The 72,089-nt window shown below is 38.1% G+C and overlaps 1 protein-coding gene across 2 annotated transcripts; it reads left to right on the forward strand.

Annotated features, from left to right (window-relative positions):
• Nucleotides 1-1,871: 1,871 nt before the first annotated feature.
• SEC16B (SEC16 homolog B, endoplasmic reticulum export factor) lies at nt 1,872-46,660 on the forward strand. 2 transcript variants are annotated; one of them, XM_053469491.1, is made up of 26 exons: nt 1,872-1,947; nt 3,384-3,698; nt 5,243-5,337; nt 7,871-7,988; nt 8,437-8,482; nt 8,764-8,896; nt 9,750-9,904; nt 10,680-10,741; nt 11,492-11,627; nt 12,851-13,078; nt 13,824-13,921; nt 14,277-14,358; nt 16,576-16,693; nt 18,111-18,222; nt 19,617-19,722; nt 27,238-27,372; nt 34,538-34,639; nt 37,668-37,737; nt 38,346-38,576; nt 39,848-39,909; nt 41,013-41,138; nt 41,951-42,037; nt 42,531-42,651; nt 43,404-43,483; nt 43,562-43,648; nt 45,963-46,660. In XM_053469491.1, exons 2-26 carry the CDS (start codon nt 3,400-3,402, stop codon nt 46,029-46,031), a joined length of 2,958 nt encoding a protein of 985 aa, XP_053325466.1. In that variant the 5' UTR covers nt 1,872-1,947; nt 3,384-3,399; the 3' UTR covers nt 46,032-46,660. The 2 variants fall into 2 exon arrangements, with proteins under 2 accessions (XP_053325466.1, XP_053325469.1); XM_053469494.1 differs by having other exon boundaries at nt 42,534-42,651.
• The last annotated feature ends 25,429 nt before the right edge of the window (nt 46,661-72,089 follow it).

Consider the following 72,089-nt stretch of genomic DNA (forward strand, 5'->3'; position numbering starts at 1 on the left):
CATCATAATGGGTTCCATACTGTTTTAAATACGATTGCAGAGGTTTTTAAAGACCTCAAATGCTCCCCCCAAAAAAGCGTCAAAAGTAAAAGAAAAAACCCTTCCCTGCCCCCAACCCCAAATTATGTATGTATTCATGCAGGGTATTATTCTACTCAGGAGATATTGCTGGAAACAAATCAGGGTGTTTTTTTTATTAGTGGTGCCTTACCATTTTTAATTTTTAACTGTTATTACTATTAATTATATACGGTAATTCATACTAAATGATAGGCTGTACAATACAAAGTGCTATTTAGAGAAAGCCCCATCTGTCTTTGAGAAAACAATATATAAATTGGGCACTAAGCATTGAAAAGAGGAAAAACGATTGAACAAGGATACGGTAAAATGGTAAAAACTGGTTTACAACAGCTTTATTTAGGAACTGTACCGTTATAAGCTGCAGCTCTAGAGGCTTTGTCAAACTGTACTAAAAATATTGAATCCAGTCCCAAAAATAATTTGTCTCTCGTGTTATTACTATTTTTATTTATTGTTCTGTTTTTGAATTATTTAGATGCATATTTTACCGCTGTGACTTCTACCAAAGGCACAGCCAAGAAATCTTAGGCACATTTTCCATCATCTCCCGTGATACTCCTGTGAAGATTACTTTGGAATCCTACTGACCGACTGTAAAATAATAGAAGCTATTTATCTATTGATTAAATGAAGTAGAATTCTATATTTAATATGTTGTAACATATACATTCCTATGTACCGATATATTAAATGGGACTCAGGGATAATCTAGACATTTCCTCCTGAAATCATTAAAGTCCTTGTTGGCCTGCACAATGCATTTTATTTTATAGTTGGCCCAAACGGGACTCTTCCGCACAAAGCAGGACCATTGAGAGGGATGTACAGGTACAGTGTCTGAAGTGGAAATTCTCCCATCTGTACTGGGGTATAGAAACATAGAGTCTGAGGGCAGATAAGAACTATTCACCCTTCTAGCCTGCCTGTTCTTCCAGAAGCAAAGACAGGACCAGATTCACGGGGAAGCACAGAGAGCAATTGCTCCAGAGCTCCGGCATTCTGGTCCATAACTCTCACCTGTCCCACGCAGAGGCGATCCGATCGGGTCCCGGGCGTCTGGAAATGGCATCAATTCCCAGGGCACATTGGCAGTGAGGTAGAATAATAGTCGTGGGACCTGACTGCATCGCCGCTCAGTGACGCAATAGGGAACATACAGCAGGGGAGTAGAGGATGCGGTAAGTACTGTGTATGTGTGTACGTATTATGTGTATGTGTATGTATGTGTGTGTATATGTATGTGTAAATGCATGTGTGTGTATGAGGGGCAGAATAGAAATAAGAGGATGAAAAATGTAAACGCTAGACAAAAAAGATAAAAGGGGAAAAAAAGCAAGTGATGTGCAAAAAAAAATTACCAAAGAGGGAGGAAAGAATAGAACAGAAGGAAAAAAACGCTTCAAGATGCAGGAAGCAGAGAAAGAAAACAGGAGCTTGGTAATGACTGGGAATCCAGAGAAGGAGCCCTTCCTGTATAATTGCTCCAGGGCCCTAAACTCCTTAATCTGGCCTTAATCAATTATTGTTTGTGTTTTAGATCCAGGATAACTTTATGCCTATCGCATGCGTGTTTAAATTCCCTCACTGTGTCAGCCTCTACCACCACTGGGAGGCCATGAACTCCAGTCACTTTTTTGGCTCTCTACTAGTAGCCTTTGTCATGAGCGGTGACTCCTGCCGTTAGGTATAACTGGACTGTGTTTATTATCGTGCTTCTGTACTTTGACCCTGTGATATCTGTGGAGTTTCTGCAATGCCTTAGCTTAGATGTAAAGCACTGTTGTGATTGTGATTACAGCCTGCTCATGTGGCACGCGGACTTTGGTAGGGACCTGCAAACAGATTCTCTCCCGACTGACACAGGTGAGGTCCGGTGTTATTAATCTTGAACAACTGTCTGTCTCGTTTAATCCATTAAAATACTTTTTCCCAGCGTAGGAATAGCAACAGGTGCTGTGGATGTGTGAATTTTACTGGTGAAAGGACTATTGAAGCACATCAGAAATAGTGAGCATAAGGGTTTGTGTGTCACCCCCGGAAGAAGCCATTCCATTTTATCATTAAATGTTTGCTTTATGCTGTGTGATTATTAATACCCCTAGACAAATGTCTTGTTTTTAATCGCAAGGGGTTATGGATAAAAAGCAGATCTAGTACAAAGTGGTAAACAACCCCCGTAGTAGTTACACCACTGCATGGGACAACAAGGAGGAACATTCTGCTCATTGCTATGGTGATTGCACTGTGGGATCAGTTTCTTATGAGATACAACGATTTGAACTAATAACGTCATGTGTAGATATAATATTGGTATCTTTTGATGTAATGCACTTTGGCATGAGGCACGATTCTGTACATGATACTATTAACAAATAAACATACAATATTTGGATGGTGTCACACTTCATCTTCTGCTATTTGTCAATGCATCTTTGATACTAATATTTAAAATAGAAAAAATTGTCATTTTATTTTTTTTAACCAAAAACTACTTCTGCCTCTAGGAAAAGCAAGGTCGAGGTGAAATAATTGCAATGAAATCTACCTGGAAAGCTATTCCTGAAACTGATTTAATTTGAATACAGTTGAGGATCTGGAATTCCTATTGGTTGTGGGATCACTTTGGTGACAGGTTAAAGGATCATAATCTATATAGCCTGGAAAAAAGACGGGACAGGGGGGATATGATAGAAACATTTAAATACTTAAAGGGAATCAACAAAGTAAAGGAAGAAAGTTTATTTAAAAGAAGAAATAAAACCGCAACAAGAGGACACAAGCATAAACTAGAGGGGCAAAGGTTTAATGGTAACATCAGAAAATATTACTTTACGGAAAGGGTAGTGGACGCATGGAATAGCCTCCCAGTGGAAGTGGTAGATGTTAATACAGTAAAGTCATTTAAGCAAGCATGGGATAGGCATAATGCCAAGCTAGATAAGGGCAAGTACTAAAGGAGAGTACTCAGAGGTTGGGCAGACTGGATGGGCCTTCTGGCTCTTATCTGCCGTCACTTTCTATGTTTCTATGTTTCTATGGTATGAGTTTAGCCAATAGCATGCTAATTTCCCAGCTAAAGTGTTTCCTTCAGGTCGCACCAGCAGAGAGTTCCATATCCTCTACAAATTCATAAATACTATGAAACAATGGTGTTCAGTGATAAATGTTGATGTGCATTTTAAACTATCCCAAATATTGGTAATTGTTATAAAGCATGAATGCAATGATACATTGGGATGCAATGGTGATCAATGTGATCAATGTTACCTAATTGTATTCCATAATTGCATCTCCCCTAGGTGAGACATAAGTGCAATGGACCATGGAGCCCATCCTTGGCCCCCTCAGTCATGGGGAAGACCAACTAGAAGGACGGACACATGGAGAAGCATGTACCACGAAGCACCGCCTTATTATTACATGAACAATGGCAACAGGCATATCCAGAAGCCTCACCCAAAGGATGGTTACCAACCTTGGCCACCAGATTCCTGGAGTGACTACTATTCCCAGTATCAGACATCTTATCATAGACACAGAGACTGGGGTCGGCCTGCATCTAGAGCTGAGATTTCTGACAGAAGTGACACTTATCCATCCCGTCCATTGTCTAGGTGAGATCTTAGTGTCTGTGTGTAATTATAGGAAACCCAAAGCAATTTAATGAACGGTTATTGTGATATATAGATGATATATGTATTAAACAAAGCAGAATTGTAACGTCAGGACTTTGTGTCTTTTTTATGACAAAGCCTCCAATGTTATCAACTGATAAAGTTTTTTTATTTTTTTGTTCAGTGAAAAACATAGCCGATAAACGTGAAAGACAACCAAAAAGAGAATAAAATCTTACCTACAAATCAACTTTAGACTTATCACATAAGTTATTCTGAAAAGAGAAGAGTGGAGATAAAAATAATCTTATTTATTCAGCTGTCTCTTTTCCCCTCAACAGTACATAATAATCATTTAATACATTTAGTCCTTCTGCTGCCAGAGGGGTTCCTGCAGAAACCGAAAGTTTGCTGTCTGTTTTACTGATATTCTCATACAAATTAAAGCAGTGAATTTTTCCTGGAATGATATAGCTGTCGTTTTATTTTGCGTTACCGAAAAAAATTGCAAGCTTGTTCGGAAAAATATTGCAAATAAAAACAAAAATTGTTTTGTCAGCATGGAACCAATTGTCTGAGGGCTACGCTAACTGCGTTATGGAAACATAGAATTATGGCCTGGGCAAAATAAAGTTCAGCAACAAAGGTCTCAATTCTCTTTGGTTTTGCAGTGTCATGGAATTGTATAAGCTTTGAATCCATATTGTGGTACCCAAGGTCTCTAAGGGAGGGGGATTAAACATACCCCTTCTTGATCACAGGTGTGTTCAATGGAAAAACTGTACATGTGCCAAATCTGGAATATCAATAAATAAGTGTTTAGATTTTAAAATCCATCCTTGAACACAACAACATAGTTATGTATGAAGTATGCTAAAATCAACAGCAGAATTCCATTTGTTGCTATGGTAATTGCATCACTTTTATCAGTTCAACATAACCCCCACAGAACTCTTTATTGCGGTCAGGCTCGAGGGGTCGGCACCAACATTGCTCATGGTGGACATCTACTGGGGTCTGTGGTGGACAATTTAATGATGTTCTATGGACCTTCACAACCCTTGCCATGGACCCTGGTGTTCTTGTACGGATACTTTGCTTATCCCTGTGCTCAGCTAACCGCTTCCTCTGTATGTAAATGTCTTATTGGTTGTTTGAGGTCAGTGCTTAGCCAATAGGAATTGGCTGGTCACTGACTATGCTTGGATTTTTCCAATCTGCGGGTGGAACAATAGACTGCAGACTTATTGCATAAATCCTGCTTCTTCTGGAGGTGGAATGCATTGCAAACGCAAAAGTAATTGGCATAACATAACTTTTTTTTCAAGATTTTTGTGAAAATTAATATTTCAGCAAATATTTCTTTGTGGAATCTACTTCTGTATAATTTAATTTGTTGTGCTGGATTGACTGATTTCAGTAATAAGGTAGTCGGTTCGTATAGTTTTGCATGGCAATGATGGCAATTGAAAGATGATGGGAATTGCAGTCAAACGGGTTAGTCCTTTGTACTAATTCCTGTCTTTTCATGCTTTGTTTTTTAGGCAGGAATATGATGAGAGGTACACATTTTATGAAGCGTCTCATAGGCACAGAAATTATTATTCTGACCATCAAGCTGCTCCAACAGAGTACCGAGGTACAGTAGCCCCTCCATTACATTCTTCAACACTGTCCAATTTAGAAATGTAAGGCGCGTTAACATTGTCTTCATTAATATAATATGAGCACAAGAAACAACAGAGAATGTTCTTACCAGTGTAACAAATGTATAAAGTATAAAGGTGATAACACACCAACACTAGCAGAATAGGTGAGGTTCCCCTGATTTCAGAATGCATAGTCATACTATAATTTGCGATAGAAATGTAATTATACTCGGCGGAATAATGAGTGTTTTCTTTCACTTATTTGCTTGAAAAGATTACAGTCAACAACCAATAGTAAACAGTTTGCACAGGCTTCAGGAAAGTGTTATCATCAGAGTACATTAAATACAAATTTAAAAACCATCCGGTTAAATTGTTTACCATAGAAATGTTACAAGGTCATTTGCAAGTGATTTAACGGTGTCAGTGTTTGCCTTATTTATCAACAAAACCCCTAGTCAGATACAGACAATCCACTAAATTCATGGCTGTTATTGCTTTAAACTATTATTTTGCTGTTAATTACTGTAGGCAGATTATAAAAAGTTTAGTACAGTCTGTGGGCTCACTGGCACACCCCGTGATGTGGGCACAGGTCAGATATTGTCTGGGCACACTAAAAGCACCATGGACTTCTTGCTTTCTTAGGGCCAGAAGACCAGGTGTTTGTCCTCTATCACAGATACTACACTTAATTGTTTGGCTGGAAGGAGGTAGATTCTTATGATGCCATCCATCCAGCCACACATGCCCTTTTATATTTTGGTTTTTGATTGAAGCTTTTTGTTAAGATGAGTTATGTGGTATGTTTGCATTCACTGAAGATGCTGCAGAATACCCCAAAGACTCTTGGTGGGAGAGGTAGGTTGGCTTTTTGGCCACCATCTCCCTTTTAAAGACTTCAGTGGTTCTCTTCTTTGAAGAAAATCCAGCCCCCCCTGCTTGCGTTTTGGCTGGGAATAGAGGGAAGGGGTTGCATACCCCCGTGGAGGAGTACAGTCCCAGCAGTTGAAGATTGTAGACCCGGTGGTCCGCTGTGGCCCAATGAAGGCACATGATCACCTTCACATGACAGTAGCCTCTTCATCCGACCTGCTTTTCACCTACAATCCAACAATCTCTGCACCCTGGACTTTTTTCTGGTTTTACCATGGTTACTGTTGTTTCTATGTTTTGTGTCAGTCTATGTCTGCTTACCGGTGCTGTGTTGTATCACAGTATAATACTTACAGATGTATGAGGTTTTTGAGGTTTCTAGGTATACTGTTTTTAAATGTAAAGGATTGCTTTAATTAAATTTGAATTAACCAATTAACTTTGTGAAAACTGAGCAACGTGTTCCCTCTTTGAATATCGATATGCACTCAACTAATAAACAGGATTGTAAAGTAGCTGACAAGCTGTTCTGACACATAAATCCACCAATTGTAACTTTATTATTTAATTTCTATGTATAACGCAAGTACCCAGCTACTTATGTTCTGCTATCTGATCCATCTGCTAGTTCTCACAAACCTGGGGGTATCTTGGAGATCAGAGCATGGCACCTAATTGTGTCACACAACACTGACAAGAAATATGCCTCATATAGACAAACATATGGGTCATCTTTAAGAATTGAAAGAAAAATCTCACTACCCCTTGTTTGATTGGATTTATGGGCTTGACATTTGTTTTGTGTTTCTGGACCCAGTTTGGTCCACATTTTCCTATTATTTTTAGTGTATCAACATTACTGATGATACTGATTGATTTATGTGTCACTAATCACTGTGTTGTGTTATGTGCAATCACTAAACTTTTGAAGAGGCAATCGCCAGGTGATGGCCAAGGTGGCCGCATTAAGGAATCTCCACTCTTAGTCGGTCATGAAGTCAAACTGAGTGATAGAAAGCACAGCTCTCCAGCTTTAGCGAATAAAGCCCAAAGTCTCAATAGAAACCCTGACCCTAATCATGCCTCTAGCCAAACCTCATGGAAGAAAATGTCCCACTTTTACAATCTGCGTTTTACATGGTAAATGCTATTTTGTAGCAAATAGGATCACATTTTGATTTATTGAGGAAGAAAGTCTATTCACTAAGACTCACCATGTCAGTCATATTACAGAGGTAGCATGGCTGGCGTAATAGCACTCAACAAGTCCAACTTGGACAGTAACTCATATCCTCTCAGAATGGTGGATTGTGGTGCTCTTGTTGAGTTACTTGTTAGTCACAAAATTGTCAACTTCATCCTCTGATCCTTGATCTATTACAGCTCTCATGTAAACATTAATACTTACATATAGCCAAAAATACCCTTAAGATGCACTTATTCTGCCGCAAAGATTAAAAAGTGGCTTGATTGGACCTGCGCAATGGTTCCTATGGTGATAGGAATGGTAAACTGAGGCCGTGCTCGACTATTTTCAATATTACAATGCTATGCTCCAGGCCACATGCCATTTAAGTATACATTTTTTATTTTATGATGTGCCTCTCTAATAAAAACCCTTCAATTGACTGCTTCCTGACCTTGCAGACTGGAGGAGAAGGCCCCAAAGCAGACAAACAGAACAGTGGGTGGTAAACTCCTACAATGGACCTCCGCTACATCAGACCGCAGAGGGAGGCCGGGCGCCGCCACAGACTCAGAGCTGGTAAAGAACGCTTAAAATTAGTATTCATGTAAACACAGCTGCTAACTATATATATATATATATATATATATATAATTACATAGTTAATTAGTTTGAAAAAAATACATATAGTCCATCAAGTTCAACCATTCAACAAACTCACATAGGTCGATCCAGAAAGCAAAAAACCTACTGAGACAGTAATGTCATCTCAAAGGGACTCAACCTGGATCAGCATTACGTTATGTATCTTCACTGGCGATAACCCTGCATGCATTTAATATCTAGAAACACATCTAAACATTTTTCCGATATATTGATTGAATTGGCCAAAAGAACTTCAGATGAAGGTCGATTTCGCAATTTAAGTTCCCTAACGGTAAAGAGACCTTCTTTGTCTTTAAGACGAAAGCTCCTTTCCTCCAACCTTATGTATACTGTATACAAATACTTCTTTTATGTCCATAAGGACCCAGGGATATGAGGAGAATGAAAATGAAGTGGACAAATTACAGGTAAGATTTTTCCGCTACCTTGCTTTATTTATACAGACATTTACACATACACATTACACCGAGAATACCGCATGCTGTCAATGACAATTTTGTTACTATGATGAAAAACGTGCTGTTAATTTAATGTGGCACTCATCTTCTTACTGGAATGCAAAAGCTATTTTCTATAACAATGGTTTGCTTTTTAATGCTTCTTCAAGGTACGTTCAGCTATGTTTTTTTTTACCATTCGATATGTTTCTTTTGTCGTACACTTTTTACTTTGGTCTCCCTCTTGACAGTTGTTAAGCTTAGCGGAACCCAGTCTATTGTCCCAGTACCGAGACTCAGGCATGTCGTCCAGTAGTTATGAGTTAAGTCAGTATATGAATGATCCCTCTGATACCAGCGACTCATGGAGTCATATACAGGAAGGTAAGTAGACAAAGGATCATATTAAAATATCAACCATTTTATGATGTAGACACCATTATAGTAGGTGAGAAGACAGATGAAATACAAATTTTCCTATTTCATTTTTTTGCCCCTTACAATTTCCAGCATTTGTAACATTAAAACATTAAAACACAACAAAACGGTGATCTCTTTTATCTGAAATCTCCTAAAAAAAATTTTGTCATTAAAATTTTGAAATGTAAAACCCTTGACTATAGAAATATTCATAAATTGGAGAAATGCTTGTGTTCATGTATTCTTTGTTATGTGATGTTGCTATTTCCAAAATTCTAAAATGTAAATATTTATGACAACAACTAAAAAATGTCAAGACTTGATAGATTTCAGGGATTTCTAAAATTTTCAAGACAGAAATTAGATTGTTTTTGGTATTTGTGATCCCACTTGAGCTAACATGCTTTTCTTGGTCGAAATCTATACAAACTGTGTTTTTTAATCCAAGCCCAGGTCCTTACAGGGAAAGCGAAATTCTAGAAATAAGACAAAACACTTTATGTCTTATCGCATAAGCCAAAGTAATGTTGCTTAAATATTCATTGTGAAATTGTATTAAATCATGACTTAGGTCATACAGCTACAGGTTAAACTAATACCTTCTTCAGATGCAGTTGTTACATTACCATCTAAAGGTAAATCACTAGCAGCAGTACCTCTAGGGCAATACCTTTACTCAGAGACCTTGCGAAAGCAAATTAATTTATTGCCACAGACATCAATCTTGGCTAAACATTTGTATGCTTTCCAAGTACAGAATAATATATCCCATGTGTTGAACCTTTTACTAATGTATCTTTACCGTGTTATAAATTAGTCTCTTCAGAGCAGGCTTTTCACCACTTAGCTCCACTGAAGTTCTCTCTTCCGCATGTCACTGTGTGCTTCGGGGCCCGGGGCCAGCTGGTCAGAGTGTGCCCGAACTTCCCCACTGAAGGGCAACCTGCGCGTGTCGAGATACACAGCATAGAGGTAACATAGTAAACCCTTTTTCTTATGTACGTAGCTCTGCAAATGCTTTTACAAAGTAATTGCCAGCCTTGGACTGCTCTGGGTTTAGCACACAATAATACACTCTTACATCATACTAATAAAGATTTTGCTTGTGCTGTAGGCCTGTCTACGTCAATTTGTAGGTGGGAACAATGGCCACAACACAGGTCCTTTTATGTATTTTTTATGTATTAAGCACTTTGTAATTTTCTTCCTGACTGCTTTGTGCGGTTATGTATTCTTTGAAGTGCGTTGCTATATTACGACCATGAATAAATAAACTATAATGCGCTTCTAAACGTTTATGATCATTTCAGCTTCTTTTGAAGAAGTCAAACTTGTTTTACTTTGCCCCAGGAACTTCAGAAGAGCACCTTGTACTGCTTTTTCTAAAAATTGTATAAAATTCCAACAAATATACCAAAGTTATTATGAAGCATCATATATATATATATATATATATATATATATTAAATATATACACATACATAAAATATATAAAATAAATAAAAGTTTGCTTAGGCATTACCTCTCAGGTCTGTTAGATATTAAGGTTTAACCAATAACTATCTGAAGAGTCTGGTTATTTCTCAACATTACACAGAAATAGTGATCATTGGCCACTGATACCAGTTACATCATCAGCTCTTTATGGATTCTGTGGTGAAATGCTTAATATGTTCTATTTTGTAATGAGCAATATTTTTCTAAACATAATGTTTCTTTTAATCAATGAGTATTATTGTACTTTTAGGTACTTCTTCACGATACGTTGGAACAAGAGGAGATGAGGAATTTCCCTGGTCCCGTTCAAAGGTAGGTTGGTATGGCTGAAAGCTCTGCCTAGCCTTATATACGATGACATTTTCCATAATGTCTAAAAAGTTATTTTGTTGGAAAGTTTTGAACGTGGTCTTGTCATCTGAGTAACAAGTGGACTTGTTCTGTCAGTAGAAACATCATGCATTTGAGCAATCTAGCACCAAGAGCTTGTGATGATGTATAGTATTAGTAGTTCTAAAGTTCTTATGCTGGTGTGCAAGGAGACTCTGTTCCTCACTTGTATCAACAGGAAAGGATTACCACTACTGACCGGCACTTATCATAACATGGTAGATGGATGAGGACATTGGTTGACCACTATTCAGTGTTTAGCCAGCACCAGTGTTCTTTCCATGTATTTCCTATGCAGTGATGGATTGAATGGTCTATCGCTTGTTCATGCATCTAGGGCCCAGCACTAGTGGTGGCTTGGGCTCTCTGGAGTCAATATTGCAATGCAGAATAATTTAGATGGTGGGACCCAGTGAGAGGTCCATGCCATACTTTTGTTGGGGGATCCTGAATAGTGTCAGCCCACTCCATGAACATATACAATATTGTATTCTAAAGGAAAAAAGGTGTTCCATTTCATAGGATCCACAGCATATCAAACACATTGTGAAATTACTAAATTAGTTCCAGGAGATGTCTTTATTTATTACAATACATCAAAACCAAGAGTCAGCACAAGTCCCCTATAGCTGCCATGGCGCAGAGAATAAGTTTAATCCTTGCTCTCCTCAGGGAAGATTTACATAAAGTGGACATCATAAAATTTTGCCAGCAGAAAGTGAGCGAGTGTCTCCACTCCAAAGTACCAAGAAGCGGGGATGATTCTTTACTCTGGCAGATGCTGTTACAGATGTGTCGGCAGAACGGGGTATGTATCTCAGAAAGCATGCCTTAGGACTGAACAAATGTCTTGGTATTGTAGGAGTGGTGATTATGACATACCGGTAAAGTACAGATGAACACATATTAAATAAATATGTATTTGCTTAATTAATATTCTACGCGCTCATCTTATTTTCAGGGGTTTCAGCCAAGTCTTCTGTTTTTGTTCTTATATTTGCTTGGTTGCTTGCGTTATATAGTGTTGATGAGCTTGGAGGAACTAAACTGGCTTCAGGCAGCTTCTTAATATTCAGTGAAGCTGTCTTCCGTTTGGTATAAATTATAACATCTGCCCTCTGATTTGTTTTGTTCCTTTTCCCTGTTTTTAAAGATCACAATCTTGCAGAATTAGAACTATCTCTTTTCCCCGGAGTTTTAGGGACTTGCTAAAAATATCTAGAATAAAAAATGTATGAGAAAAAAAGAATTTTGGAAGCTAGTTTGTTTTTACAGACATCACCTAACTTGGCTGGTGATCTTACTCATCGCTAGCATCTAGTGTTATTATATTAAAGTAATATTTTATACACCAGCAAGGATTAGGCACCTGCTCCAGCAGTTCTAGTTCAGCCGCTGGTGTCACGCCATCAGAAACATGTATACAAGACATAGTCAGATCTTAATTTTGTGTTATACCATCATGATAATAGTGCTACAGAATCTGCTCGCGCTTTAGAAATACAATATTATCAAGGGTAATTAGTTTAGGTGTAAGAATGGTGACTCAAGACACCCCAAAAATGCATGTGATAGATAAATCAACAATGTTCTAGACACATGGAGGACACAACATAGCTGATAATGTACATATGCACAGTGCTACTTATGGAACACAAGACGCATAAGGACGTAGAGGATGTATACATTTTCTTTTATTAGTACTGCAATTCTAGCATTGTCCATATACCAAATGTGCCATGTTATATGTTCGCCTGCTGTTTTGAGCGTTCCTGAACACAGGCATAGTAATGTAAGCTTTGCGAGGCAGGGACCTCCTCTTCCAATGTATTCATTATCATTACTATTGTACCCCAATCAAAAAAGACTGTAGACTACTGCACTTATCATATGACTGCACTTATTGTATCTCCCATTTTATTATACTGTAAAGCACTAAATAAAAAAGAATATACATTGTAATGCTGATTTTGATTATTATATGTCTACAAAGTATTAGTGAACGGAGATATGCCTCTATACTTCCTACAGTGTATTGCTGGTTCAGATGTAGCAGAGCTCCTGCTACAAGACTGTAAACGGGATCCATACAGAAGAGCGTTATCCAGTGCTAACCTCATCAACCTAAGCGAAGAGCCTCCGCTGATACCAGATTGTGCACAGATGGACCTTTTGACTGGGGAGATCCCATCTCCTGCTGAGACCTCTGCACAAGCCGTGGAGAAATTCACCAAACTGCTTTTCTACGGACGGAAAAAAGCAAGTTTCTTTGCCTAATATTAGACACACGGCTTCCTCACCAGTCCACTGCTTAACTTATAATCCTTTTATCTACGTGCATCTTTGGCCTCAGTGACACTTCCTTCCAATAAGCGTAACTTCTTTCTTTGCTGCCTTCATTAAATTTGATCTTCTAAATGTTTTCCCAGATTTTATCTCTAACACACATTTATCTTCCAGACTTTTTTCTCCGTTTATATTTTCTTCCAGGCTTAAGTGCCTCTGTTCGTATAAACTCAAGAGTCTCTCTGAAATGTTGCTGGCTGGATTTTCATAAATTATTTTTATTTTCAATTGTTTTGGGATGGAGTTGAGAAAAAAAAAACACAAAATGCCAATTACATTAAAAAAAAACAACAAAAACACAATGTGTTATAATGTTTGAAATGTTACGCCAAGACAAATGTTCTTTAACAGGAGGCTGTTCGACTAAAGAATTGTTGTTTATGGAGCTAGAGGTCCAGTCATATCCCACAGTGGGGTTTGAGAGACATTGTTTTTAATGACTAGATCTTTATCAGACTGTATCTTTTGGGGATTAGTATATGAATTTTGGAGCTCAATGATCAATTGTGTTCTGTTAATGTTCAGCCATCACACAATACAAATATCCTTGGTTGGAGATAAAAATAAACAGTATGTCGCTGTTGGATAATAAAAAGGACCAGACACCGCTAATGGATGTCCAGGCTAATCTTGTCTATTGTATCTTGACTTGTTGAAGGAGGCTCTAGACTGGGCAATGAGGAGTGAGCTTTGGGGACATGCCTTGTTCCTGTCCAGCAAAATGGACTCACGGACCCACAGCTGGGTGATGGGACGGTACGTGAATGCAGAGCGACTGATGTGTCAAAAGAACCTTATTAGCCATCAACCACAAGGGTGACAAAAATTGATTGGAGATGGGATTAGACACATAAATCTGGCCTAGTGAGGAGAAGTTGTACTGAGACCGTTCATTGAATGAAAATAGGGGGATAGGGTCAGCCATTACTAGAATTGATGCTAAATTGACTGCAAAGGGCCATATTGAATGAACAGAACTTTCAAGGTGGAGAATTGATCAGACATGACTCGTAGTTCGAGTCGAATGCCCAGTGTGTGATTTTCCCATCTAATTCCCTTCACAGCATGCATAACAATTGGATGTCAATTGTGACCCTGTTTCTACTCTCAGGTTTACGAGCACTTTAGCCCAGAATGACCCCTTGCAAACTCTTTTCCAGCTGATGGCCGGACGGATCCCGCAGGCAGCCATGGTAAGACCCTGCATTGCTTTGCCTTTCAAAAACACATAAAATAGCACAGTCTTAGGATCTGTATGGTTCGAAAAGATTTTAATAATGAACAGCATAAAAACTCATAGCTGAAAGCAGTCAACTATTAGTCATATTAAAAAAAAAATAAAGTCATAATGTACAGAGTATTTTATAGAAATTACACATTGCTAGAATTGGTATAATGTGTTACACATTTCAGTTCTACTCTCCGTGGGATTAAATCAAAGGTAACGCAGCACTCCCACATCCCAGTCATTGCTTCCGACACACCTCTGACAAACATACCTATTAATTGTATAAATTGAATAACAACTGTTTGCCGGTCTCCAGATCAGTGGCAACCAAATTCATGCCGTTACATTTTGCTTGGAAATGTGAAAGAATAACTAAATAGGCACATAAATAAGTACAGGGTTTCTTTGTAGTGTGTTAAATTCAGGAAAAGATTTGCCATTTAATTTACAAAACCAAGTGTACCTTTCCTTCAAATTCAGTCGAACTTTATCAGTCGCATTTTGTCTTGGGAATCATAAACACACCAGGAACTGAATTATTTTGGGGTAAAAGTTAAATGTTCAATTCTCACTTGTTTCAGTTTTCTTTCAAAATTTTGTGGGTTTTAAAAGCTTACAAACTGGACTAATTTCATAATAATTATATATATATAATTCTTATGAAATTATGAAATTGGTCCAGTCTGTATGGCATTGGAGTTGCCCTTTTAACTGCACAATTATTCCTCCTCATTAAATGATTCCAACATTACCATGGAAGTAGACTGATTCTGGAAGCCTTGAAGTGGTGTAGGGAAGAATCGTGACACCAATGTAAGCCCTGTTTGGTAACGTAATCCCTATCTTTTAAACGAAATCTTTTTAATAGAAGTAGTACACGTTTAAAAAAAAAACATGCTGGGTATTGGTGGTTTTAATTCAGCCGGTATTACAATTCTAAACATGCACTAAAAAAGAAAAAAAACAGACATAACCGGGTAGTAAATAACTATATGTGAATTTATTTCTGTTCATATTTTGGAGTGTAAAATATTGTCAGGCAACTTGAAGAGGCAGTAAATTAAAGCTGCATTTTTTAACCAATACTTATTGTTTTAAAATCCTTATTCATTAGTTTGTTTTTAAATTAAATGAATAACGAGATGCCAATTAATTAAAAGTGGATATATTACATTGCTTAATGCAGAATTTGTGTTAAAGGTTGGAATATGTTTGAACATGCTTATAATGAGTTGAAACTATCTGATGGAATATAAATATGTCCGTAATAACACATTCTTATGTTATGTTCCCTTGGGATAATAGTATGGGTTTGCCAAAAAAGGATTGTATAATCCATGGTCCTCTGCAGATCCCACAAATTAATTACCGTTTACATGTTTTATTCTGTAATGTTAATGACCCAAAGTAAGATGAACATCAATTACTCTTTATTTATTGTATTCTTATATTCTGTATCACATCGCCAGAGTGTTGTTAATTCTTCATATAAGCTTGACACTCATTAAAACAGACAATATTGATGAGTTGCTCTTTAATACTTAAGTATCCTATTAAGAAATTCAGAGAAGGGGGATCCGGATGAGTACACAAAAATTGTTGCAGTGGCTATAGGTTGCAGAGTGTCAAAGAGACTCGAAGAACTAAGAGCAAACATCTAACGATCATTCTCTGTTGGATGTATGCAGTTTTCTAAAACCTAATTTGAGTGTTAATGTTTTCAAGTATACTATAAGGCTAAGTAAGTCACTAAAAAGAGCAAAATTACAATACAAATAAATTACAGACTTTCTGAAATGACTATATTGATTCCATTGGCTTATTTGCTGTTCCCAATACATACCATCCTCCTGCTAGCTTATTTAGTTGGTAAAATTACTTACATGAAGATGAGAGATTTAACAATAGAACTTTACCTTTGTTCCACATTTGAATTGTCTGGATGTACACAGTATGCATTCATGGCTTTTCTATACTAGAATAGCAACAGGTGATTTGTGTCCCTCTCGGAGGGGGTCTCTTTTTAAACATGGAAACTCTGGAGTGATATCAAAAAAATGGGTTTTGTTGTGTTTTCAATTTTTTCCCATTACTGTAGGTTAACATGCCGTGATTTCTCTAGAATCAATACAGCTACAAGAACCTCTATGTAAACATTGATTTTCTATAAATATTAACACAGTGCTGCGGAGACACAAAGTGGGGAGACTGGAGGCCACACCTGGCTGCGATTCTGTCCAATCAGATGGCAGATTCTGAACTTAACCGACGTGCCGTCATTACCATGGGAGACAATTTAGGTAGGGAACAAGGGTATTTGTGTTTCTTTTGGTACATGACAGTGAGTTGCGCTATCAGTGAGTTATGTTGAAACCATTTGCAGGTTCCTGATGTGAGAGTCTGACGCGTGTTTGACATATTTCTAGAAGATTTGGAGGGATTTAAAAAAAAAAGGTTTTTCAAAGGGTTAATGTGATGCAGATTTTTTAGTTTGCGTATCCATGTTGGAGTGTGTGAGTGACAGCATCTCTCTGGCAGTGTGAGTGACAGTATCTGTCTGGCGGTGTGAGTGACAGTATCTGTCTGGCGGTGTGAGTGACAGTATCTGGCGGTGTGAGTGACAGCATCTGTCTGGCTGTGTGAGTGACAGTATCTGTCAGGTGGTGTGAGTGACAGTATCTGTCTGGCGGTGTGAGTGACAGTATCTGGCGGTGTGAGTGACAGCATCTGTCTGGCTGTGTGAGTGACAGTATCTGTCAGGTGGTGTGAGTGACAGTATCTGTCTGGCAGTGTGAGTGACAGTATCAGTCTGGCGGTGTGAGTGACAGTATCTGTCTGGCGGTGTGAGTAACAGTATCTGTCTGGCGGTGTGAGTGACAGTATCTGTCAGGTGGTGTGAGTGACAGTGTGAGTTTGGCAGTATGGGACAGTCTGGGACATACATATAAAAACAGCTTGTGCCATAAGTGAGAGTGCTAATGCCAGTGTGAGTTAGGGGATTTTTTAGACAGTTTAAATAGTCTACAGTGTAAGTGAGATGTTCCAGTGGTCAATGTATTTCACGTGTCTGTGAAAGGGTGTATATGAAACGACTCATCCACTAGGTATGAATCTCTTTAGCTCATTCATTTAATGCAGTCTATTCTGCCACTTGAAAAACAACAATGCAGTAATAATACAAAAATGCAGGTTGTCGGCAGTATAGGTGACAACCTGCAAAGAGAATGAAGGAAAATAATGCATTTTTTGTGCAATTACAACAAGCTGCCTGCAGTTTGTGTGTCTGTAATACAGCCTGTCTTCCGGAATAGGTCTCTGTGATGAAAGCCGCTGCGGAGCTTAAGTGACAGTAATGCAGTCTACCCTGCAGTATGAGTGACTCTGATAGAGCTTAGTCCTGTAACTCACAGCAGTGCAGTCTGTTCTACTCCGTGTTACAGTAATGCAGTATTAATGACCATAATGCAGACTACCTGCAGCGTGAGTGACAGAGGTGCACTGTATCTCCCCGTATGAGTGACACAGAGCCATCCTATCATGTCATAAATAATGGCAGCAAGATAATGGTATCCCATGTAGAAGAGGTTATGAGACAGCTTTTGGCAGTTTAGGTTACTTATATTTATTTCATTTCATTTACATTTTCAGCTCAGACAATGTATTAATCAGTTATAGTAGAGCTGCCCTTTAAACCTTGTTCTCTTTCCAAATATTAAGTTCTTAAAGGCTTAACCGAAGCTGGACACTGCTGCTACCTGACAGCTGATATCCCTTTTGGCCAGTACTATGGAAAATCGGACCGCCTTGTTTTGTTGGGAAGCAGCCACAGGTAAGTGTTTTCCAAAGACAATTCTCTGTTTCTTCCACATTCTTCTACTTTTTTTTTTTTTACGGGGTGTCCTGGTTTCTCCTAAAAATACACAGCAAACAGCCTGGTACATGGTAGATAAATGGAACAATCGTCTGAAGTGGTAGAGGCCAATACAGTCAGGGAATTTAAACACAAGGCCAAGGACTGATTAAGCTTTGAGTCTTTACATGAGGAAAAAAGGCCAGACTAGATGAGACGAATGGACGGGAGAATGTTTCTTTGTTAGGTTGTCTATATTTCATCTAGGTTGATAATTCTGTTGTTTCAGAGGTTGGGCAGACCGGATGGGCCGAATTGTTCTTATCTGCCGCAACTTTCTATGTTTAATTCGATTAAAACATTAGAATTGTTTTTTTTGTTTTTTTTTACTTTTTGTTCTTTTTTTCCTTACCCAGAGTAATTTATCATAGCATAAACAATCTGAGAAGCACTATACCTCTTTTATATGGGCTTCACTGACCCCTGAAATTATCTGTAGCTCCACCAGTATGCATTGAGCTTAAACTCATGGTGTGAGATCACCATTGGCTCTTTGGGCTGTGCTGTCAACGCTACTGATATTAATCATACAGAATAATTAAGATAATGTTCTGTGTCTGACATGCAATGTGATGCGTGTGCATTTTAATGGCCAGATGAACATGGGTAGATATAGATGTGGATACCAGCCAAATACCTTGTTTTTCTCTGTCAGACTATTCATCACAACTAGCTGCCTCTGTTATCAGGCTCAGTGGAGACATAATTCCATGTTGTTCACTGACTCGTTGGAGTTATTTTGGGTTGGATTCTATAAACACCAAAGTGGCAGTTTGGGATGTTTTCAGATGAAATCGCCCATTGATTTCAATGGCAGATTCAAGCCAAAAAAAAATAGTTCATACTGAAGCTTTGTATAGAACGAAATGTAGACGTTTGGGAATTTTAGGAAACACAAAACAACCTAATAATTTCCAGTAAAAGCAGAACGCTAGAAAATGTAGAACAGCAGAATACTAAAAAATATAAAGCACTCTGCAATTTTATATGGATGTTACAATTTTTTTTAAAGTCTATAATTTATTTTCAGTAAAAAAAAAAAAAAATCCCAGTTTAATGATAAAATATTGAGCTGTTGAAAGAATATCAGGTTTCTGTCACTCTGCCAGAGTTACCACTAGGGGGCAATGTCTTTCTACAGATTTCACCTTTTATTGACTTGGTTATCTTAAGTGTTTTGGTATTTATTTTTTTTCTCAGTCTTTTCACTATGTTTCTTATTATTTAATGGTCATTCTTACCAATGCTCCCTTTATATATTTCTGCCTCTGTGTTACTATTTGGTCACCCACCTTTAATGCTGTGTGTTCCAGCCAAAGATTTCCGAAGTTTGCCAGCTCACAGAGCATCCAACGTACTGAAATCATGGAGTACTGCCAAAGTTTGGGGAAACCTGGCCATTGTATTCCTGCATTCCAGGTAACCACTGCCGCAAGGAACCGATTCTACTGTCAGTAAGGGTTTTTATTGCTCAGCCTACTAAATTGTTCTCTTAACATGTCATCTTTCTCACCATTTTAAAATTACCCAACATCTGTTTTTTTTATTCCTCCTATCATATCTTTCATGTACCCATTCATCAATATAGTCAGGCACGTACACACATACACATCATGTATCTACCATATGTATGGATGCATATAGAGAGTCTGCAATTATTGGTATACAGACTGTACAATGCATTCATATATTGTACTCCAACTAATAATATATTTTTTGTCCTCTTAATCATGTGAATGTATTTCAAATGTTTTACTGAAATGTACATTTGTAGACAGGATCCTCAGATATTTAAATATTGTTTTTGGTCTTCTACTAAGTGACGAAATATCCTTTATTTCCTCTAACCAACATTTTAGCACTAAATAAGTAAAAAGCTTGGGTGATATGCAGTGATATGTCAGGTTGACACTTGTACATGTTGATCCATGATGCCCAGTTTTAATTTTTTTAAACATGTTTTCTAAAGAAGCCCTAAAATTCTGGCATGGAGATGGAGTTTAACACCACTGGTGAAAAATGGCAAGAATTACTGGTTTTATACAGTGCATCCAATGTTCTGTATAACAACATTCTAACTTCCAAAAATACTTGGCTTTTGTTTAACAACACTGCAAAGAGGAATATATTTAGTTTTAAAATGATAAATTAAGGAAAATAATAGAAATAAAACCTGAAATAGTCACTGTGATTCACATTGTTGAATCTAGAATGTTATTTCATCCAACTTTGGTTTTCATCACTTTATTTCCCAACATGTCTTCTTAAATATTTTAGACTGTTGCTCCAGGGAGAGGTTCGCCAATTCCTTCATATTTCTTGGTTTTCACTTGTTAATTGCTTTTTTTTTTTAGTTCAAACCACAAATGTTCTGTTGGATTGAGGTACAGAGATTGCTATGACCCGTCAAGAATATTGATTTTTTTTGCTCACTTAAACCATTGCATTTTGAAGGCAGCTCATACAAAGCATTATCATTTTAGTATGTCCATCTTCTATCAAATTTGACCCTGTAGTCAGAGGTCCAAAGATTTTCCCTGTAGTCAACTTGTATTCATTTTTCCATCGATCCTAACTAAGGCACGAGGACCTGAAGACGCAAGATAACAGCAGAGCAGAACTGATAAAGTCCCCATATTTTATTGCGGACATGATCTTCAATTATTTTGACTTTCTTTTTTAACCAAACACAAACCAAGAAAAACTGATTCCCTATCAATCCCATATTGCACAATATGCTCAGTATTCCCACTTATGATCAGATACAACCTTCTCAAAACCTAGTTACAAAGGGTCTCCAAGAATGGACCAGCAATACATTAAATAGAATGTTAGAATGTAATAGATCAATACAATAATGGTGGAATTTTTGCGTTGGCCATAACCAAACTCAGAAATGAGCCAAATACCGTATTTGCTCGATTATAAGACGACCCTGATTATAAGACGACCCCCAAAATCTGAATATTAACTTAGGAAAAAAAGAAAAAGCCAGAATATAAGACGACCCTAAAGGAAAAAAGTTTTACCAGTAAATGTTAATTCATGTAAACTATTTTTTTTAATAAAAGCTATGATTGAGAAAAATATTTTTTTTTTTTGTTTTTATTTCTTGTATTTTCCAACCTGTCCCCCAGTTACGCACATCTGCCCCCAGGCTTGCCACACCAATATGGCACTGTGGCCCATGATATGCCTTTTAACCCTCTATATGCCACTGTGCCCCATGGTATGCCTTTTGACCCCCTATGTGCCACTCTGCCTCCAGAAATGCCTTATACCCCTATATCCCATTCTGGCATTTAGGGGGTTAAAATGCATATTATGGGGCAGAGTGGCATATAGGGAGGTATAAGGCATTCCAGGAGGCAGAGTGGCATTAAGGGAGTTAAAAGGCATTATATAGAGCACTCTGCCTCCAGAAATGCCTTATACCCCTATATGCCACTCTGGCATTTAGGGGGTTAAAAGGCATATTATGGGGCAGAGTGGCATATAGGGAGGTATAAGGCATTTCAGGAGGCAGAGTGCACTATTAAATGCCCCCTTAACGCCACTCTGCCTCCTGAAATGCCTTATACCTCCCTATATGCCACTCTGCCCCATAATATGCCTTTTAACCCCCTAAGTGCCAGAGTGGCATATAGGGGTATAAGGCATTACAGAAATGCCCTACACACACACACACACACACACACACACACACACACACACACACACTTACTTACCGGTGCTTCCAATTTCCTGGTGTATTGCCGGGGCAGCGGGTTGACGTCTCATTCCGCGGCAGCCGGAAGGAGGTGGAGTTGGCAGCGGGGGTTTGTATGCGTCCGTCGCAAATACCTTCCCCGGCTGTCAGAGATCAGGAACTCTGGAACGCTGATCTCTGACAGTCGGGGAAGGTATTTGCGACGGACGCATACAAACCCCCGCTGCCAACTTCACCTCCGGGAGCACCGGTAAGTGTGTGTGTGTGTGGGGGGGGGGACGACAGGAGGATCCAGGTCCCCTGCAGCGGTGCGGGGGATCTGGATCTTAGTCTCCTAATCAGACCTCTATTTGAGGTCTGATTAGAAGACGACCCCGATTATAAGACGAGGGGTATTTTTCAGAGCATTTGCTCTGAAAAAAACCTCGTCTTATAATCGAGCAAATACGGTAGATAAGTCTTGTTTACCCAGACACCATGTAATGCCAAGTGGAAAAGGCAAGGGGTGAAGGTATTGAGGTTGTTGATCTGGAGCAGCAGGTAGAAGCCAACCTTACATAGCCATGAAGTAAGAGGTGGAGATAACGGGCAGAGCTTTCTCATCTCTGTATTCAGAGTTATTAAAAAACAGAACGGAATTCCTAGGACCAGATTTCTAACGCATAAAAGTGCTATAGCATATGACGTCATAGCCAGGCTCTTAGCAGTAAAGATAGCAGCCGCAGGAGGAGAGGGTGGGGAGCTGGCCTAGGGCAATACCCAAAATATATTGCTGTATTTTGTATAAAGATAAAGTATGAGACTGTGGGTCTAAAATATTCCAACCATACAACAAACAGTTACATTTATAGATAAAATGCTATTGTAAGGGCTCCTAAACTGAAGCATAGCATTAAAATGCGTGGCTCCCTGTAGTTATAGTTTGAGAAGATGCTAGTTGCTGCTTTTCGGCCTTAATTTAATGTTAATTGTGTCTATTCACTTGCACAGAAACCAATTATAGCTCCATTTTTGATTCATTATTATTAAGGGATCTGTATAGCATTTGGGATACAGGCTATGTCTGATCCTCATCGCGCAGGAGAAATTCTTCAAGGATCAAAGAGTTTTTTCTTCATGCAATGTTAGACTATACAAATGGCACCGATACATTTATTACTAATCCGGGTGGGACGTCATTTTAATTACACTGGCCGCTGCCAGCTTGCCAGCAGGTCCCTCTCTACCTAATGTATCGGTTTGTCTTCGTCTGTCGTAAAACCCTGAACATATGTATTGTAAGAAGTGCTGCGTAAATTGTTGGCACTATATAAATAAAAGATAATAAAAAGAAAAACATTATAAATGTACACAGGCTTGATTGGACATATTACCTCTTTCTCTTACATGTTCAAGGAGGATTTGTTTTTGTATGTACGTCTGAATCAAAATAATTGCTTTTTTTTTTTTTAAACATGCTATTATTTACTGAAAAAAGTAATAGCACAGCCATAAATTTTGTAAAGACAGTTTTTTTCGTGTAACTATTTTTCAGGTCCACTGTTTTCATGGTAACGTAGTTATTAAGGTTTAAAAAAAAATAGTTCAACAAGTTCAAATTATCAAAAGAATATATCACCAGAGAGCTTACAAATAACCAAATATTATAACATACAAAAAATATTGCAAACGTTGTCAGGGCCGGCCGAAGACTTAACGCCGCCTGGGGCGAAGTTTAAAACGCCGCCCCCCCCCACCGAGGGGGGGGGCGGGCGAAGTTTAAAAAGCCGCCCCCCCCCGCTGACGCCGGGGGGGGGCGAAGTTTAAAAAGCCGCCCCCCCCCGGTACTTAACTTTAAACAGTCCTGCGGCGAGTCTCCCTGCTCTGCCAAGGTGCCGGCTTGTAATGCTGAGCGCCGGAAATTGACGTCACTTCCGGCGCTCTGCATTACAAGCCGGCACCGGGACCGAACAGGGAGACTCGCCACAGAGGAGAGAGAGAGAGGGGCGCCGAGCGGGTAAGCGAAAACCACTCAGTGCCCCTCTCTCTCTCCTCCGCTTCAAAAAAAAAAAAACAAAAAAAAAAAGCGCTTGGGGCGGCAAAGTGCCGCCCCTTCTAAAGTGCCGCCTGGGGCAATTGCCCCAGTCTGCCCCATTATAGGGCCGGCCCTGAACGTTGTTATTACAGATAACCAAATGGACTTTGGCCTTTGTTACACCTCTATTGTTAATATTATTTATTGTTTTATATAGCGCCATCAAATTTTAATGTATCATAAAGAAAAAAACATCTTTGTCGCAAAGGGGAAACCCAAAAGGTCCTTGATTTTGAAAGTCAACAAGAGGTTTCACATAAGACAACTTTTACGTTTTTCCCAAACCTCAAAGCTCCTAGGAAGGATTTAATATTTTTTAATGATTTTCATTGGATAGGTACTGTAATATCACAAAATGTGGCCTCTTTGTGGCCGTCCAAGCCAAGATTTCAATACCTCTGATCTTGAAGTATAGACATGGTCATTGAAGGCAGTTTCTGGTACTTTTTATAACACAAGTGCCACATTAATGCAGATGGACATTGTTAGGTGGAATTTACTTAAACTATATCACAATATCTCTCAATAGATCTAAACTAGCAGACTCCACATGGTTTCTATGGTAACCTTAGTCAGAGTTTGCAAAGAATGGAACATGTTGATATGTAATCAGGTTCTATAAACACCTTTCTCCCTTATCAGTGTTGAAAAGCATCTTCCGAACATTTGAAAACAGGGTAAACATTGGGTGCCACACATAAGAAGTCGTATTAAGAGGGTCTTTGTTACCTACCTTTATTACCTACCTTTAACACTGTGCACACATCTTTAAAAGCAAAACAATCCGTGCCTATTATATTCCAACATTTTAACTGATCTAAACCGCCTTAGGACATACTGAAACAACCATAAGATGTAATAGTACATCTTGCATCTCCCCTCGAGCGAGCCCTGTTAACGTCAACAAGGTTGAATGCTCAAAAGGTAGTTTGTTCCATTCCTGCGGTGTCGGCTGTGACACTATATGAAGGTTCCTTCAGGATTTTAGCACCCATGCAGTGTTGCATGTATAGTCCATACAGGAGACTCTGATGACCTCTCTTGTTGCTGATCACACACGGCGTGATCTGTACACAACAAGATCAGAATGGATAAAGGGGTAGAAACAGAATTTATCCCTCTACAAAACACTACTAAAGAATAAAATAATAATACATATTAATAGGAATCCTAATGATGTTTTCATTATGCCATCATCAGAAGGACCATCTAGCTACAAAGAGGGGGAGCAGTGCAAAAAGGTTGATGTATATGTAGATAAATAAATATATATATATATATATATACACACAGTATATAAAATAAAAGTAAAAGCCTCCATATACTTTGTGCCTCTCCCATTATACTACATATATGATCTAAAACAACCCTTTCCTTGCTTATCAACACAAACTTATATTTTTAAATAGCGTAACATGTAAAGATACATTTAGGCCCTCCAGAACACCAAAAAAAATATGCATGAGTTATTCTTGTATTATTTCGTTACTGGGACATACACACCTTTTATATTGTAAAAATGAAAGCTGTACTGGAAAAAGTAATCAATATATGTAATTTGTGCGGATACACTTAACACGACAAAATAAACCAACTTTTCAAAAATGGAAACGATTACTGGTCTGTAGGGTACAAAGCACTCATGATCATGAAACAGTTAAAGGATTCAGTATCATATATAAAGATTGCAACAGTCTAGCCACTTTTACCTGACCTGGGTGACTGCGATGAGCTTCTGCTAACATCTGTTCACCTGTTTAGACAATCAGCCGTGGCCTTTTCGCTCAGACTGGACTGCAGCGAACATGGCTTTACCTAATGAGAGCGCCCAGATGCACTTCCATCTGCAATATGATTATACGTCGTTGAGGTCATGACTGTACAACTGGAAAAAACCCAGAACACAATGATAGTGATTCATTACTGATCCGTGTCTCGCTGCTTAAATCCTCTGTGTTGTGACCGTTTTGGTCACCCTTTGGTCTTTAGCCTTGTTCTTGTATGTTTTTTTTGTGCATGTGATCTATTTCTGAGTTTGGTTTGCTCCTGCCTCTTATTCTGCCGTTCCTGTTCTTCAACTATGGTTGCTTTGAGAATATTGATTAATTGCTTTTTAGGCTTGATCCATATTTGGCTTCCTGACCTCATTATTAATATTGCCATCCCTGACTTACTTCATCCTGACCTCCCTTTTCCCTCTACCTCCCTGTCTCCTGTTGCACCCGCACAATCTGTATTGATCGTCCCATGGCGGTGGGGGTTTCTACAAGGCTCCAAGGCATCTCTGCTACCTGTATACATTATGAACACAAGTTTCATTATATCGTATCGCTCTATCTAGGTTTCTCTAATTTATATTCACTGCCTTTAGGCATCTAATCTTTTTCCTGCCATTGTGATATGCAAGAGGTCTACATTAAAGAAAAGTTGTTCACATCATTTAATAGACCAATATAATAGGATTTTTACATATAGATCAAGTATGCATCCTTTGATACTTGGTGGGTTTTTCTTCAGATGTTCACCCAAGTATAGGAAGAAATTAGAGAGCTTAGCACTCATAAATTGATTTTTATTCATCTACAGCACTTAACTAATGTCATTGTGGGTGCGTACATAGACGGTAATAGTAAATGATCTAGGCATACAGTTTTATAACACAATGAAAGAGTTCTGGACCAATACTTTGAAAGATATTAAGTAAAAGTAAAACATAAGAAGTTCACAGTAGAGAATATAGTTTACAGTAGAGAATATTCAAAAAAGTAATTAGTGCTAAAACTTCAGCAGTCAGACATTGCCCATTAGAAAAAAGTTTTATGAGAATCTGGAAGCCATTGTTTCTTTAGAACATAGATGAATAGGGCAAATACTAATTTTATGACAGAAAATAATGTATGCCATGCAGACATATTTAGAAGCCAACATTTTCATATATAAGGGATAACAGTTCAGCGTCGATGTGGCAATGTTGTTAGGAGCGGTGATTCTCAGGACGTGGGTATCATCAAGTATTTTGTGATGATGCATTCAAACTTTTTGAATACCTTTGTGTCTTCATTTCTCGTATAACCAGATGTTGCATTTTGTACATAGATCTCGGTGTGTTATGTTTTAGATTAATCTATCTCGCTTCTTTCATGCCCCATAGGTATACAAACTGCTATATGCCACACGCCTGCTGGATTATGGCCTGACATCGCTTGCTCTCCATTACTGCGAGTGCATTGCCGCTGCTGTCCTCTCGCACTCAGGATCTGCAACATTGATATCACAGTTAATCAAGGTAAGCTTGGCTCTCACAGTCCAACAATGGACAGGCTCGCTGCTGGATACACTAATTAATACACAAAAATCATAGTAAATCGTAGTAAAGGGGTTATCCAAATATGTGGACCCCTTTGGGTCACCTTGCCTAGAGAGATACCAACCACACCTCAATGAAGAAGACTAAGAAGGTCAACGTGTATATGTCTGTATTGGTTCAAAGAGAAGTTGTCTTGTATTTAGGCACTAAACTATTCTGAATTTATGAGCAATAACAGTCTAATATACTGATGGAGATTGGCACACTCATAAGCATTACTTGTTCATGGCTTAGCTAGTAATTTCCTAAAATATTTTTTATTGTTGCCAACAGAAGGTATCAGGATGTAGCAGACTGTCTGCGTTTCTCTTCCTATATCGTCAAGAGTTAAGCATAATGATTAATGTTGTATCTGAAAGAGGATGCCATTTAGAGGCAGGCTGGCATCTTTCAGTCCTGCCTAATTGTGCATTAATATAGTATACACCAATTAGTTCAATGCTCGCTTGCCAAGCATACTAAAACTTTATAGCTATCATGCAAACGAATCCATGAAAAGACCAGAAGTACGGCGGTCCACTTAGTACTCATACAAAGAATATTTTTACTGATTTTGCTTCAAACATTAACATAGGTGCTCTTCCACTTAGACGAAACATTCATTGAACACGCTAGTTAAGTCCTGCAGATATAGTTATATTGAAGCACTGAATCAATTAAGAAGCTTTTTCCGTTTCTATGGCAACAACCTATGAGTTCCTGCTTTTGCATCACATGATAATTAAGGATTCCCTGAAATGAAGCAAAATGTGTTGCTTGAAAATGATCTCAGAGATGGCTTTGGCCATTTAGCAGTACCAGGAAAGCTATTTCTAATGCTGCCTTTAGTTAGAGTATGTGGAGCAGCGGCTTTATGATTCAATATTACTCGATACTATTGAATTTTTGACAAAAAAACAGCTTTCAGAATAATACATGGAATTGTATGCAATGTAAACCAGGATAATAAAAATATAAGAAATAGATATTTGTATGAAAACATTATTACCTATTATTTTTATACATGCGATTGCACCTTTTTTATTCTATACAGCAAACTGCTTAAATATGGCCACATGTAACACCCACACTTCTTTTGCAACACACCTGTTTGTCAAACACTGCTGGTCATTAGCGGCGTATTCTTGCATAGGTCGACTAGGGCGGTGGGTCCAGGGAGGCGGCAGGTCCTCTGCACATAACAGAGTGCATGATTTCTTGCCCTATTGGGCAATTAGGCTCCCTAGTAATGAAGTTATCTGTCCAACCAGCCCATACACAGATGGAGGGATGTGCCGTGTTGGCACAGTCCTCCATAGTTTCATTCCACACCTCACTCCCTTTAAAAGTGGAGCACCGGGATATAATGTCCTATCCCACCACCCACTAGGAAGAACAGCAGCACGAAGGGGGCCACAGACGGCTCTGCCATGGTTAGGGCAGCACCAAAGGTAAATACAACTCTGATGGTGATGATGAAACAGTGTAAGTGTTATTACATAAACCCCAGTACATACCTGAATAGTAACAATAATAGTAACTAATAGTAGTAATAGACTTTCTTGACTTCAGGGAGCATTACTGATGCCGCAATAAAGTGGTCCTGTCAACTTCATGACTTCATTCGCAGGGCTCGCAAAATAATCTATTCTGCGTGTAAACCATCTTTCACAATTGAATCTTTCATGAGACTTTCTATAAAATGTTTTATTCTTGTTTATGTTATTACCAATTAATACACAAGGCACAGCATTTACATCAGTCTACTACCTTGCAAACATTATTTTATTGTAGCAATTTACTAAGTAAGAACATCAGGCTTTATAGTAAACTAGATTTAAACATAATGTTGTAACCTAGCGTATTATTATTATTATTAGAAGCAACGATTACAAGCCATTGATATTTACGCACTATTGCTTTAGAACGGTGATTCCTTAGTATTTTGTGTTTGTTGATAAAACAGGTATATTTTTTGGAATAGCATCAGATCTGGACTGTTTGGCCTAGCAACCTTATTGCATTGATGTTATTTATATTCGGTATGCTGATCTGGGGTTAGTATGAAGATTTGGGGTTAGTGTGAAGGATTATATTGGTTCTATATTTTGTGTATGGCTATGTTTAAAGAAAGTAGACTTTACCGTTTTTTCATTTAGGATTCCCTTCAAGTCCAAAGTACTGAGGCTGTACAAGTTAATGGTCCTGTGATTTCTTCCAGTGCTTTTGTAGAAACAAGATTGTCTGGTTCTGACTATAATGGAAATATTTTCTGCTATAGTTCTGATGAAAATAAAAACAGTGAGCCTCGGTATGAACTCATGGAGAAATATAATAGTTAAGTTTTATGTGCTGGGCAAAGGGCTGTATATAAAATAAGTGCATTAGTCATCAAAGGGTCTAATCACTACTAGGATGTAAGTGCCTCCTTTCCACTAGTCTAAATCTGGACACACAGTAGTTTTAATTTATTTCCGCTGCCTGCTTTCTCAACCCATAGTCTGGGTTAAAATTGCTGCTTCAATGGAAAATGGACATTGGTCTTTAGTACAATTACTGTTTATCCCTAATTATTGCTGCATTTTGCCTCTCATATGTATGAGAAGTAGAAAGAAGGGAAGGGTGTTGGATGGTGACATGCACATGGCCACTCGAAGGCAATTTTCCATGCGGCAGCAAATAGAGAAGAAATATATAACTACTGCCTTAGCTTCATGATGTGGAATTACAAAAAACTAACCCAGATCAAACTTTGGCAGCCCAGTTAAATCAGGTTTGATTCCTGAGGTAATTTGTAATTTCATGAAGAAAGTTGAACAGATGCTTCAAGTCGTAGGGCCACACTACAGGGTCTAGCCGTAGTGGAAACCAATCTTCTTGTACGGCTGTATTGGCCAAGGAGAGATGGAAGGAGTTGCATAGATCTTCTACACCCCCCCCGAAGTGGGGACCTGCCAAACTCGTCTAGGTTGGGTGGTGGCCAAAAGACACAACCCACCTCCCCACCAAAAAGCAGAGTCTTCAAGGCCTTGGCTCCATGATGGCACTTTCAGTGCAAAACCATATCAGTAAAAACATGCACAAAAACTAAACAAATGGTGCTTGTGTGATTTCTGTGCTTATCGCCCCCGACCCATGGCTGGTGTCATAAGAATGTATCCCTCCACCTACCAGCGATAGGCTAGGGCGTATTTAAGCGAGGGAAAAAAGTGCAGGCAGAAGGATCCAGGGCATTTTTACATTAACCACGATTCTCCTTTTTAATTGTTTGTGCTTCCACACAAATAAATATTGTTTTTACATGGGAAGATGGTGCTTTTTATTTAGATGTATAGTCCAACATTTAGTATGAATATTACATTAAAATAATGACAATATATTTTTTTTAAATGTCCCCAATATTTTCTTATGAAAATTGTTCCCAGACTAGTTCAGTTGACCAAAATACTGCTAAGTCTATTAATATATGTGTCTTAATTTGGTAAATACTCAGCATGTGTAGATTTGTTGCATGTTTTTTTCAGATGTTATGGGGCACAAAATGGAATATGCCCATTCCGGAATGGACATTATTCCCTCTTTTGTTCATAATGTATGAAAAAAGCTCTTAATTGGCATGTTATATCTTAGTCCTTTTGAGAAATAAAGCAAAATTCCCCTAAAATAAACATTTAGATGCATTGGCGAGGTACAATCCAATACCATAGCAGCGAGGTACTTTCTAAATGCGGTTACTATCCAAGTAAGCCGTACACTTTAAGGAGTCTTACAATGATCTATCGCTGCTGATGGAAATGTCTCTTGATGCAACATTCATTTGCTTCATTGTTAAAAAACATGACAAGCCACTAGTCAAATATATAAAATACAAGAAGCTTGATTTACAGATAAGCTTTTAATCAGTAACTCCTCTTAACTATTTGAGTAGAACAAGCTAGTGTTTATTATCCACTTCACACCATGTTTTTTTTTTTTCGTTTTTTTTGCTGCCCTCTTTACTGGTTTAACTAAATAGACTTAAGGTATTATTGTACGCTAGTGATTTCCAATAAAAATCTACAATGCTGTAAAAAGCATATCCCCCTTCCCGATTTATTTTATTTTTCATATTTGTCACATTTAAATGTTTGAAATGAGTTTTACCATAAGACCAAATTAACCCAAGTAAGCACTAAAAACAGTTTTTAAATGATGATTTTGTGTATAGAAAAAAGCTATCCAACTCTGCCTAGCGCTATGTGAAAAAGGAATTGCCCCCTTAGTTACTAAATGAACCAATAAACCAAGTTGAGTTGATAATTAGGTTCCGTTTCATTAGACATACCTAGTCACGATTATGACTAGTACTGTTGAATCTAAACATCACTTGCAAAGTGAAAAAGGCTAAAATGTCTCAAAAAGCAGCATAAAATGACACGATCTAGAGAAGAGATGAGAAAAGTTGACATCTATCAGTATGTAAAGGGTTACAAAGCCATTTCTAAGGCACTGGGACTCCAACAAACCATGGTCAACCATTATCTACAAATGGAGAAAATTTGGAGCAGTGGTGAACCTTCCCAGGAGAGGCCAACCTACCTATGAGCACATCAACGACTCATCAAGGATGTCACAAAAGAACCCAGACTAAAATGTAAAGAACTGCAGGCCTCACTTACCTCAGTTAAGGTTCATGATCCCACAATAAGAGGCTATGCAAAAATGGCATCCATTGCAGAAACCACTGTTGACCAAAAAGAAAACAAGGGGTCGTCTCACATTTGCCAAAAACATCTTGATGATCCCCAAGACTTTTACGATAATATTCTGTCGACTTTTTGTAAGACATGAGCCCCATTACATCTGGTGTAAAGCTAACATAGCATTCCACAATAAGAGCATTGTGCCAAAACTCCGGTGAAGGTACATATGGTCTGGGGCTGCTTTGCTACTTCAGGACTTGGATAACTTGCCATAATTGATGGAGCCATGAATTCTGCTCTCTACCAGAAAATCCTGAAGGAGAATATCCGGCCATCAGTTTGTGATCTAAAGCTCAAGAGCAGTTGGGTTATGCAGCAGGACAACGATCCAGAGCACACAAGAAAATCCACCTCTAATGGTTTAAAAGAAACAAAACCAAGGTTTCGGAGTGGCCTAGTCTGATGTCCTGAGTTGAATCTGAATGAGGTGCTACGGTAGGACCTTAGAAAGGCAGATCATGCTCGGAAACCCTTCAATGCGTCTGAATTAAAGCATTTCTGCCAAGGAAATGGGGTCAAAATTCCTCCACAGCGATGTAAAAGACTCATAACCCAGTTACGTTTGATTGCAGTTGTTGCTGCCAAGGGTGGCACAACCAGTTATTAGGGTTAGGGGCAATTACTTTTTCACATGAGTAATATAAGTTTTCCTTCAATAAATGGAATGATCATTTAAAGCTTCATTTTATGTTTACTCATGTTGTCTTTTTCTTATATTAAAATTAGCTGGATGATCTGAACCTACATCAATACCACATTGAGTGAATATTTGTAGAAATCATGTGGAACCCGTAGAAGATTTCGAATCATACATACTGTTTATCCATGGAGTGTAAAAAAAGATACAACACACAAGGGACTCTTTTAGTAGCATCCATCATCATGGCCAAAGTCATAGATCATTCAGAACAACAGAGGAAACAGGTTATTCATTTCCACAGGTTCAAATATACACAAATATACAGTAGGGTTGATCTGTAACAAGTTCAAGGTCACTGGGAAAGTTACTTCATTGCTGTGAAGTGGCCATAAAAAATAATTGTCATCGAGTGCGGTATGAATAACGGTAAGCGAAAGTACCATAAACCTGAGGTTAAAGCGAAGTCTCAATGAAACCGGAAATCATTAGGAGAAATTTTCTCCAAACCCTCATTTGACGTGAACTGCATGAATATGGTCATTGAAACAGTATCAAAAGGAAGAATCTTGGGCTTTTACATTCATGTCCATACTTTCATGTCCAATTCTAAGAATACAGTTCCCTTGGTGAAACATGGTCCTTAATGTGTTTTTTATGTGGTTTGTATCATTAGTATCTTTGTGATGATTGAGGGAGAAGTCAACTAAGCAATACATATTTAAAAAAAATTCTCCTGCTCCATATTAATTTAAAAATATGCATTCTAGCATGATATATAATCCAGGTTCTCCTACTCATAAGTCTTTGTTTCAAGGAACCGCCATTGCTATTGACCTAGTGCTAACCAATCAAAACAAATACTTCTAATTAAATAAAAATATACATACAGTATGTACAAAATAAAAAAATGTAAAAAGGAATAGCCACAAATAAATACAACTCTATGAAGATCTATTTTTCTAATGAAAATGTATGTCTAATGCTACATTGTACTTGGGTGAAAAGGAGAGAAAAGGCAATAGAAACAAGTTTAATGTATCTAGAAAATAAGCATTTACGAAAAGAAAAGCGAATATAACATGGAATACATGCTGTCTTCTGATCATAAAACTGGTCAAGTGCCTTCCTCAACATTTGAAATGCATGTGCCATAACATTTAACAGAATAAAATAAAGTGTATCATGCCCAACATTTTAATCAATGTTAAGGACTGACCCTTGAAATTTTGAGACCTCCGCTCAGTAGAATATTGGTGGTATAAGTTCAATGAAGCCGCCTAAAAGTAAAATAAAGAAAACTGAGCGAGATGGAGAATTCTCCCTTGTGGCATTTTCAGGAGTCCCTAAGGAGAAGTGGCACAACATTATTATCTCATACATTTTGAGCTAAGAGCAGACTCACAAAATATTACAAGGAGAGAAGATCCAGTCCCCCCATTCACACATATTTTAAAAGTGATATAAAAGATACAAAATGTCCTATATCAACATATTATTATTATATCTTAACTAGGTTTAGGGAGATAAAGAAGACTATTATTATATAATTTATATATATATATATAGCCATACAATACATATATTCAGGAGGTATGACAAAACTAGAACTGACAGACTAATACAAACCGATACATTAGGTAGAGAGGGTTCTGCTTGTTGCACGAGTAAGCCGTATCAGTTCTTGTTACTAATCGTGCTTTGAACATGCCCTTTAAATTCACAGCTGGCAGAACGTCTGAAATTTTCTGACCCAAGCATCCTGGACAGGTGTGAAGAGGAACCCAAATGGATGACGCAGCTAAGGACTTTGCTTGGGCGGTTACAGGTAAATTCATTTGGATTCAGATTTGTTTACGATACTGTATAACCCCATTAAATAATATTATAAAGGTCATGTGTTATTGTGCAAGCAAGATACCTGATTGGAGTGCGACCTACAGGAGCAGCAGTACCATTATTATTTCTTATATCTTTTTCAAATAAATAGTCCCCTTCTTCTATGCCAGCGCCACAACAGGGCGATACCGGGTTCAAGCTGGGGCTGCAGCTAGGGCAATGGGCAGAATCGGTGTACAAAACACATGCTGAGAACCTTTTTTCAGGTTTCTGACATGGCATAGAAATAACAAAAACCCTGGAACGCTAAGGGTTAAAAACAGACTACTGTCTTGAGAGCAGTAGGTTTTTTAACCCTTTACATGCCAGAGACACTGAACTAATCGCACTTTAAGGGATATGGTAATGTATACGTGTCAATATGAAAAGTAGTTGGCAGTGTATTAAATTCCAATTATTTATACAAAAAATCAATACGATAGAGAAACAAAGTCATTCTTTCATGTTTTTTTTAAGTATCCCCAGGCTTATTTTTAGTTCTTTATATACGGTATTTAGTTGTTTTCATATTGATAGAATAAATGTAACCACTCAATAACATATTCTATAAAGCAGATTATTGAAATATCATCCTGTCACATTAACTCTTAATAGTTCACTCAGTCAGCCGCTGACCATCTATTCTATGCAGGCTTGAATGGATCTGCTAATAAATGAATCATAGATATCTGTATTCCTCATCAATCTGTTTGGTGCCTGAATGTAATTCATTTTTTTTAATGTCAGTAGCCCTACATAAAATAGCACCAGAAACTGGGACATATCGAACCTCTTTACGGCTGGGTTGCTAAACCAAATTAATGCTGATTTTCGTGAATTATAGAATACTACAGTGATTAGTGTTCTTTGAATTAATCCTCTTCCAGGCAAATGAGAATAAATATTATGTTCCAATTATCAGTATCGCTGAATATAGTAGTAATTTTCAAGCCCATCACTTTGAAAATCCATATGTTTTTTTTTCGTAAGTATGGGGGATTATATATTTTTTTTAAGTAAGGAGGACTCGTTTTTGAGTCTTTTGTAAATCTAACTCCTGAGTCATGAAAAAAATAAATGACATTTTATCTTAGAAAAAAAGAGAAAAAAATGCCCCTTTTGCCATCATGTTTTTCATTCTTTTTTTTTTATTATTCACTTTTCTCTGTGGTTTGGTTCTCGGCACTTTGCAGATATAAAAACCTGTGACTGTACAAGGGCTAGGGGTCCGTACGCGCGGAGAGGAAATGGTTGTAATTGGCACAAGATATCACAGACTTTCTGTGGTTTCAAAATCAAGCAATTACAGGAGCATAAAAGGGCTTCTGACGGGAAGCCCAGGGACCAGCAGGTGAAGCCGTTAGAGCGGAGGAAGCCACAGCTAGAGGTATATTGAAAGTCTTACAGAGGATTTGTATGCGAGCTGAACTAGAAGAACAGCATGCGTTGTTTATGTTTCAAGGCGTGGAGGCCACATTATAACTTGCTTAGCCGGTGGAAACGAAAAAAACCCATTGAATTGGTGACCATTAATTAAAATGCGGCACGTGGAAACTCTTTCGCACAATCCGCCGTGAAAATGGAAGCCATTTTGAGCTGTTTTTGTTTTCAAAGTACAATCTCGAGACTTAATTAAAAGTATAGAATAGTCATGACTGCGGTTGGGAAATCAGGTTTCACACGTTTCCGGGACCATCTGTAATGTCTCTTAAACAGTCATTTAGTTGTTTTTTTTTTGTATTGAAATAAACAGGATTAGTATCCTTTATGCCACATGTTGCCAATTTGAAACACATTGTGATTTTGCCTCATAATGTACATCATCGAGGACTATTTATTAAGTCCATTTTTTTAGCGAAAAAAATGTATGTTTTTAGCCTTATTATCTTCTATCAGTCTACATGACATTTGCTTTCCTGTTTTTCTCCTTTTTTTTCAAAATGATAATATGGATGATTATCCCACCCCATTAAATTATTTTTTTTCCTACTTGTTAAGTCACTGTCTGCCTTTAAATGCAGATAATTTGTTCAGGTAACCTTTGTAAGGGTTTGGGGAGAGACAGGATCGGGACCGGGAATTGATTAGATAATTCTTGTTCTGCCTCCCTTGGCCACATGTCTCAGCTTCCATATGACCCCTCACTTCCAAATCACATATATATCCGAAACAATTACGCTGATTGTAACAATCGTGGACAAAAGTATATGTAGCAGGTTGTTCTGATAAATGAATTTATCTATGAGCTAAATGTTGCTGTCCTAGTTTATAGGGTTCTTTGTACATAAAGCAGAAAATACAGCTTTCTGAATAATTGTTTGCTTTTGATCCTCTGCGGTTTAGCTGCACCTCCACGGCCGATAATGGCATCTTACTTTAATCCAGTCAGTAATTGTGGCTCTTGTGCGTACGCATAAATGATCGATTATGATCAATCATTTTCGGATCCCATTACCCATACCCTGCAACTGCAGTGACATTAATAATGTTTTATATATTACATAGCCACAGGACCTTTAATAAATTGCAGTGGTCACTTTCACAACTGGAAAGGTTAGTTCTGGTAGATCAGTAATTGCAATTAACACAGCCGCAGTAGAGTACCTATAGTGTTCTCTGTATATTTCATAACCATAGAGAAAATGCTCATTAACCCTTCCATGGCTCCACAAACTAGCGTTACATTGTAAATGAATGCACCACTAAATGCTTTGCACATACATTTGGAGCAGAATAATTTAAGGAATATCTTTTTTTTGTTACAATGAACAGTAAAAAAGTGCTTCCCAGCTTTGCAGCTTCAAACTGGGTGAATCTGATATAAATTCTACTGTCAGCGTCTGTGTTACTGTGAACCAGTAGCTTATCTCCCCGAACATAAGGAACTACAATTAGCTTGTAAGATGTACATTGTCTTTGTGTGCGCTCTTACAAGCGAGTCTTAGAGCTTTATGGAAATGTGTCTGTGTGTTCTTCAGGCTAGTTCTGATGCGGGCAGACAAACCCCCGTGCCTGTCAACGAACCAATTAAAGCATCAGGATTTACAGGTAAGGCTACTGTACATACACCTTTTATGTATTATTAACAGGTTCCGCTGTATTGATCATATTAACTTACAAACACAGGTTACTGGTGTATATTTATATATCACACACGTTGCCAGAGGCATCTTTCCATGTAACATATTTTGCTTAGGGAGTGGGTCCTGAAGATCAGAGGGTCCTTTTGATAAGCTTCTCAGGTCGGGAAATATTCTCTAATTGCTAGAGGGCAATGGAGTATGTTATACCACCCTCCTGCACGCCAGAGTTCTAATAATGGGCCACAAATCCTGCCCGTAGGTATCTCGACCCAAAAAAGTGTAAAAACTAGCATAAGCTGTGGTAGGACACAATAATGCTTAACGTTGGACATTTCCTTCAGTTCACAAATGGTCTTTAAAGTGGATCTCAAACATGTCTTATGCTTTCAGGACAGAGTAATCTGCAGCCTGAGTGTGTGTACTGTGTTTATATTATTTCTTCGATGACCATATTATTAGGATACATGCATTTATATATATATTGCCATAAATTGCATTGCAAGTGTTCTTGGATAGAATGTATAAGTTAAATCTGGAATGTTAGTGGACACAATGTTTTCTTCTCTCTCTTAGCACCAATCACTGTGACTGAAGGTCATGCAGCACAGGCATTCAGTGGGGTTGAGGAGACTCAAGATGTGGATGATACAGCAGGGCATTGCGCCACGTGGACACCGGAGAACCAATCAATGCAAGCTATGATAACCCCAAGTAGGGAGGACACGGAACACAATACACGGCAGTTGGCAGCCGTTAATGAATATACCTCCTGCTTTAACGCTCAGGAACCAACGCACATACCAGGTATAACCAGGCTCACCAATAAATGTTATATAAGCTTCTGGACATAGGTAGGCAGCATCGGGCTTTGTGGCAGACATTTCATTACATGCCCTATAGGCACTGATGATTCCCATAAGCCTTGTCATTGGGTATGGTTGCTTTACTTATCCCTCATGCCGGAGCTGGAAGAATTCTGGGATTTCATTCTAATCCGCCCTTATTCTGCTATGATTCAGCAGCATGCTTTGTTAATTAAATGCACAGTAATTAAAGAAATCCTAAAATTCTACCATGTTCAGGAGTTCACATATGACTGGTTTATCAAGTTTAGTAAAGAAATCCCCATAGCTTTTAATGTGCTTTTTGACTCAAAAATGTATTGTTATTTTACTTTTATTGCCTTTTGCGTACATACTTGTAGTTTCGACATACGGTAGGGGGCAACTGAAGTACGAATATAAGTTGAAAATTAACCACAATGCAATAGCATGAAGGATTGAAGATTAATGCGTTGTTGCATGAAATTAAAAAAGAGTTTGGGTAGGAAACAAAGTTTCAGTAAAGGGAAAATGTAATGCTTTGTCTCTGCTGTATATATTGTTAGTTCTCTTAATAGAAATTATACATTATGAGGTTTAATAACCATTTATATTCCAGCTGTGGGATGTGGACTTCATGTTGCACATGTTGTACTACTACTACTACTACTACTACTACTACTACTACTACTACTACTACTACTACTAGAGCTCACTACCCATGATGCGTAATCCTTATGTATCCTGAGATATTTACAACTAGACCAAAATTATTTTGTTGTCTTCATCTCAGCTGGAAATAAGAAACCATGAATCATTTTTATATGAGTCTAATTTTGTTTTGGTTAGAAAATGAATGTGCCCAACATGCCAAAAAAACTAAAAGTCTTCCTCTGTTTTCTCCTTTACTGTCCGTGGTTTCTTCTCGGCTACCACTTGTATGATAATTGTGATCTGCGTTGCATTGATATACATGATGTTTTAAATAGGACTGTCTAATTCCAGACTGAACTGTTTCCACTTTATTTGTTTTTATTTAATACATAATACACAATATTTGATTAATGATGCTGTTAAAATCGTCTAATGGTATTTGTGGTGGCTTTTCAGGGCAGGAAATTTGAGACGTGGCTGACTCTTACGCTTCAGTATTTTCTGGTTCCAATAAGCTTCTTCTGCTTTCCATAAATCATCTACGACGTTATTGGTCATGTAAGCTTTTAAGTCATTTCATTTTTTCCCCGTCTATTCTAGACATCCCAGTAAAAGAGCCCCCTCCGCAGACCAGCCTTATTACTGCCGGTGTCCTCCCGCAGGTGAGTTGGTGGACTAAGAGGTCGGGTAAGAGTGACAGGTTGTTGTGTAGCAAATCATGGACACTACTGATATCTTGGGAGGGGCCAGATTAGTAAAATGTAGGTTAAATTAAGTTACCTGAATCTCTGGAAGCAAAATTATGCAATACTGCTGCACGCATTATTTTTTCCAGTATTTATGAATCCAAAAGCTATAAAAGGGGGCATTGTAGTTACATAATAGGGTGCATGCTTCACACAAAATCACAAAAGAGCAACCTGAATTGTTCACTTAAAAATGGAAATAACAATATAACCATTATTACCAAAAATGAAAGAAGCTGATGTAATCAGTAAATGAGTCTCTAATCCAGCATTTTAAAATCCCATAATAATCCTGTAATAGTACATAGTCATGCCGATGTATGGCATTTAGAACGAATGGTCCATCATGGTCTTGTGGAAGGTTTTTTGTAGATTTGCCCTCAAATGTTAACTGGGTTTGTAAGAATTATCCATGTCTGAGTATGGGTACGATAATCACAGGCTTAGAATAATTGGCCACTTTTTTTTATCTGTGAGATCCTTCAAAGTGGCTTTTGAGTAGATCAGCGTTAATAAATCAGAATATATAATTCTTTGAAAAGTGAGTGAAACTGGGGCAACATTGCCTGAGGAGACCACGTGCAAGTACTTTATGCATTTCATAAATGAGGTCCACATCTGGATAACCCCGATAGCTTGCCATGTGGTATTTGAACCACTTCTTATTTGTGCTTTTGGGTAAGGTAAAAAAGGCAACTCAAATAACCAACGATAACTTGGTTCAACACATAGCACACTGACATCATGTTAATGGAAAGTATAGAAGCCTGTTTTAAAGGCTAAGGTGCTGATGTCAACAAAAAGGGTTGAGCAGTTCTTCCAGAAACACCGTAGAAGACAAAACATTAGTTATTAACTATGCCCATCATTGGAGGACCATCACATTTATTCTTGCTAATATTTAAGCCATCACACTGGTGAAACATTAGGAATCTTTGACACAGAAGGGGGAATTTTTGTTGTTTGCTTGCATGAGAATACGAAACATCTCTGCCACTTCTGTGCCTCATATTTTGCAGCCTCCGTTTGCATCGGGGAGAGTGCGGACTGTGTCCGAGACCTCTACAGTCTCCATGGACGACGAGGAGGAAGAAGACGGAGGAGAGAAAGAAACATCAGATGACAAGTCATATGAAGCAAAGAAGGTGATATAGTGTGCACTACGCAAGGGGGGAAATAACCCCTTATATATATGCAGATTTGTTTCCTATTTCTCCTGTGTCATAGTTTGATGTCATATTTTACGGGTTTATGTAAATCAGTTAAACAGTGTTCCAAATGTCTTCATCCTTTCTCTTTAGCTGCCCTTCTGCTTTGGGCTAAATTAACATTGATTATATTTCCCTGGAGTTTGCCTTTGTTCTGTACATAGCAGAGTGTTTGTGATTAAATTTTAAATAGCTTTGTGTATGTTACAATACAAGCCAGCATCAACACAGAACGGAGAGATGCACGTTGGATAAATCTTTAAGTTCATCTGTAATGTGTTCTGTTAAATGGAATTGGTGCTTTTATTCAGAACGAGCTCATAGGGAATCATTAATCAAAGGCCTGGAACTGCAAACCTCGCGTTAAAAAAGCCAGCAACAGATGTATTGCTTTTTGTGATTATTTTTTCTTTTCTCCCCATGGAACTGTTTTTTTTTGTTTTTTTGTATTTTTTTTGTCGCCAAAACCGACTTCAATGTTGGCTGGTCACATGGACATCGTTTAGCTTTTTATTTGCCAGTTCAATATCTGATGTTCATTTTTGCATGTTCTCATTGTATCAAATCAAACTTGACATGAAACCCTGTGAAATAGCAGGAGTGTAATCCAATGGTCTTGCTGCTCAAAGGGTTAACCAGGGTCTGACACATCCTTCCTAAACTGTCCTGAATAGCCAGTAGTTCTGTGAGCACAAAACAGGTGTTGATTTATTTCCCACAAATTCTTCTTTTTTCTTTTAACTACTCAGGGCTCTTCCTTTGGTTGGTTTGGATGGTTCCGTTCAAAGCCAGCAAAAAACGCAGAACCACCAAAATCAACAGACACTACACATCAGGTAACGCTTAAACCTAAAACATGAATCTACTGGAAAAAATGTGTTTATATAGGAACTGCATAAACAACGTAACAAAATACACAAGGTACAGGATGGACGTTTATTTCAGAGGAAAAATGTTAGAACTTGAGGCCATACTTTAAAACTGGAGGGTCAGAGGTTTAAATGTAATATAATGCAGTTTTAATTGATGGAGAGGGTGGTAGATAAGGTGGTGGAAGTGGTGGAGGCTATTACAGTGAGGGAATTGAAGCATGCATGGGATAGGCATACAATTATACTGAATCTAAGACAAAATGAGTTAATATGTCAGATGAGCCGAATGGTTCTTGTCTGCCATAAGATTCTATGTTTCTTTCTGTCTTTTTTTTCTAGACTATTACTAGGTGTCTTGTACAATCTGCATAAAATCCAAAACAGGGAGGCAATCATAGAAAGGTGATACATATATCATACATTCTCGTATTTGGCTCATGCATATTGTCTCCAACAGAAGGAGCTTATACCACCCATGCAGGCCAATGCAGCTTCTGAAACGCTTTCTTATTCTTCATCTCCACCACCAGCTTACCCTCGAGCAAATACCCAAATCAATCCATTTTCCAAAAATGCAGGTAACATAAGTAGCCACTGGCTACAAATATTTTTTATAACAACTGTTTTTCAAATTTTCAAATTTGGCAAACCCTGCCTCTTTTCCGTGTCAACGTTGTTACATTTTAGACTAAATGTTAACCTGGAGGGCTGTAAAAATAATTTTGATCGGTTTAGATCAAGCCAAGAACTTGGCATACAACATGGTGTATAATTTATTATAAACATACGGTGTTAGTGCAAGCATGTTATAGATCCAAGCACCTAAATTAGTACCTACTTGACCTTTCCATCACATTGATTTATTTAATGCAATGTGTGGCTCAAGAGATCTATTAATTGATAGACGTTCCATAAAAATAGACTACTGGTTCCTCAAATATTGATTAAGCGCGGTGAAGAACACAGCAACATAGCTAGAGATTTGTCCATCATTGTTGAAGATAAAATCTAGAAGTGGCCTGATGAAGCCTGCTAAACCTTACAGTAATTGATCTAAACAAACTGTTGAGCCCATAAAAGAAGAAACACAGAGCTCTTGTAAAGCACAATTTCAGCTGTTATTTTATATAAATTTTATATTATTTTATATAAATCGGCCTGCTTTTTTCTACGTTAATGCTGATTTGTGGAAGAAGGAACTTAATTTTTGAATTCCACGAGGATTCAAATAATGGCAGCCTGTTCACGCAATGTAAGAGCTAGCTCACGGAGCACTGCCCCAATATCAAAGGAGAGTCACAGATTCTTTGTATAATGTACTTCTTGGCAGGCGGTAAAGAAATTGAAGAGCCGCAGAACAACAATAGCAGTTCAGTATTACCAGACACTCAGGGTCAACAGGAGAACATGGTAAGTGTGCAGTTCTGGTGCTGTGAGGTTAGGACTCATGTATGTGCGCTGAATCATCTAAATGCATTGTTATTTTAGGTGAGACAACCAAATAGTGCTATGTTAGTCCCTGGAGATCAGACAGGCAGACCTGGTGGAGCCGTTCCAATGTATAATCCTTCGCAGGTAATGTCCTCTAAATGCTGGTGCATACGATAAATTAACCTGTTTGTAGCAGAGGTTCGGTGTTTCTGTTTTTTCATGGCAACTAAATTGTTAAAAAACAGAGAACAGAGGTTTAAAGGTTTTTATGTGGTTCAAAAATGAAGCTATATGGGTCTGCGTGTTCCCAGAACATGTGTACTGAACAAGCTATGTTCAAGTAAATAGATAAATGCAGGTTACTAAACAAGGGTTATTATAATAAAGGTCCTTAGGAAACCCCAGATATTCAGAATTAATTCACCTGTTCAGTTGTGATGCACCAGTGGGAATGTAGCATTAATTGCACATTGAGCAATCAATAGCCCAACTCCATTTCCCAAATCCCAACCTAATCCCCCACCCAAAGTCAGCAGGTGGAAGACGTTGGGCCAAATTGCGAAGTGGGTCACGTGCTTTGTTCCCCCAATCTTCTGAAAAGCTATAGCTATTTAGATCATAATGTTGAATCATTTTCTCTAATTACCAATATAAAACACCTTATTTTATTGCTAGTTTCAAGGAATATGATATTCTGTTATTACTTTACTATACGATTGTTCTATACAGGCTACAAAAGTTATTATTTATCAGAACAGGGACCTTGTTTGATTTTTGCCAATATTTTGCTGCTTTTCCTTGGCAAACAGATATTTTCTTCTTTGATTTATAACAACAAAAAATCTTTATCAATGGACCTTGCTCTGAGACCCAAGTTCTGCGGGATAGAAAAAAAATGTTGAGCAATATAGGTTGAAAAAAATGGCTTAATATAAGTTCCAGATACAATGATGTAACTTTTCTCTTTAAAGATAGCTGTTCAGATAAAACGCTTGTTCAGTTCTGCCATAAATCCACTACATCTTACTCTTAAATAAATATATTTACATATTTAAGTATTTTGATTTATTAATTCACATTTTTTGATGCTGGCGAACAGTGCTCTATTTCCAAAATAAATGGCAGGTTGTACACTGATTAATATTAAATCAGGGTGGCAGCTATAAATAGTCGATTTTTTAATGTAGTTCAGAGATATTTAGTGCCCGTAGATGGGTTTTTATTCTAAAAAAAAAATATGATAAGGAAGGTTGATTTCATGCGGTTTCAAATTTTGCAGTGATAGCAATATTATAAATGCTAATCAACCCAAGGCTCGTTGTGCAAACATAATTTAAGAAATCGGGGGAAAAAGCAATAACACCAAATTAATAGAAAAATAATCATTCAGCTTTTGTAACACTTGTGGGGGATGGGGAAGGTAGATTGTCAATCGTAAGGGCCATTAATCACAAGAGATGGGGTTGTATAGTATTTCAAATTGATTAAAACCTCTGTTTCTAAACAATATTCTTTTAACCCCTTAAGGACAATGGACGGTCCCTAAACCCACTGAAAACAATGCATTTGGAGCCTGTACATGTACGGGCTTTGTCATTAAGGGGTTAAGTATTATAAGAGCAAGAATGTATACTATATATACCGTAAAAATTTAGGTATAATACGCACTTGGTTATAATATGCAGGTACAAATGTACATGAGTATAATATGCACCCGTAACTCCTGCTTTGCAGGTAGACTCACATACACGCAAACTCACACTCACATATATCGACACTAAAACATGCTCACACTGACATATAGCCACACATACATCTATATAAGTAAATATGAATTATATACCTTATGTATTACACGTGCACAGACATACATGTTGCAAATAGAAATTGAATGTATCGAAAATCGATGGGGTATTCCAAAGAATGTCCAATATAGAGAAAATCCTGGTAGATGGAGATGTTTTCAAAGAGCGCAGCTTTATCCGCACTAAGCTGATGCTCGCAGAGGAGAGGACAGCGTGTATTTTGAAAGATAAGCGTTAGCAGACAGTGTAAACCCAGGGAACTCCAAGGTACCTTTCCTGGGATAGATCAGCCGTTCAATAATTTTTGCTCCAGACAAAAGTGTCCAAAGCTGCCTTGAGACACAGTGTTCCGTGTTTCCCAGGGAGGCCTCGCTTCTTCCCCACTGTTTATTTGTATTGTTAAGGTTATCTGTGCACTTCCATGCCTCATCATGATTCTCTCAAGCAAATGTTTGTTAATTGGCATGAGTGAAGTGGAATCCCTGGTGTCAGCGTGTCAGGTAACCTCAACATCAAATGCTGTGTGTGTCAGACTTAATATTAAAAAAAGTAACACACACAGTATCCTGCTGGCTGATGTATCTCGACACACAAGGACAACTGCCCTTACTAGATACAAATGTTAATAACATGTACCTGTTCTTCTTCCCAAGTTCTCAGGAACTGGTCACGTTATGAACAAGCCCAGCCGTCTACAAGGACGATACCCGGTGCAGCCCTGATGATCAACAGTTTTACAGAGCACCACTCAGGGAGAGAGACGTGATCATTCAACACTAGTAGCACAAATCAAACAGAGGAAAAAGCCTTTCATTCCCTCTGGAATCCTTTCATTCACGTGCTCGTATATTTATCCCCTTGTATGTTTAATCAGCTGATCATTCTTTTTTACAACTGCAATGCAAACATTCTGTAAAACAGAAAATATCTTGTTTTGGCCTTATGTCATGCATCTTTACCTGTTTTTTTGCTTGATCCTCACTAAAGACAAATATATAACCCATGCAAATGCATATGGTTTGTTCTGCATAATCCTCTCATACATTTGTAAAAGGGACACCATGACAATTTAAAAGGACTATGTATTTATGTATATATATATAAAAATATGCATTTCATGACTGGTGAGCTCTTTTATGATCTAGTGAAGCTATGGCTGTCAGAGAAAGTAGGGAGAGAGTGGACATTGTGAGAGAGAGAGTGAGAAAGTGAGTGACTCCAAGTGATTGTCTATACTCCCTCGCATCTCGGAAGCGGAAAACAAGTGAATCGGTGAGTTATTGGGGATGTTGAGATGGACTACTCTTTATAACCTAAAAAAGAACTTGTGATTAATTTCTAGATAAAACCATTACAGGAAGAGAAAAAAGAGAGACAAAAACTGAAATGTGAATTCCTGCCTGGGGCAAGAAGCATACTTCAATTAATTTATAATCAACAAGCTAGTAAAAAAAAGTATCAAATAAAAACAACCTGCCATTTTTGTGTAATTCACATAATAATTGTATTATCAGTGATATTAATTAATGATCCTAAAATGTTATCAGTTCTAATACGGCTTAATCAATGATGTTAGTCTCAAAGTGACATATTCAGAGGTTTCCCCTCGCTAATCTTTTCACTGCTGGTTTTAAATGTTTAAGTATTGGACATACTGTCAGAAAACAAGGTACATGGATTATTTTCTAATCAGTCAGATGGGTCATAATTAGGAAATTCTAGGTACGCTATATGTACAAAAGTATTGGGACACCTGACCATTACACCAACGGGGACTTTTATGACATTGCATTCTAAATACATAGACAATAATATGTAGTTGGTCCCCCTTTGCAGGTATAACATCTTCCACTCTTCTGGGAAGGCTTTCCACAAGCTTTTGGAGCATCCATTCATCCAGTAGAGCGTTGGTGAGGTCAGGCACTGATGTTGGGTGAGAAGGTCTGGATCGCAATCTCCGTTCCAGTCCATGTAATTGGAGAATATATAAGAGAAGTAATGTTGTTGAAATTATCAGAATTGAACCTGTGTTAAAAACAATAGGAAACACTAACCTTGCCTCTTCAATTCCATGCAGCAAAGTGGTACGTGGAGAACTGTGCCTTACCACAAGCCTGTTTTGGTCACCACATCTTGTTAATCTTAGTACCTAAACCAGAACAGTGTAATAGGAGGTCACTTTTTGCAATAGCCATCAATCATTCTCTCTGCGTCTGTTCAGTAGGAGACAGGGATCAGACAACTTTGCCCTTCAGCAGGTAAATCAGATATTTCTGATTTCTGTTTTTTTTTCCACCTAATCTGTCACTTTCAAATTTTCTACATCAATGTGTATTGCCAGACAAGAAGGTAAACCATTCCAGAGACGAACTACAATACAAGGACGTTACTTATCGTATATTTATGTATGTCACGCTTAGTTTTATAATTTAAAGGAATTTATAATGCTGCAGCGCTGTAAAAAGAAGACTACTTGGGATTGCAGTTATAAGGAGTTTGGTTTCTGAAACACAGGTGCAGGGGTTCTGACACTTTGGTGGCCACCAGAAGACCCAGGAAATACAGAACCACTCAAGGCAAAGGGTACTGCAACAAAACTATGATTTATTGGAATAAAGGGAAAAGGCAAAATCAGAGTCAAGAATCAGGGGTCACAGTCCAGTAATCATACAGCAAAGTCGTCAGGAGAGCAAGGGTTAATTAATGGCATTTCGCAAAGCTGGAGTACGGGCACCAGAAAAGTGAACACTCACTGAAGGGTGTGATGTGATTATGTAGGGCTGCAGGTCACCTGTAGCACCTGTGGGACCCTCATGAGAAGCTGGGTCACCAATAGTTGCACCTTTGCAACCTCCTGTTCAGTCAATCAGGACTCAATTAGCTTAGTTACACCTCCTGGGGCATGACCGCTGGGGACTAAGACCTGTTTGTCGTGCGTGTAGGCCTCTGGGATCACTGCATTGCAGAGACCTACACGCACAAACAGGCCTTAGTCCCATGCGGTCACCAGTAGTAGTAGTAGTAGTAGTAGTAGTAGTTGTAGTGGAGGGAGCTCTCGAGGTGGTAGGAGACCTCGGCACCTTGGTACAGAAATACCCGTCACCTGACAGCAGTGTAATAATCTAGAAATTGTAGGGTGTTAGCAAACATACTATAGTACCGTACGCAATATGGTGATCCTCAAACACTAAACTACAATGAGAAGGTCTGAGACACAGGTAATAATGTGATGAATTTAATAATAGGAGACTTTTTCATTAAATCTACAGTACGACACATACTATATCAATATAATATAATAATAAATACAGGGAATGCAACTAAAGTGTACAAAACAAATGATAATGTTGTGAAATATCAGGTATAAAAGTATTTGAAATATGTTAAAACAAATCAATGCTTCTAAAAAAAATAATACCATTAAGCCTCCTAGAAAGATTTCTATCTGTTCCTGGAGGTGTTAGCGCTTTCTGACTTTGGACCTCTAATGTCATTTCCAAGACAACACAGCATAAAAAACTCGAGGAGGGGAGTTAAAAAATGCAGTAATATTGATGGAACAAAGGAACACTAGAAGGGGAATATATTATTACTGTCATTATTTATTAAACAAGTATTATATAAAGAAATGCAGGTCTTGTTGTGCATCTTGAGAAAAAAAAAGAACACTTGGGTACCCGATTCTACAATTAGAATGTAAGTAAGATATTAATATATGGAAAATAAGTGAATTTGAAGGAGCACTACAATGTTGCAGACAGTCTGTAGAGATGGGGCAGGTAAAGGGGCAAATGCATTTGGGGGATTCTGCAATAGTACATATAATGGCTAGAGTGTCCCTTTAAAAAGCACCTTAAATGCATACCATGGTCTTAACTTACTCCAGAACTACATGATTATTATTCCCTATTAAGTTCTCTCATGTTAAGTTGATGATTTTTTTTTTTACATTTTCCTAAAAGTTGTGATGGCAACAGTTTCCGGTATTTCTGTCCTTGTGTACATGTTATAGTAGACTATTAATTCATCTTTACACTTTTTCAATTTGTGTGGCAAAAATAAGGTTCATAGGCAGTGCTGATATGAGACCCCCCCGCAAGTATTCTCCTCTACCTCTTGGAAAGAACACCAGACAAAAGTCTTATGTAAAATATGGCAATATTAACCTGAAAGAAGACAGAATAATATAATACAACAGGAAATGTATTGTAACAACATTTTACTGAATGGTGAAATTGTAATTAGTGGTTCTCCAACAATATGTGTTTATGGAAGAGGAGATCTGCCACCAGGCGACCCACTAGGCAAGTCAAGAACTGAAATAAGAAGCACATAGAAACCAACCCCCCATACATACAGTTTGGTCTTCTTAAGTCTGCTCATTTAATTATGTTTGGTTTTTCTCTGGGGGCTGTGAGCAATTAGGGCAATCTGAGTATTTTACAGCTGAGCTAGTCTTGTGTTTTTTTGAACATAATAATTTCCTCTGTAAATGTCTAGGAGCTCTCCTTAAGTTAAAAGGGTGAGTCCATACATGGAGCACCTTGCTAATTATGTTACGGCGATACAAGTGATGTTGTTGCTGGTTTGAAGTGTGAGTATCTGGGTATGATGATTTGTCCTGGTTTTGATGGGGCAGTCTTAATTATCAGGTGCTTTTCCTCTTCTGTTGGCTGTGGGGGGTTCTCTAGTCTCCCCTGACTGGCACAGGGAGCTATATCGTTGATGCTTTTATATTACAGGTTTCTATTGCAGCTCTTTTGTGTTATCTCACAGTACTTTGAAGCGCTTCATGTACGGTGAATAGGTTGCCGTACCCTTCTTTGTGAATTTCCATATTCATCAACACAGGTATCCTGATTGGAGCAGCTGAATGTTTTGGGTTATGGTAGAGTGCCTAGAGAGCAGGTATAATCTGAAAACAAGCCGGCATTTGTAACTGTCTCTTCATAGTAGAGCGAGTTTAAATCTTTCAGCTGAGCTAGGTTGTACTTACAGCTTCACAGTAAATATGAATCTTATGTGTACACATAAAGATCTGTGCTTTGGCTTTCTGAGCATATTTGTTTTATTTGGAAACGGCTAGGAGCTCTCCCTAAGTGAAAAGGGTGAGTCCAGACATGGACCTCAGAGGAATCATATACATGTAAAATGTTACTGAGATCACAGGTGGTCTGTGGCTCTCACCAAAGGAGCCCAGAATGAGCTGAGTGCTGACTGCAGGGGCTCTTAGGAGCCTGTTCAGCTTGGTTCTTCTTCTAAGCCTTTTGGCTGGGCTCATGTGGTGAAGTAGGACTGCTAGGCCTGTTAATACCTCCCGTGGCTGAAAAGTCTTCCCAGGCTGCATCTTCCTGGTTGGGATGCTTGAGGACTAGTGGGTTCTTGGGTCCGAAGGGGCTGCTGCACGCGGTTCTCTAGTCTAACTAGATGGAGCTGTGGCCCCTAAGCCTGCTTGGTGTAAAATTAGATGTCTAAAAATAGATTTATGTTTCTGGATATGTTTTATTTGTTGGTGTATTTTTGGGTCATTTGGCTGAATATGCGCCTGATACGAAAGCTACACAGATATGAAAATAGAAAGAAATCATTGAGTTAGATGTTCTAGGTTACGTTTTATTGCTCTGCTGAAAATTTTGTTAAAGAACAACAATTTCATTGGTTTAATGAAAATGATGAACAATTGTTCTATTGAATCCAAGGGTGTTAAATACTTTTGATGAAGGTTCCTTTTTATTATTTTACTGCTGAAAAGACCAAATATGACGTAAGTGCTAGTGTTCATCTGATTTAAAAAATAAATCCACCTTCGCAACAGCCTTGTGTTTCTGCATAGCAACCGTGAGCAATGGTATTATTGAGTGATTCTGAGTATATTGAGTTGTTCTCATGCAGTATCTACAGTACTGCTAGACAAGCAGGCTCAATCCAAAGGGTGCCAACTGGATGGGGTGTGACTGACCCATAGCACTGGTGATGTTAATATATTCTCTTCCAAAAACTAGAAGCCATATATAGCAAGCTAACCCTATTAAAAAATACCAAACTTTGTGTGACAAATGATTAATTTTAGCATTTTATTTGAAAATCTTCTTGATAACAACAATAACAAGAATGTGTCTACTACTCCTGTGTGAGGTTGCATTGGATACAGTAATGGGGCATAAGTGAATTTGCATTTCTAACATTCCAAGCGTGAAGAAGACCTCTCCAGCTTCTTATAGAAATTAATGCAAATGCTGTTAATCAGGATCATTGAGAACTACATAAAATAAGTGAACTTTGCTTGCAACCACCAGGTTTTAATGTCTTAAATAAATGTTACATAAGTTATGGTGGGTAAAGCTGATGGAAAACCCTTTTACTTAAAATGAAGGGGGTAGTAGAAGCATTATTAAACACTCATCTACAGACACCAGACAGCTTGTTTTTCCCTTAGAGATCTCATAGTGCTGCCACAACCACAAGGGATTCTGGGTAAGTGCATGCAAATACAGTCAACAATAATCACCTTTGGCGTCTATATCCACTTTCTACACAGATCCCTTGAAAATAATTGCCTGCAATACAAGACAGCCAGACCACCACTCCCTAATGGGACTCATCAAGATGAGGTTGTGATTCTGGCTTCAGACTTGTGGCTTGGGGTAGTACGAGAAATACCATTACATAACTTATGGTGAGTAAAGGTGATGGGAAAAACCTTTCCACTTAAAATAAAGGGGTAGTAGAAGCATTATTAAACACTCATCTACAGACACCAGGCAGCTTGTTTTTCCCTCAGAAATCTCATGGCGCTGCCACAACCACAAGGGATTCTGGGTAGGCTTATTTGCATGCGCCAACCCAGAATCCCTTGTGGTTGTGGCAGCACCATGAGATTTCTGAGGGAAAAACAAGCCTTCTGGCTTGTCTGGTGTCTGTAGATGACTGTTAAATAAATATTGCAATACTTATTTCGTAGTGCTACCCTTTAAGCAGGTAAAAATGATAGTCCAGCCATTATGTGCACTTTAATGCAAATTAGAGCTGAGTTCAGCCTTTATATTAAAGTTTCTTTCTTTCTTTCTTTTATTTTTTTCCAAGAATTTACACTTAAGTTTTGGGCTGCGTGGGACAGTTTAACAGGAAGACATGCAAGTATGATCCAATATTGCATCATCAAGTGTTGTGCATGATTAGATTAAAAAATTGTGTTAGTAATAATCCCATCCATAAACACAAATTAACAGAAAGAAAGGTGTGTCAAGCGCCCTGCGATTAGCATGAAGAAGAGCTCACAGTCATAGTATACCTTTCTAGTCATATCTTTGGTACTGGTTTTGGATTATCTGGTGTATCTGATCCTTTGTTTACTTAGCATTATTAATATAAACTAAAATTAAGTGTAAACCGGATTTTTTCTCTTTAAAAGAGCTACTTGGTGCATCTAGAGAGATTTTCACACAAAAAGTAGACCTATCATAATAACAATCCTTTCAAGAGAGGAATTCGCCCATACTTTGTTGCTCAGGGTCATGTCAAGGAGAATGATCGTAATTTTATTGCTCAGGGTCCTTAGGAACATAAAGATATCTAATGGTATGCGGGCATTATCATTTTATTTTATATTATTACCTACCATATAACATCAGAAACTAGGATTCGCCAGTAACTGGGATTTTTCTACTAATGAAGAAATTTTACAAGAAGCTAAATGTGGCACCTTGCATATTATCACAGGATGGACAGGCGAGTCACAACCTTGTCACGTTACAAAGGGAATAAGCCATTCAACTTTAAACACAACTGTGGGCTGACATTGTGTGCAATTGTATGGCTATTTAATCACAGCAATGATGTTTAATTAATACCTAATTAAAATGAAGAGCTATGACAGCTGGTGGATTGGGAATAATTCAGTCACCGACATGAAACAGAAATAAATAGGTTCCCGCAATTTAGGAAAATTCAGTATTTCCTTTTCAGGAGACACGATCGAAATTTTTGATCTCCCTCTGTTCTCAGACATTCTCTTATTAATGTATATTCCTTTCATAGAAATCTATACATACATACATTAGTATTGCGTCGTTCTAAGGTAGAGGTTAGGGTTACGTGCCCTGTATCCCCATTTTCTTCTACTTCTACAGGGGTTCCAGGAAGTTATTTTAATGAACAAGGGCTGAGTTTGGGACATTAGGTAATTTGGGTGAAATCCAGAAAGAACATATCATCATACTTGTGTTCCCCTAGAGCTTTTTTTCTAATCTTCTCAAAGTGCACTTGGAATGGGCACATGTCTCCAAGATCAAAAGCTGTCTCTGTACTGCAGCAGTACTTACAAAGTGGCGCAGGTGTTTAGGTTAAGTTGTACCCATGAAATATTTAGAACAACTCAACTGAGAATGGACAGCTGCTTAATGGCCTGCCATATGGTGCTTGGGAGCATCTCAAGTTTTAGCTCATTTGTTTTCTTGATTTCACCCTTTGAGGATCTCTTGGGGTTCACCCCAAGTGTAAAGGTGAGTACAGATGTGAACCTCTTGGCTTACTGGTGCTTAGTGTGCTATGCAGTCCCCATAGTTATTCCACCATGTAGATGCTCCAGTGAAGCCACAATAAAAAATCAGCAATCCTGTATAAATGCATGGATTTGCCAAATATGATTGTGATTGAAATGAATGTTAAAAAAAGGTCGACAAAACCAAAGCGCCTTCGCATATAACTGCATTCAAATATCAAGAGATACTTTCTTGGTAAATATAAGGTTGGAAAATGGCTGGAAATTGAACTACATACGTATTGATGTAAACTCATTTTTCCAATTACAACCCAAATCCCAAAAAATGTTATTGCAGGGGAAATGGTGCATTGGATGGAGACATTGTGAATTATAGATTATAGAGTAGTGAGGATTAATTATTTAAAGTATACGGTTTAAACATCTAGGTGCATCATTCTAGAGTATTTTGTTTATCCAGTATTTTCTCAGTTGTGTTCTGTAAAAACGGCATTTGCGTAATAAACTCTGTATTGATCATCTACAGGACATTTCATTGTTTATCTAATCTCCAAGCTATATGAAACTCAAAGTTTACCAGAGATTACCCTTTCATATCTTAAAATATCTCCTCCAAGTTAGCGAACATCAAAACAAACCACTAAACTAGGCTGTCTATGTGGGCCACCCCCTATATGGGGAATGTGTGCTGAGTAACGCAGCAAAGAGAAGCTTGTGGAGAAAATGGGGGTAAGTAACACAGTGAGTACCATAAGACAGGTATAGACAGCGTTGAAGTGGCAAAGATGAGGCTGTCCTGGCACTTTAAGGCCAGCAGCCACCAGACGACATAAGTCCAGTTGACAGTTGGGTTATGCACAGCAGCACACTATGTTTTTATGCTCTCGTAGATCCGTTACTGGAGTGTGTAGGGTTGTTGGCCAGCAGCCCACCAGGTATTTGCCGGGTGTGCCAGATGGCCAGTCTGGGCCTGGGTACAGGTACAAGTAAACGCAGCAGAAGAACGAGAACTATCATGGAGTGGCTTGTGTTCAAGGTAACTGTGTGCCAGAGCCAAGATTTTTTAGTACTAACACGAACAAGGATTTTCTAAATGAGAAAGGTCCTTTACTGCTCATGCGCAGCTTGCGTGCTCTGGCTTGGTTTTTAACATAATGCAAGCCAATTTACCCAACGCTAGGAAAAGAACAAAGAGTGGATGAAGCAGCACCACATCAATAACATCTTTTGTTAAATAACACTACAATAATGATATGTTCTGTCTTTCTTGATATAGTCTAGCATAACAACAAAGCAGTCCTGTTTTTTATACCAAAGAATTAATATATTCTATCCCTTCAAACCAAAAAACATCCACAGTATATTGCATAATAGTTAAGTCTTTCTGAACATCCATAATCACCTTTGGTGGAATCTGAGCTTTAGGGTAAATTTTATGAGATTATTCCATCAAATTCACCATAAAATACATTCAGCTGCGATACGCTATGACTGTTGCATCTGGACGAAACCTGGTAGGATGAAATGTTTCATTTATTAAACAAAAGCAAGCACTCGGTAAAAATAATCAGGACATATCTCTAGGGTGCTATATAACACTAACAGTTGCAATCCTAAGCAGTCTACAGAGCACGTTGAGACACATACTATGATCTCAATATTATATTCATGTATTCTTGACCCTGTTTGTTTAAATTTTAGCCTACTGTGACAGATACAACATTTAAATGTACTTTATTCCTGTACTGTTGGTAAATTCCATCACTTATCATGTTAAGTGGATCCCACCGTCATTGCTCGATAGAGGTTCTGGTCTGTGAGAAAACATCTTATAGCAGTCATGCTGTGCTATCTACTTGATGTGGCTGTAACCAGTAACACCTGATCTCACTTAAAATCGGTCCTTTTTCATGAAAATTTGTTTTTGCCATTCAGAACATCCACTTCTTCTATGTTGAAGGAGGTAGTCCCAGTAGAATATGTGATTATCTCATCATGTATGCAGTGCTGTCCAATTTCATACTGTGTACATGGTGTTTTCCAGAATTGTAGTACAATAAAAACTCAACGCAGAGCATAAAATCAACCTGTAGGTTATAGTTTAGAGAAAATTGCTATTTGTTTTCTAGGGTAGTTTGTTATTTTATTGCTAATTTACAAGTCTTCGGATAAGTCAACATGCTTAAGCATGCCATGTTCACAACCCGCAATGAGGGAATCATGCCAATAAAACATATTGGGGACAATTATAAAATGCTCTACCAATTGCAGCCTGCGCACGCATAGCAAATTATTGAGGGAAAAAAAATTGTGGCCAAGCAGTACCAAAATGAAAAAAAAATAGGTAATTTTTACTCAAATTTGCATAACTAACCAACATACAAATTATTTTAAATTAAAAAAAAACATTTTTAAGATTATTGTAACTATACAGAAGAGAAGGTGAAAAATGAAAGAAAAACAGAGAGTCAAAGCAAGAAGGGAAAGAGAAAGAAGAGAAAAGAAGTACCTAAATTAATTCCAACCACTCCTCTCTAATGAGGCCCATGAAAGCCAAAACACATGTCTCGAGTTGTTGGTTCCTTCATGCAGAGAGAATTTACTGCAAATTTTGATTCTAGCCTGTCCTTGTTGGTGGGATCATTTGATATGCTGCTGAGCTAGTGTTACTAGTTTGTCTTTGGATTTTTTTCTTTTTGGAGTTGTTCCCAAGTGAAAAGGTGAGTTCAGATGTGTGATTCCAGCTGCAACATTCAGATGGCAGGGTCAGACTTTGGCGTAAACAACATGAAAGCATGGATCCATCCTGCTTTATATCAATGCTTCAGACTGGTGGTGGTGTAAGGGTGTGGGGGGGGCATTTTATTGGCACACTTTGGGCCCCTTAGTACCAATTGAGCATAATTTAAACGCAACAGCCTTCCTGAGTATTGTTGCTGACCATGTCCCTTTATAATCACAGTGCACCCTTCTTCTGATGGCTCCTTCCAGCAGGATAATGCACCATGTCACAAAGCCCACATCATCTCAAACTGGTTTCTTGAACATGACGATGAGGTCACTGAACTCCAATGGCCTCCACGGTCACCAGATCTCAATCCAATAGAGCACCTTTGGGATGTGGTGGGACAGGAGATTCACATCATGGATGTGCAGCCGACAAATCTGCAGCAACTAATGCCATCATGTCCAAAATCGCTGACGAATGTTTCTAGCACCTTGTAGAAAATATGCCACGAAGAATGAAGGCAATTCTGAAGATAAAATGGGATCCAACTAGCAAGGTATACCTAATAAAGTGGCCAGTGAGTGTATATGGTAATCCAACCTTTAAATGGGTTTGGCAGTAATGAGCATTAATAAGAAGTCATGTTGGTCCTACTAAAGTTCTGATACTAGAATTTTACCGTCTTTGCAATAAACCAATAGGTATCTAGTTTAAAAATATGATCCGGTAAATTTACTCCAGGCCACCATTACATTTCTTGCTAATTTTTAATTCGAATATTGTAAAACTTAATTATGAAATTTTAATGTTTCTGCTGCTGTTAGATCTCATATATTTTCTAAAAATTAATTGCTCAATTAATGTATATCTCTAGCTTTTCCAAGTCTTTTTTTTGTACTTGATTTTTTTTTTTTTTATTCTGGGGGTACCAGCATTTCCTTGAAAGTAATAACAGAAAGAATGCCAGAACACGCAAGCCTTTTGTCCCTGTAGCAACACTGTTTTGCATTTTAGAGAGAGTTGAGATGGACGTTATTACCAATGCATGCTTTTCCATCTTGGCCGGCATATTGCTCTAGTGCTTGTCACATTACTTTTGTCATATTGTAATGCTTCACAGGTCACATATATCTGGTTTACGGATAAACGTTAATAATAATATGCAGGACTTCTGAAAAGAGAAGTTGCTTTTCTGAAAAGTATTTTATTAGCTATTTAATAGCATAACCATTTACAATAATGCAACTAGTTCCAATAAAATAGAAACACACTGCATAGAAACGCACTTCGGGCAGAGTAATGAATTTGGTCTAGCAGGAGCTCTTTGTAAAAACAAGGGATAAAGTTAGAATAATTCAGTAAGTTAAAAGAACTGCCTGTTTAAATCATTTGTTCACATCATAGAATTTGATGAGCCCTGTAGATGATCTTAAAGTCATCCTTCAGGCACCCCAAAACTGTAAATTCCAGTGTTTGGTGAATATGGGTCCACTGTAGGAGCAATTATTTACAATGGGTAATATTGGATCAAGTCATCAGGTTCTGTATATACAAAGTCTACATTTTACATTTTTTTTTAAAAAAAATTTCAGATTATTTTCAGTTTCATACTAATTCAGATATTAATAAACTATTGTACAGTCATTTATTCTAATATGTCTTTTTTGGACAATCTTGCATCTGTAACATAGACCTGCACAGCAGAGGGCACCTTTGCTGAATCCTAAAGATCACAGAAGGATTGAGCAAGGTATACACTCGCCGAAGTCCTCAACCCGAGACACCTCCTAATTCTCCCTCTGCAGATATCATCTTCCTTTTTGAATGAAATACCGCAGATATTCCCTACGGATTACTGCAACAATCGCTTCACTTACCAAAGACTCACCATATTCCCAAAGGAGCCATCTATGAGAAAAGATTCTTCTTTCTGCTACACGGAGTTGAATGTCCTGGTGGGATTTAATTAACGGAAGCTCAGTTGTCTGTCAGAGACACTAAAGCAAAGTATGAGGTTTCTATTTGGTTTCTTGAATTTACTCCATATAATGGGCAATATTTACCAAGCTGAAATTGGAGATATATCATAGTAATACGAATTCAACATGCATACATTTTATTTCTGAATTCACCAGATTTATATGTGTATTGTCTGGCATTCATTTGATTTTTTTTTCATTCCTTGTTAAAAAACACTTGCTCGAAACTTCATGATTATCAAAAGATAATGTGTAGATTTTATAAGTTCGAAATAAAATTAAACTCTATTTTTCTACAGAGAGCTGGGCCCGTAATTTACAGTTTAATTAAAAAAAAAAAAACGTGTATAAATAAAGTGAGCCATCTGACCCAAGTCCATGGCTAATGTAATTTATCCTTCACCAATAAAACAAAGGCTATGCCAAGGAGGACGAGTGAAGAAGATAAATTAAGTGCAAAGATGAGACCAAGTGTAACTCAGCACACTCATTCAATCATGGTGAGTGTTCAGGTATACCATCAGGTGTACCCTCAAGATATGCCTCAAAGCATCCAGAAGGCACCAAAAATCTCCCAAGGTTTCAATGCACCCTCAGCCTAAACACCACAGCATCAAACTTTCCTGCCTTCTGCTCACAGACAGGTCCATGTCTTGAATAATCTTTTACATTTAGGGAGAGCTAGATTCCCACAAGGACAAACTGTGTACAACTAAGTATGTCCTGTACTAGACAAATATCACTTAATTCACAACACCAAAAGGGAAACAAACTGCATCTCACTGACTCCCCTGAGTAGGGTTTCAACCTTTTCCTCAAAAAATGCCAGCCATAGTTGTGGATCGGCAATGGTGGAGCCACAAAAAGGGCAGAGCTACTCAATCTTGCATGACTTTACAAGATTGAGCTTCAGGCTCACTCCAGCTATCACATCCACTCACTCTTACCTTGAGCAGAGCGAGGATCTCCAGCAGATGCAAAAGGGAGCAGGCCGTGTGTTCATTCCACGCATCAAGTCCGTGCGGATCCGTGCAGATGAATATATAGGCAGGTGAGCTGGCTTTTGCATTTATTCAGACCAGAGGAAGCAGGGACAGAAAGGAAGGGGCCTTTCAAAATTACCACTTGGGTAAGTTTCTGGGAGAATGAGAGAGGTGGTAGATGATTAGATAGATCTCTTCTTCAAATGGAAAAACATTGCCCCCCTTAGCTTTACATTTCCATCTAAAGACGATACCTCTGAGATCCTAAAAACTCACGTAATATTACATCTTTTTCTGTTTTGACTTAATATGAAGTATGAACTTCAACTTAAGTCTGAATTTTCTTTCGGGGCTAATACGGCTGTATCATGCGCACGATATAGTATGCACTTCTGAAAAAAACTAACATTTGTTTACCCTCTCCATCTACCATAACAAAATCATTTAGCTATACCCTGCACCTGGATTATATTAAACATAAGCAACAACATGCACCTTGTTAAACTGACACATACAGTAGTCAACAAATTACAGTTAAAGCATTCTTGCTAAAGTGAGCTTGTAGTGTGTGGCGCGAGATAACCAATTAGAATATTCATGACTGGTATGGTCTGCGCTGACTGCTGCCCTACTTAGCTATAATGTAAAAAGCCTGTCAGACTGACATTACCAAGCAATGCACACTAACCTCAGACAACTCACTTGCAAAATCTTTAATAATAGGACCAATTAAAAAGGTTTACACTGAATGAATCCCTTCTACACGGCCTGAGCTTCATAGATAAAATGCTAAAATCTGGTCTAAAAAAAGCCAGCAACTGAAGGGTTAATTAAAACAACGGATAGGTATTTTTAGACACACATAGCAATTCAACATACTTATTATATATACGGTATTTATAAGTATTATTAATACTGGTATTAATAAATAGGAGGAAACAATATTTAAATTCCCAAGTTTACATGAGGCTTTTTATGCCTCACTTCGTGGAAAGCCATTTTCTGGTGATAAGGCTTTCCTTTGACATCACTGATTATACTAATTACTTAAATAAGAACTTAAATAAAACTAACTGCATTGGTTTACTGGTTCATCTGTAATCAAACAGAATTCTATATTTTTCAGAACCCACAAGATTTCATGTAGGCATTGATGTTAAAGGAATGACTAGCATAATTCAAAACAACTTGCACTAATGTATGAAGCACAACTCAAACGCCACCCTGAACATTAACTCTAGTATCGGAATAGAGGGGTAAAGTCGGTCCTGGTATTTTAAAGCCAGAAGCCATAAAATCACAGGCGTGCAGACATACACTGAGGGGATGTGGAAGGCCCACCTAAGATGACCACATTATGCTTGAGACTGTTGAAAACCATCTATCAAGCAAGGTTCCATCTTGTCTCCTACGCTATTCTTAATTTACTTGCTATCACTGGGAGACATTATTAGGCGACACGGCCTGAGAAACCATTGCTACGCAGATGGCACACAACTCTAATTCTCAATTGCCCCAGATACGATTAATTGCATCATCAACAGTTGCTTAGCAGACCTCACAGAGTCGATGAATGTTAGCTGGCTAAGAGTGAAGCAAGACAAAACAGAAGTGCTCTTGGTTAGGGCGCCTCGGGCAACAAGAATACCTCATGGTCACCAAACTGGCCAGGAACATGGAGATTTTGAGTTCAAAAGAAGCACGGAATCTTGACTAGCACTAACCCAGCACTAAGTTATTAATGAGGCCTTTTGGGAAACATATATCAATGCTTCTTGAACAATGTATTGCTAAACTCACTGATTTTTTTTCTGTTTTGTGATAAAAATATTTTGTTTTTGAGAAAAAAATAATTATATCCTCTGAACGCTCAGTGATTGGTGAATCCACAATGGATTCTGGGTAGGCGCATGCAAATAAGGTCAATAGTTATCACCTTTGCCTCTATATCCACTTTATACATGGATCCCTTGAAAGTAATTGCCCGCTGTACAAGACAGCCTTTAGACAAAACTCAGGTAAGAGGTGTGATAGCCAGATCACCACTCATGTACAGCTGTTTCACCCTTAATGGGACTCGTCAGCATGAGGTTGTGATACTGGCTTAATAGTTGAGGCCATGTATAAAGTGGATATAAAGGCAAAGGTGATAATTGATAACCTTATTTGCATGTGCCTACCCAGAATCCCTTGTGGCTGTGGCAGCACCATGAGAGGGGAAAACAAGCCTTCTGGCTTGTCTGGTGTCTGTAGATGAGTGTTTAATAATGCTTCTACTACCCCTTAACTTTAAGTGGAAGGGTTTTCCATAACCTTTACCAACCATAACTTATGCGAGGACATTAAAACACAAGTCCCGACCCTTCGTCTGTTTATTTGTTATTAAGGATTCTGGTGAAGCCTGGCTTATGCACCTGTTGGGTTTTTTGGTGCTGCTGACTGCCTCAATTATTCCTAACCCTGACACCCCACGCAGTGCTGTTCTAGGCCATACTTAGCCAAGACCAAAATAAACCATTGGATATATCTTTAACGGAAACAAGGTGTCCTAGAGGGAAGTCCCTTGCCATTGTTGCTACCTTCCTTGTAGTGAAGACAAGCTAGCAGGTGGGTAGCCGTTCATGTTCTCAGAATAAAGATGCTCCTCCAGGGAAAAAAGGGTATCCCAAAGAACCGTACCACCAGTGACAAGACACTAGTCAGGATGCAAGAGAACACACTTTATTTCAACTGGGTATAGTTTGTATAGACTCTTTATTAGGGGAGGGGAAATTTATATGTTAACCCTTTCCTGTTTCCTGTGTATGTCAAACACATAACGTAACGGCATGGGATTACAGAGACAACATCGGCAACAGACTAATCTCATCACACATACGACAATGGTGAATACACAACAGAGGTTAAGGCATTATAGAAGTAACATTTAAACACAGACTAGACAGTGAGTCATAATTAATACACATAGCAATGGAAACAAAATATTACAATTTAACCCCTGCAAGTTAATATAACATTACAGTACCAATAATCTTCCTACAACGGGGGTCCAGCATCCATTACAATATCTGTCGATTTATCTTTCTGCACTTAAGCTTGCACTCCCTATGTCTCTAATATCTAATTAAAGTTTAAATATTTGAGTCAACAAAAATAAGAATATTCTCTGTGGAAATATTTCAAATAAATTGAAAGTGGGTTTATTTGAACACTAACAGCACTACAAAGATCAATGGTTAGTGTCTGTCAAATAATGACACCCTTTTCAGAAACCACCATGATCAAAATTATCCGGATTCCTGCATTCAGTATTCTGCACATCCACCTTCAGCTTTGATGACATGAGAAGATGCTTCCTGTTCACATTTAATAAGTTTGTGCCGCATCTACTAAAGAATTTTTGATCATTCGTTGAGGGGGATTTTTCAACTTCTGCAGATTTCTTGGTTTTAGTTTAATTGCTTTTTTGGGTTTAAACCACATTTATTCTCTCAGATTGAGGCCTTGACAGTCAAGAACTTTTGTGTCTATTTAAGAAACAAAAACCCAGCATAACTGTAAATTTAAGGTTTTTAATATGTAAATATTATTTTCTGTATATGATTAATTATGCCAACAAGATAGACCCAAAATAAAAATACCAATAATGTGCCTTTTATGCATTCTAGGTCTGAAGGGAAACGGCTTTTTTTTGTATGGGTGGGGTTGTGCCTTTTGGCTGCCACCACTCCTTGAAGACTTCAGTGGGTCCCTTCTTTGGGGTGCCTTTGATGATCCAGATCAATTGGTTTTGGCCAAGGAGGGAAGGAAGGGACTGTATACCACCCCCCAGTGGGGAGTTCAGACCTAGAACAAGAAGATTGGGGACCCTACCACTTGGAGCTAGGGTGACCACATTTTATTTCTGCCATTCAGGGACACACTAAGAAGTCACATACAAACAGACAAACACAGTCACACATACACAGTCAAACACACATACTTGGTGTTGGCTGCAGCTTACACTGAGCTTGGCATTAAGGAGGGACTCAGCCTATCAGGAGAGGCTTCTGAACTCTCAAGCAATCAGGAGAGTTGAGAAGTCTCCTGATTGGCTGAGACCTCCTTCACTTCTCATTGCATTATTATGGATTGAGGCTGCCCGGGACCGGGATCCAGGCAATCAGGGATATGGTCACTCTACTTAGAGCACCTGTTCGCTTTCTTCAACAGCATGGCTGGAAGCAAAATTTGCCTCAGGCATCAAGGAAAAACATTTATGGTATTATCTCAAACATGACAGATGTCATCTGAGAAAATATAACAAACATGTTTTTATTCTATTTGTTAATAGATGTGTGTACAGTCCACGCATGGATGCCCCTGTTTTGTAAGAACCCTTACCCAGTATCCAAGGTTGCATTTGTAGAAAGGTGTGACATTTTTGCAAATTTGCATATGTAAATACTGAGATTTTCCATGCTAGGTAGCCAGGAAATCATCAAGAAACGAAACAATTTCATTTTGAAAAGAAAAAGGATTTTTTTTACATTATGTGCAGATTGTCTAGAATAATATTGGTATTGATATTATTATGCATACATTCATATGGAGACAAATTAATGCAAAAAACAGTTATCAAAGTACTATGCAAATGCAAGTAATGGAATTGAATGTGTCAGGTCAAAATTACTTTCACTATAAGTGCATTTTGAGAAGAAGTAGTTTTAGCTTGAAGCATGTTGCTGTTCCACAGGCAGATGCATTTATATTTAGCTAACTATTTTTATTTAAATTATTTGTATCTCAGAAGGCTAAAATCCTACACTTGAGTGTTAACATGGCAACTAAGGAATAGCTGTAGAGATGCGGGTCTGTTGGAATATGAGATATTACCAGTTATAAACCACTTTGCACAGGCTCTCCACTGTACAGTATAATAAATACTGTATAGAATAAACACACGGACCCTTTTTTCACCAGGACGAATAGTAAGGCTTCTTTTACCATCAGAAAAGTACAGAAATAAACATATTATTAAAGGGTTAAATATAAAATATATATTGGACTGGAACTTCTGTTGGATGGGTCAGCAAGTGCTCTGTTGTCTTCTCTACCCTGTGCTTAATGTTTTGTAGGTGGCTAATGCCTATAGCCTGTGGCTGCATGTTCTTGATGTTCTTGTACCCGTTGTGGAGTGGGATGAACACTTTGTTACCCTTGCAATCTGGCTCCTTCTACCATTTGCTTGGCTGTGTGATGGTTATGTCTAAATCAAAGGGTCAGTGTGTTTAGGAGCGTTTCAGGAATCTTGGAGCCTCCAGGGCCTGGACGTATTTTAGTAGAGCAGAGATCAAAATCGAAATCCTTAGCTCTTCTGCAAACCCATCACGCCAGGGTTGGGCCAGGGTTGTCTCATGTACCATATGGAACAGGAAGGCACTATCTGCCTCTCTTAACCCTTCTTCCTTAACCAGAACTCTTATAAGTGATAATGATAAAATTTTATTGTATCCCATCCCAGCCTACTACTAAGTAGGATGATGGGAGAGGTCAAAAATGTCTCTTGTTAACCTGAACGTACAAAAAGATTGTGGGGATTTTGTGCTTCCTTCAATAGACTTGCTCTATATCGTGCCATACACAGCCTCAACGTGCTGAGCTTCAGGATATGACCTTAGATCCCAACGCTCAGCACCATAAGGTGGGGAGCAACCTGAAGGAGATGAAGCATACAGGTCTGTGTTGATGGAGGCATGTTGCACCTTCTGAACCGGCCTCAGCATGCCCCTATATCTGGGGAAATACACAATGAAACTCAGGTCTCTTAGTGGTCACCATGTCAACCGCGTGAGAATAAGTGGCAGCCGAACCCACGTCTCTGCCACAAAGTATATGAAAGTATAAGATTGTAGTCGAAGCCTCAGCTCCATCAAATGTTGTCTTAAACACTAACAGGTAGTCATTGTGGGTCACTAAAAACAAAATGCCTTTGGAAATCGATTTTGGAATGGTAATTAAAAAAAATCAGCACAGTAGTCTTGTTAAAATATAATGAAGGCCGTTCACCAGTAACTTCTCCCTTGCTAAGTAGGGCTGTCTTTTTAACAATATTTTCCAGTCTGGTTTGCATGTATGTTTAGTCAGTTTGAAGCTCGTAAATTCACACTAATTACAGTATCTCCAATTAAAATGTTGCTGGCACAAGCACAGCGAAAACTGTGTGTTGCTGACAACAGTAAGCTCCGGGTTTATGTTACCAGCATTTCCGTGTATGACAGAAAGACAGCAGCATGCAAGCCAACATGCATCAACCATATTGTTTACAATAGATCTGAAGATAGTGTCACAAAAACAGGCCTTTGTTCCACGGCTGATTCTGTATACAGATATAACAGATTTGTTTTCCAAATACATGCAAGCAAAAGCAAAAATAATATTTCACTTCACGGCTGACTATGAATGAGAGCAACGTTTGAGGACAAGACTAGGAATAATTTATCAACAAAGCTTGAGAGCTGCGTGAGATTTGGACTTCAGAAGGAGATATTGCTGTAGGCATTGCTTTTGTTGCAGCCTTTCTGAAGACCTGCCTAATGCATTCAAAAGGAACCCACTCCACGCCACATCTTCGCAAAAAATAGAGGCCAATTCTCCCAGGTGCAGCTTGTTGACTCCTTGCCATCCAGGTGATAAAAAAACGTGACGCTGGTAGAGAAATTCAGCAGAACTGTTTTTGCATGACGTGTACTGTGTGCATTAGCAGCTAAAATTGGACCATTTGCAGACTCCATGTAGCAATTTAAGATACATTAGTGATTTGACGTGTTGGGCTGTGGGTAGAAGAGACTTTTTTAGCACATTAAAACAGTTATGTGGCATCAGTAGGAATAATAGGAAAACCAGGTCACTGTGAACTCTTAGGAAGCCAAGTCAGTAGGGGGTGATTCATCAGACGGGTAAAACAGCCTGTATGAGTCTTTGCTTTCAGGTTAGTGAAGGTAATAGTAATATATGTTAACCCATTAGGGTATCTGATGGGCACTCCTGATGGGATCTGAGGTCACTTCTTCAAAAAGGCTGTAGTAAAAGACCTAAGATTGCCTTATATCATAATCAATGGGACTGACACTGTCTAACAAAATGAGACTTGCAGAAACCCAACAAGGTGACATGTCTTTCATAGAAACCTTGAGATCACCTAAGGGTATTAATTATCTTTACAATGAGTCCAAATATGTTCTTTTGCTTTTTCTCTTAGAATGGACTCTGATTATCAGCCCTTAATTCCCATTCTCTTGTAAAGTAATCAGCCTCATTCATACCTACTGTGTGTCTGAAGAGCTTTCAAGTAAAGGTATAACTTAAAGAAAAGACATACAGCACAAATACAATATGTGTTTTTGAATTACAATTTAAACTATTGCCAACAATTGTCATAAAGAGTTTAACACTCTTGCCTTCAAATGTGCTACCAATTGCGGTAAATGTATGAATACAAAGATAATTTTTTCTTTTAATGATTTCTGTGCTAGAACGTTATGGAACGATTTGCTGATTGATTTTGAGTTTTAATTTAGCAAGACTTGTTCTATAATCTCAGATGAATATACGTCTTTTTTTTGGTCCAAGTCTTCATTCATATCTCCCTGGCTATGTATGGACTGATGAAGAAGAGATCTGTGCTGAACCATAGGGTAGACAGGACAGCCATGAGAAGGCCTGGGGGAGCAGGCTATAGGACTAGTACAGATCTCTGTCACTTGTTCCTTCATGACTCTGATGACAGATTATGATGTCATAGGCTAGGCTTATGACACACAGCAACTATACAGCCAATACAGGACATAAGAGGCAGGCATCTCTGCCGAAACAAGCACTATACCAGCTTTTACTTGTGTGTTTCATCCTAGAAGGACCTGGTAAGAGTGAGGGGAGCATTTTGTTTTTGTTTTAGTTTGCGAGAGACAGTACCCATCATTACTGTGTACAAGTACCCATGATACTACATTTGGATTGCTTTTGTTGGGTCAGATCCAATAACTAATAAATGACAAAATAAATAAGTACATTTAAGTTATTTTCCTTTCCTGTCAACTTGTCAATTTAAGTACTACAGTATTAAAGGTCAAACAATTAAAGGTAATGGAAAAGCAGCACTTTTGATATGTGCCGGTCTAAAAACAGCCCTTTGAAAAGCTTACATAATGTCACGGGTGAATTTATAAGAACATTTGTAAAGGAGTGCTATGTCAGATGTAAGTTATCACACATTTTACTATCAGAGAGTTGAACCTTTTACTCATTTTATATTTAAATTTTACTCATATTTTAGGGTCGGTTCTCAAATAAATAGTTTGCAGAAAAGCTGATAGTTTCTTCCCACCTTCGTTATGCATTGTGAAGGGCCAACCCCAGCGAGTGGCTCTTACCAGAGCTATTCTTGTACTATGCATAGTTAAATGGATGAGCTGACCTTCAAGAAATCTCTCCACAAAAACGAAGCATTATGCAGGGCAGCTCAGTACTTGTTTCCCTACCGGGATACACAGCACAAGGTTTGTTTCGTGCTTCACTGTGTGGTGGAATCACAGTGTTGTGTGTGGTGATATTCGCCTACTCCAAACAGAACCAAACAGGTTTGTTGACCCTCCATCAGTGACGTGTGCTTTCCATGGCTCTTGTGCCCATCGCTACGTGATAAATAATGCACAAAAAGGAGATATCTATACTGCTGAAATGTGTCTTGGTGTCTTGACAACTAAGTGAAACGTATTCTCTCAACAATAACAATAAAATATAGGTATTTGGGGTATTTTAAAGACTTTCTCAGTGTGGTCATGTCATTACACACATTAATATGGACCTTTTCTTATACATATACAATACTCACAGTTCTAAAAAAATCCACTATACTAGGTTCAATCCCACAATTTTCGTAGGATTGTCATGATTGATACCTGTAGTCATTAAAATCATCTGTACTAATTATCTCAAGAAATCAATACTGCATTTTAATTTTAATCAATACACCACACTGGATGTTACTTTGACTTTGTGACACTTAACTCAGTCGTACTTCTATAAGCCATAAATTTAATTGGTGTTTACAATTTTCTACATGCAACCTATGCACTTGATATAAGGCTATTGCATTATGATTGATGCCTGTTTTTCAGAACACAGCTATTAACTAGAAATGTGGGGGGGGGGGGGTTTACACATTGGTCAAAAAGGCTTTGGTTAAGAGTGTCCAAGACACAGCCTGATGAAGCCAGACTGAGTAAATAATTAATTACTTGTATAAAAGGGTTAGATAAGAGACATGATTCCTTAGGACACGAGGAAAAGTCACAGAAGTGAATCAATTACGTCATTAAACATTCCAAATACCGCAAGGGCTGCACTCTACACAATGGTGGTCCAAACCATTTGAAATGTATACGTGAGCTGAGAAAATGTCTCATGTGGTCTGCCTAATTCGTGATGAGTCTATGAAGCATTAAATTGAAATGTAATTTAAGAAAAGCAAATTAGTGGACAGAATTAGCGTGGTCCTTATATATAAGAACAACATTAGACCAAGGGCTGATTTTTTGCCCGTTGATGAGCTTCACTTTATCTCATACTCCGCTATCCAGGGAAACATCAACAGCTAGAGCTGCTACCTATTAGCACAGCAGACTATGTCCAGTCATCAGGGATAACAGTTTTTCTGGAAGGTATATAACATTTAGCTAAGCGATGCATGCAGCTAATTGTTTAATTACATGTTAATTAGAAGAATAATATAACTCTGGCAGATTTCCATCTCCCAATCACTGGGTTTGACACCACTGGACTACAACTAATGGTTTAAACTTTAATGCAAATTAATTATATCTTTATTATTTAGCAAATGCCCTGGCCACCCTAATGTCTGTTGGAGGATATGAAAATTGAATTACATTTTTTAAAACCACATGACATTGTTAGATCATTCTTATTTCTATGGTAGAAATGTACAGAATATATATATATATATATATTTAGACGTATTATTAAACACTAATCTACAGACACCAGACAAGCCAGAAGGCTTGTTGTTCATGGCGCTGCCACAACCACAAGGGATTCTGGGTAGGCACATGCAAATAAGGTCAACAATTATCACCTTTTGTGAGTGGTGATCTGGCTACTGCACCTCTTCCCGAGTTTTGTCTAAAGGCTGTCTTGTACAGCGGGCAATTACTTTCAAGGGATCCATGTATAAAGTAGATATAGAGGCAAAAGATGATGATTGTTGACCTTATTTGCATGCGCCTACCCAGAATCCCTTGTGGTTGTGGCAGCGCCATGAGATTTCTGTGGGAAAAACAAGCCTTCTGGCCTGTCTGGTGTCTGTAGATGAGTGTTTAATAATGCTTCTACATACCCCTAAATTTTAGTGGAAGGGTTTTCCATCACCCTTAACCACCATACCTTATGTTATAATATATATATATATGTGGGAAACTGAGGATAAAACGTACGCAAAACTGTGACAATGTAGAAATGGTTTTGCTTCAAAGAATGTTACACGTTGGATTTGGGAATGGAAAAATACTCAGGTTTTTAGCCCCAAAAAATTAACAGCCACTACTGAAGTCTTTGTGTTTCAACCTCTATGCATAAATATATGGCATTTCGCACCAATTATGGTTTCTTTATGCATCACCAACATTGTGTTTTATAAATGTTTTTTTTATTGTAAAAGGACCATGATGTGCCTACTTGTACAGAACATTGCACTTGTATAGCTCTTAATACCTTTAGAATTTCAACACCTTTTCAACTAATGAATTTGTATCGTGTTTTTAAAAAAAAATATAAACATATCCAAAGATAGCTGCATCTGTGATTTTAAAATGCACAATATTATACAAGTATTGAACTCTGGTGATCTATTCATACATTTTCCAAGGCTACACTTATGTTATGCTGCCTTATTATTTATTATAATGAAGACTGGTGGATGCCTTTTCAAACAAAACTCATCAAGCTCACCTGGTGTCAAAGGAGCCAAATTCCTCATCGTCCCCATTGGAAAACACACAATACTAGCCACAATACTAGCCACTTGAATAGCAATAAAGAAGGTCAGGGAATTCAATGCATTTTTTTTTAAAGTTATATTGTAACAACCTATTTTGAGGGCAGAGGTGGCATTGTAGGACAAGTTGCTTGTGAAGTTGGGGGCCTCGGGTGTTATGTTATGCCCCCAGACAGAAGACAGATCAGTGCATTATGTGGCCGTGTTATCTTTATTAAGGTGTACAAATTATTTGAAAATGTTCTTATCACACAGGCTGTTGTTTGTTGAACCATGATATAATCCCCGCTTTCAATAAAGATTCAGTTTGTTATCCGTGTAAACTCCTGGCACTTAACATCGCCCTGAATGTTCTTCACGCACATTCAGAGCCAGTAAGAGACCAAGAGTTTCCTTCACAAAGGGCTATTAAAAATAGAATTAATATCAAAATTCTCATTCCTTTTTTTATCCACCCTTAATTTCTTTTTTTTTTTAAACAATGAAGGGGGGGTGCCAATCCCCCCCATTCCCCGTGCCTTAAATATTGACCTGTAGTGAATCTTGAACCATTAAGTTGTTAAAAACCCCCCACATACATTTATTCCATAAACGCCGAGTTATTATTATTAATTTTGTAGTCAATCGATTCAAGATTGTAATAACCTGATATAACACATGCATTATGAGTTCAATAAATACATAGCTTTGGGAGATTTTTTCCCGATGTATAGTACGGCCACTCGAGTCATGAATGTTGGATGCCTGAAATAACCATAATGATTCTAGATAATATTCCCTGTTTATACTTCCAGCTCCAGGCCGGTGAAGCCTGTTTTTTTAATATGCTGCTTCTGTATAATGGACTGTATTTATACAAATATGCAAATTCTATGTTAATAAAGAATAGCAGGCGTAAAATCGAATGTTTTTAAGCATGTAAAAATACATTAAGCAATTTCAATCCATACATATTTGTTAATTACACTGTATATGTTCTGATACTTCTGTCTCTTTTCTCATTAATGTCATTATTAATAAACAAAGGAAAATATTTCCATTAAAATCATTTTGCACAAAGCAATTTCAGACTCATGTTTTAAGGTATCTGATAATACATAAATGGGTAAATAATGTATGTTGTATAAAACAATGAACATCTTATTGGAATGTTTTCCTTCGTTTCAATTGCTTCGCCATTTTCACTTTTTCGGTTATCTTGATAAATTCATTTTAAAAATGGTTTTATCGACCTTTAGTACATTACGATCCAGGACTACTTTGAGATGAAATGCAAATGAGAATGGCCACGCAGATGGGTCATTGATGGTCTGTTCTAAAATTTAAAAAGGCATGATTTGAACCAGATATTAATGCTAAAACCTCTCTAAGCACTATCCATTGATTTACTTCTTAATTTAGCCCTGACAGCTCATTTAATCTTCTCTTTGTTATCAGATCTTTAACTACACTGCCATGTGAATACATCGGGTTCACTCTTAAAGGGGCAGACATCGCCATATTTCTTTAAGGGAACAATGACGCAAACGGCCTGTCCTTA

The sequence above is a fragment of the Spea bombifrons genome, chromosome 6 (genome assembly GCF_027358695.1).
Source record: "Spea bombifrons isolate aSpeBom1 chromosome 6, aSpeBom1.2.pri, whole genome shotgun sequence".
Classification (NCBI taxonomy): Eukaryota; Metazoa; Chordata; class Amphibia; order Anura; family Pelobatidae; genus Spea; species Spea bombifrons.

Coding starts and splice junctions, on each gene's coding strand:
- SEC16B (XM_053469491.1), top strand. CDS start 3,400: ATGGACCATGGAGCCCATCCTTGGCCCCCTCAGTCATGGGGAAGACCA. Junction 3,699..5,242: donor CCATCCCGTCCATTGTCTAG/GTGAGATCTTAG, acceptor TTTGTTTTTTAG/GCAGGAATATGATGAGAGGT. Junction 8,483..8,763: donor ATGAAGTGGACAAATTACAG/GTAAGATTTTTC, acceptor CCCTCTTGACAG/TTGTTAAGCTTAGCGGAACC.